This window comes from Cryptomeria japonica, chromosome 1 (genome assembly GCF_030272615.1).
Source record: "Cryptomeria japonica chromosome 1, Sugi_1.0, whole genome shotgun sequence".
In the NCBI taxonomy this organism is placed as follows: domain Eukaryota; kingdom Viridiplantae; phylum Streptophyta; class Pinopsida; order Cupressales; family Cupressaceae; genus Cryptomeria; species Cryptomeria japonica.
The window spans coordinates 51,025,448-51,097,536 of NC_081405.1; the positions used below are offsets into that span (position 1 = coordinate 51,025,448).

The window sequence follows — 72,089 nt, forward strand, 5'->3', positions numbered from 1 at the left end:
TTCTGCAGATAGTTACTTGTGAGTTTCATCTCATCGTGGTTTTTCCCATTTGGGTTTCCACGTCAAAATCTCTTGTGTTATGGTGATTGTGCTTCTATGGGTGAATGCCTTATTTACTATTTGGTTTGCATGTGTGTTAACCGGTTTGTTTGTTAAACTATTTTACCGGTTTACTGCTAGACTGTTAAAGTGTTTAAGTACAGTATTTTTTGGTATACTAATTCACCGGCCCCCTCTTAGTATTCATCAAGAGGCATGATCCTCAATCCATGTTTGCAACTTCCACCAAGGCAATGGTGACAAGTGGAATCATGAGAGGGCTTGAGAGGAAAGAGAAGAGGCATTAAATGCTTGAGAAGACATGAGGGTTACCATAGATGGTTGAGTTATTGGATAAGGCTATTATCCATGTTAGCAGCAACAAAGAAGGAAGACTAAGAGGGGGGGTGAATCAGTCTTCACCAGAATATCAAACTTAATTATAAAAGTAGATCTGATAAACTGCAGTAATAAGATAAATAAGTAGTTTGAAAGCACAATACACATCACTAAGATTTTGACGTGGAAAACTCGATCAAGGGAAAAACCACAGTGGGAGCCTAACCATAGTAAGATGATACTCTGTAGTAGTATATGAAAATATTACAATGGGGAATGCACATGCATTCAAGCACACTGCCTAGAGCTCACTACTCAAATATAATGGCCTGAAAGGCTACAACCCTTAGGGAAGTCTCAGCGACTTACAATAAGATTGGGACTACAATCCAGAAGAAATAAACTAAAATAATAGCATCTCCAAAGGCCTAATTACAGTTTCGGTTAAGCACAAATGTCTGCTCTGCAACACCAATCTCAAAAACAAAGGATAAATCTCTTGTTCACACATAAAACAATCTTTGATAATGTAGACACAACAACGACACCTAAATTACATGAATATATCACCTATATACAATTCATCAACCTTGATAACAAAGTCGGCTAAACCCTCAACCGATCAATTACAAAAATACATCACATGATACAAAGATCGACCACTAGACCAATACAATAATTTACATGACATAACATGGACCTAAATCAAACTCCCAAACGCAGAACTCCACCCAAAATCATGCCAATATCAACCGCAACATGCTACACCACCAGGAAAATCGCATAACACGAAAATCATCACTAGTTGATAGAAACCATAAAAAAATCACACGATGATCAATGCGGATCAAAAAACAAATAGGACATGACTAGGAAACACCAGCAAGCACATTATAATCATCAATAACAGCTATACCAACACCTCATATCAAATATTCATCAGTCAATGTCTAAAAGCTCAAGAACACAACCAATCAACAACTATGATGAAGAAAGATAACTTGCGGAGCACCAAATCAAGATCCATTTGCAATGAAGATACACAAGACCATCCCAAACAATATCCCAAAATATCAGCACAAGATTTGATCACACTAGAATGTATTGGAGGATATACTGAACTCTGTATAACAGTGATCAACAAAACAACACTGCAAAACTGGATCATAAGATCTTCCCAATCTGCAATCACCAAAGTAATACAAAGGAATATGTTGGCATCAATGACAACAACATATCCTAGCAGAAACAATAACCAACAATATCCAACAATCCAATGGTAAAGTTATTGTCCAATGGGTAAATTCTTGTGTAAGGTTTACCCATGGTTAGGCTTTGACCAAAGGGACAAAACCCATGTGGGTTAACTTGTTGAAGAATGGAAGCATTTAAGACATTGTAAGAGTCTTAAATGGGTGAGATGATGGGTTGGGGGTTAATTTGGGTTTAGAATTGTGCAAGTGATTAGAAGGAGGTTTAGGCTAATTTAGAAGAGCTTAGAAGAGTCTAGAAGAAGGTTAGTGAGTAAGTGGGCTTTACAACTGGATGAGGATTTAGGGATAAATAATTTATTTATTCAAAATAATGGTGCAACTTGTATTTGTAGGAGAATGCAAGTGGATGAGAGGATTTTTAAATAAAAATTGATTTATTTAAATAGGGATTTGGTTATGCATTTATTTAAATGAGAGGAAAGGAGAATTAAATAAACTTATTAATTTATTTAATGTTTGGACTATAATTAGTAATTTTAATTTAAATAAATTTATGAAATTTATTTAATTAGATTAGAAGAATAGGTTGAAATGAATTAATTAAATGCGGATTTAATTAATAGAAGAACATTAATGTATTAAATAAATATTAAATATTTATTTAATTAATGGACATATTTATGTGTCTACATTTGCCGCTCTTTGAGACGGTGCAGTTTATCGTGTCATTTCAAAGAATGATAGATAGGCATGAGAAAAATACCCCAAGGATGTTAATTTAGAGGATGGTATGCCCCCTCGAGAGATGGGCCGAAAATTTCAAAAAATCAAGTGATCTCTCGAAAAAAGAAATAAATGGGGGGATAATAGAGGAGAAGAATTTGGAATGAATGGTGAGTGGTAGAGAATAATGGTTAGCCAATGAGTACCCATAGGTCATGTAGGAGATATGATACAAATGCAGTGTTTTGTGGTGCCTTTGGTTGATGCCATACACAATTGATCAATATGGTCCTTGTGCAATTGTTTAGATAGTCTAGTGCAATTGTGTGAATTGTCCCAGTGTTAGTCAAAGTGTGATAGTTGATGTCAGTTGTTCGATCAAACAAGATAAAGCCCAAGTAGTTGAATCAAAGTGACCAGTTGCAACTTCGACAATTGATGTAATTGTCCAATGAAGTCAAGGTATCTGAGTCAAATTACCCGTCAAGACTTAGACAATTGATGTAGAGGGAAATAAGGCATGTGAACTTTCAAAGGCTATCCAAATATGTCATGATTTCTTGTATGAAAGACTTGGTATGATGTACTTTGTTACATCCCACTTTCCTAATTTTGGAAATTATGAATAATATTATGCCTTTTGTTTGGATAAACAAGTTAAATATCTATTTTTCTCATGTGGTGTAATAATTATCAAATGGAAAAGGATTGAATAGATAATTTTATTAAATGATATTTCTTAATGTAAGTTAATGATGGTTAAGAACTGTCTAACCAATTTCCTTTCATGTGAACAAGTGGATGCAAGATACACACTACCCTCAGAAGGAGGGAGAGTATCATCAAGGAGAGGATTGTAGATACTAGAAATAAGAAAAGCTAAAGAGTTCTAGGTCTGATTGACTAGACAACCATCTTGAACATCTTGGCCATGGTAAAGTAAGATCCAAACCACCCTACCAATGTTAACCGTGAGTCAATTATCCTACGTCTGAATCTTTCCTTTTTATGATTATTACTTATTGATATTTTTCTCTCTTTGATGTTAGTATTATACTTTGTTCATGTGTCTCATTTTACTTCTTGTGTTAGAAGAGTAATATATGTATGTATGTAAATGCGTAATCGATTCATATATATATTTTTCTTGCCAACTTTGTGAGCTTCATAACTTATGATTATATCAGTACCCACACACATACATTGGGCAATGTACGTGTATGGATACTAGTATACCATTTTCTTTATATGTTATGAATGTTTTATTTCTCCATCAACGAAGGACATAGTAGCCACCAACTCGGTGGCCAAGTTTGTTGTAACTTTTATGCGTTGAATTAAAGATGTTGGTGCTTTTACGCACTACATTGTTAATGGTTTGTAAATTTATTTGGCATCAATGGATGTCGTGGGGGTTGCTGATTTCATTCGTGGAAAAATATCGTAATCATACTTTGTTTTGAACACTAAGAATTGTTTTTGGTGGTAATACTAGGGATAGAGATTAATGTTGTCTAATTGTTTGGCAATACTGTCAAAATCTTGCATCGTGGTTGTCATATAATCTTTTAGCTGATTTGATTGAAGAAGCAATGGTTAGTTTTGCAAGGATATTGTGTTTTTTTAAGAAGCCCAGAGGGTGGTTTTGTCATGTAAGCTTTGTGGCAGACTTTGCATCTATTCATAGTTTTGTTATTTTCTCTTATCATTAATGTTTATGAATCTGAAAGATATCATACTAGTTACACATTAAAATTGATATTCTACTATCAGTTTTGGATTATTGATGAATTGATTAGTAATGAAGAAGGAATGGGTGCAGATTATCTCAACATACTAAGCCATAGTATGACTAGGAAAACTGCATTGCATCCCAAACATGAACAAATGAATGTGTTTTTTTTGGTTAATTGACTTTTTATGTGGAGACCGAAACCTCTAATTCTGGATTGCATTTTGTAATCTTGTGGTGTTGTATGTTTTATTTAAATAATATAGATTGGATCAATTTGTTTCTTGTACTTGGTTGTTTCATGGTATTTTTGCAAAGACCAGATTTTGGGAATATGTCCTAACCATTTTGTAGCTTGGAAGGATGGTAATTAGCCAACTAGAACAAAGTAGAATTATTTATTGACTTTACTTTTTTTAAAACCATGCTTGATTGAGCAAAATAGCCTACTTCCTTAGAAGAACATAGGAATGTCTCTTGAACTAGTATATCCATTACCTTTTGGGTTAAACCTTGATGGTCAGTTGGATTCCATGTGTTGATGTGAGTATGCATCTTTTCTTAGTAAGCCGAGCAAGGGTGGTGAACAAGGACAACACTCAATGCTATTTTTATAAAAAACTTTGGCTAAGGTAGCACAAAAAATTGCATGCATCTGTCAGTTCATAAGAGTTAGGTGCACTACTACACTAAGGAGCCATACAAGTTAGTGTTGGTAATTGACACTTATCTGGTGATTTCTGATGGTTTTCGATGACTGATTTTTGGTTTAGGGTTGTCATTGATGGAAATGTTCATGGAGATCCGATCCAATAGTTGTGATTATTCCTATTCACAAGTAGGTGTTAACTAGTAGCATGTGAACCAGTATTTTAGGAAGAACAAAGCATTTTTGGGTCCGAAAGCTTTCCAGTGATTGTGGTGCATTGAATCATGTTTTTGTTGATTGAGTTGACTTAGATACATCATCTTATTATCATTTTGGTAATCCACATTTATCCTTTTGGATCCAGTCAAGCCGACATGTATCTACATGTCACACTCTCAAGCCGACATGATGTATAACCTATTTTTGTGGTTACCGGTATATAAATTTGGTGTGGGTAATCTTTTTTTATGGATGATGCAATTGTATGCGAGTGAAAGGTGATCAATAATCCATTTTGGCACAGTTCTATGTGCACATTCTTGATATGGTAGCTAACTGAGACAATGTACAAGGCAGAAGAGAGCATAATAGAGAAGGTGATCCAGTTAGTTAATTTGTGCCTAACCGGAACTCATCCAAGCATAGTAGATGCTATTTCAGAGTTCATACATTGTAATTAATTGTTGTAATAAGTTGTATAAGTTAGTGAGACTTCCCTAAGGGTTGTAGGCCTCCGAGCAATTGCATTTGAGTAGTGAGCCCTAGGTAGTGTGCCTGAATGCTTGTGCATTCCCATTTGTAATATTATTTTGCTATTGGCCATAGTGGAATAATACTGTGGGTTCAAATCCCACTGTGGTTTTTCCCATTTGGATTTCCATGTAAAAATATTGGTGGTATGATATTGTCGTTGTTTTTTATTTGTTTCTGCGTTTCAATTTTAATTGTATGCTTCCGGTGGTTAAAATTTAAATTTTAAAATCTCTTAACTAGTAGATCATTGATTCACCCCCCCCCCCTAGTGATCCCTGATTCCAATAATTGCTATTAGAGCCAAGTACCTCTGAGGAATCTTATCTTCTTGAGGAAGATCTGGGAGATTGATTCAATGGATTCCAGTTTTCAGAGATAACTTAGTGTGGCACTTGAGGATCTTGATGTAGCTAGAAATGATATTTGTACCTTGAAGAAGAACTTGAATGATGTTGATGGTTTCATTAATGACCTGAAAGATCAAGCGAACATCTCTAGAGAGAAGAGGAAGGAATTGATGGACAATTTAAAGGAGAAACAAGATCAGATCATGAAATACTAGGATAAAGATGATGAAGTTAGCAAGCTTGAGAGAGAGAATGTTGCTTTGAAGAATGAGATGCAATCCATTGTGATGAGGCTGACTAAGGAGATTGAGAACTGGAAGAAGAATGAAGAGAATCTAGCACAATAATTGAAGGAAAGAGAAGATGAATGCTTCAAGATTATCTATGAGAATGATCAGTTGGAGCCTGAGTTGACACAATCAAGAAATAATGGTCAAGAACTTGAAAGATAGATTGCAACTTTGAGGGATGAAATTGCTACTACCAATGAATACAAAGAAAAATTCAAAGATAGCTTAGCAAGGCTTGATGAGATGTTGTAAAGCTAGAGACATGGTAAGGACATGCAAGGTCTAGGATTTGAGAAAGGTGAATCCTCTGGATCTAGACAAGGCAATGCAAAACCTGATGAGAAGAAGAAAAAGAATCCTTTGGTAAGGCAATCTAATGCTCATAAATTCAATGGTAGATGGTTTACTTGCAATAAGTTTGGTCATATGGTGAATTAATGTAGAAGTAGGATGAGTAATGGAATGAATAACATGGATAATGTTCCTACCTTTACCGGTCAGTGTTTCATATGCAATAATTTTGGTCACAAGTCTAATGTGTGTAGAGTAGTAATGAATAATTTTCAGAACAAAAGATGTTATTCTTGTGGAATGTTTGGACACGTCTCTAATCAGTGTAGGACAAGACAAAATCAGATGAACTTCATACCTATGCTGAATAATATTGTTTGTCGGGTATGCAACAAAACATTGCAAAGTACTCCAGAAGAAGGAACAATGTTCCGGTAGATAAGAACAAATCAAATGAGAAAGGAAAAGCAAAAGTAGAAGAGATCAAGGAAAATCATGAGAAAAAGTGGGTAAGAAAGGATGAATCTAGAGTTGACAATGGGTCTGCACCCGAATTCAGTGCAGGATCTTCATCCGGTAACTAGGGCTTTATGCCTTAGGGGGAGCTTTTCATGCAGATTCGAAGAACCCCCTCTTCGGTGTCCTGCAATCAATTTTGAAAGATTGCAGAAGGACTGAATATATGTAATGATGATATCCAGAAGTTTTTGAAGGATCTAGTGCTCCAGTATGCAATTTCATGAAGATCATGATAACCGGTTGTTGCATTTATTATAATGGAAAATTAGGTTTTTGAAGGATAAAAGTGCATTTTGAAGTCTTATTTGTCACATTGCGATCAAGCGAATAGAGAAGAGAAGAGAGAAAAGAAACTTGGCAATTTCAACAACAATTTCAGCGGCTTCAAAGTGAATCTCAGCACCTGGTTGTGAAGTAATGTATTTATCTATTCAGACTCTCAGTTTTTCACAAACCCTAGGATTTGAAATGGCTCTAGTTTTTGGTATTGCGACTCCTCTGGTGGTTGAGATTAAGGTTAGGGCTCATCCACTCTTCAAGAAACATCCTTTTAAATTGGTTGAGGATGATCCAAATGGTGCATTCTCATCGGTGCCCTATGACATGCTGCACAACAAAGATATCAGGGGCTACATTCATTATGACCTCGAAGAGCTTGGAAATACAGACATGTTGGACCTATACAACAAGCATTTGGCTAATGGTTTGGAAAATCTCAAAGCTGAGTATAAGGCGCTACTGGATAAGGGTTTCTCAAAGTTTGTGCATTTTCCATTGTTTGATGAGGCAAAATGGATCCGCTACATCGTTAGTCATGTTCATGATGAGTTTATATGGCTTGATTGGCCACACAAAATCACCAAGAAAGTGATCTATGTTGTAACTAGCTTAGCAGAAATTGGTGATGTTCCCAGTTTACAGAAAGTATCAAATGACATTGTCATAACTACCACAAAATCTAAATTTGATAGCAGAGCCATTATTGTAAATGATATTTTGGAGAATGATGTGAAGTTTGCGTCAATGATAGTCGAATACAAGGTTTACCAGTCCAGCCAGTACAACTCTGTCTCTGGTACTATTATTTACTCTGTGTACCAAATGCTCAAGGAAGATAGGAGGTATGATCTGTGCACTACACTTTTGAATAAATTTTTGATTAATATGAAGAATATCAATCAAGATAAAAAGAATACATTTAAATATGGTACACTCCTTATTTTCCTGGCATTATACTTCCTGAATAAGATACTCAATATCAAAGGTAAGGTCCAATGGGCTTATGATAAACCAATGGTCATGCAGATGAAAGAAGGTCTATGGGGAGTTGGTGATGCAAATATGAGGATATCTACCCTCTAGGGATACTTTAAAACCTTCCAAGCTGCAATGAAGAATACGGAAAGGATTACTAAGAAGGTATTTGAAAAATATGAGCAAACCATTTGCTTCATGGTGGATAAGGATTAGTATCTGATGGAAGCAGTGGAGCCTTGGATAGTTTGGATCATACCCATCAGGTATGAAGTTGACTCTAATATACTTGAGGCATATGCACAACACCTTTTGAGTCAACTGGTGGATCCCAAGGAAGGGAGATTTGGCACTTTCAAAGAGAAAGACCTCAATGACATATGAAATTCACTACCCCTACCCAGAAGAGAAAAGTCACTAAGACGACATAAGAAGTAGCTACTTAGATGTGTTTCACCAAGGAGGAAGTAAAGAAATAAAGAGAGAAATATGCACAAAAGGAGGCCAAAGAGGAAACCAAGAAACCCAAGGTTGATTTGGTTCCCTCTAAGGAAAAACCTAAAGAGACAAAGTTTGCTCCTGCTCCGGTGGCACAATCTGCAAAACCTAGCCCATCCAGAAAGGGTGTGCTGAAGCAGAAAGAAAAGCCAAAAATAACCTATGTTGCAGTATCTCTGGTAGCCTTAGAAAGTGAATCTGAGGAAGAGGTGGAAAGAGAAAAGAAAAAGGGAGAATTTATCGGGTTGGTGAGGAAGCCTCAATTTGGTGGAGCACAACAAAGCAAAAAGGCTAAGTTAGATCTCATTCCTACCAAAAGTTCCCAAAGAGGTAGACAGGTCAAAAATCAACTTGAAAAAGACCTTAAGTATGGAAATGTACAAGGCAAATACACAATCATCCCTCCACTATCAGCAGATCAGTTGATAGATGAAATAATACTGATGATAATTTGAAGAATATTGGAGCAAATTTTGAGTATTTTGATGAAGGTGACAAAAGGAAAGTTGAGGAAGTAGTTGTATTATACTTACATAATTTTAGTAAGACATTAATTAAATTAGAAAAGTCCATTCCAAAGGACTTGTACAATTTAATAGATTCTAGAAGAATGAATGCAAGAAAAATTGCCAGAGAAATGAAGGGGAGAGAGCTAGTAAATGATGTACTTGTTTCACTCATAATGAAGCAAAGAGACTAATTGAAGAGGCAAATAAAAAGGAATTCAAAAGTAAAAAAAGGATCAACAGATTGATGATTGGGAATGTAGAGGAGCTAAGGAAAGAAACTGAGGAAATATGGAGAAAGATTATTCACAATGATCCTTTGTACAAAGATGCATTTAAACCATCTCAGTCGAAAGATAAGCAAGATGTTTTCGGAAGTCAGAAGGTTGAGACTCAGTCTGAAGATCAAATGGAAGACCTTGAGGCAATACCACACTTGATGCTAAGATTGGTGCCAATCCTTTGGTGGTAGATATCTTTGTAGCCCCTGTAATTCAATAGATTGATATTGCACCAAGTGGTGACACCAGTGCAACAGATAAAGGGGATAAGGGAGAGAAGAAGGAAGTTGTGCTAGTAGAGGCTAAGGTAGCTGAGGCTGACAAAGTTAAAGGCATAGCTGATCTGACAATTGCCACTCCTTCAGTTACAAGGATCTCACCTCAGATTTTGATCAATCTTGATGGTTTAGTTGATCTTGGGAAGATGTCTCCTGGCGAGAAGCTTATGCTCAGAGTTGCAGTGCAAGCCCAAGCCAGTCAAGATTTGGTGAAATCAGAGACTGAAGACAAAAAGATAATTTTGATGTATATAGATGTTTTGCAGAAGGTGGCTCCTAGTGTACAATTAGATTCAAATAACAGCTCCTCCGATAAATTATTACAATCGATTAACAATGTAAATACCAATTTTGATTCTTTGGAAAAGATGACTACTCAGAAAGTTTTTGACAAGTTTAAGGAGGCTAGAAAATAAACATTTCTGAAGATAATTGAAGATGATAGGATATCTTTGAATAAGAGATTGCAGACTATTTCTGATACATTGTGAGAAGCTAGTAAATTGTATAAATCTTGTCTTATTTTGCCTAAGTTCATTGTTGATATTGATAAACCAAAAGGTGTCTGCCAAGGCAAGCTTGCTAGCATTTCTCAGTCTTTTGACCCTGATGTAGCATTAACTAGAAATATCGAAGGACAAATTATAACCTTAAATGATCAGATCTCAAGCCTTCAATTAGATGAGAAATTTTTGAGGAAAGTGGGTGAACTCTGAAACCTAATTGCCACCCGGTTAGACACTATGCTAATTAATAAGGTGGACTATATGAAGGAGATGGCCTGGCCTGTATCATCATATTTGAGAGAGCTAGAAATTCATGCTACTTTATTTAATGCATTTATCATAGTTTTGGGCAACTTGAAGAGTGGGTGGGATACTCACCTAGGATTTTTGAAGAATTTTTATGCTGACCTCTTCAAGTATCTTTAAAGTGTTTGTCATCTGTATATAAATTTTGAACAACACCCCATCTTTGGTATTGTTGTCAAAGGGGAAGAGATAAGGTGAAAAATATACAGGTTGATTTTGTATGGAGTATATAGTTCGGTGATATAGATTTTGGATTCCTAATATAAGGGAGAGCCTTAGAATTCTTACATTCTTAATCCGGTGTACAAGTTTCAACACTTAGCCATTTTTCACAGGTGTTGCCATCAATGCCAAAGAGGGATATTGTTGGCAATTGGCACTCATCCAGTGATTTTAGGTTACATCTGGTGGTTGATTGTTTGTTCAGGGTTGTCATTGTTTATTTGCATGTTTGAATTGAGTTTTCAATTTTGCAAGCTCTCGGCCTGAGTAAGGGTTTGAGAGGCCCAAACATGGTTCCATCTTGAAGTCCTTTGAGTTCTTCTCAATAACCCTTGGGACTCAAGCCATGGAACCTTTGTACAGTGTATATAGATTTCATTTTCCTTTGGAGGTCGTTGAAAGGCCAATGAGCATCATTTCCTAAGCGAGCTCAGTCATAGCCCGGTTAGGAAATGAATGAGATTATGCAAGTGTTTGTAGGAATGAGAAGGGTTGGAGTTGCAGAGTATTTGGAATGAACAAGTGATGTGTGGCAGAGCATATGTGTGAGTTTAGAGGTGTGGCAGATCAAGGAAGACACCAAACCCTTGGAAAAAGACCAAAACAAACCTAAAACCACCTAAAACAAGTATTTCTCGGGTTCCGTACCTATACGGTCAGACTGAAATTCCTCACTTCATAAATTAGAAATTACTTACAAAAGGATATCCTGATCATCAAATATTTTTTGTGGGTCTTTGGGGAAATTATGGGCAAATCCACAAAAACCAGTTAGGTAGGGCTAATTGGGGCTCTAGGGCTACTAGGCCTAGGAAATAGGAAAAGGAAGGAGCGATGGGGAAATGAATCAAACCTTCACTCAAAAATAGTTGATTACCCTTGGAAAATATCATAAACACCTACTACAACCTCTGCAAGCATTTTTTAGGAGTTTAAGAGTGGAAAGTTGGATTTACCCTTGTGAATCTCAACCATGCCTAAGCAACCAGTGAACATATCTTGATTGGGAGCACTCTTAGAGAGTTAAGGTGTCTAAATTGATTAGTATACCAGATGAAAAATGAATGAATTCCACTAAGACAACACCTAACTGCCCTTAAACAAGGAATTATCTCTCTTTGAGGATACCTCCCCATCAATTGGTTAGTATGTGTAGATTCTAAACACTAGTCTGAGAGGCTAATTGGCATTGGTTCATCTTGTATATACTTTCCTCATGAAGTATCAGACCCTTCCAGTAGGAAACAACATGAGGAACTTCATTCTGTAGTTAGGAGGAAATGCCCTTGATGTTGCTCTCCCTCCCCCTTTGTTGTTACTTTTGTTGGGCATTGGAAAGATAAAACTATGTAATCTCTCTCTCTCTCTCTCTCTCTCTCTCTCTCTCTCTCTCTCTCTCTCTCTCTCTCTCTCTCTCTCTTCCTATATGCTTTATGTTAATCAAATGAAAAGTTAGCTAATGTTTTCCATTTAATGTAATGGTTAGTTATTTTTAGTTATGTTAGTTACTACTTTTCAATTTTGGTTGAACATATATTAAAATAAGTATTTAATTTCTTAATTTAGCAAATTTTATTTTATATTTCTATTAAAAATTAGTTGGTTGTTCCATACTTGAATACAAAATCCTAGAAACATGAAATTCAAATTTTAATACCCACAGTAATGGAAATGGTTAGATCCTAGAATTTTTTACCTTTGAATATTTGATTTTTATTTTAAAATGGAGGGAAAAAATTACAAAAGTGACATTTTCTAATAATTGGATCATGGATTTATGAATTTTTTTATGGTAGGTGAATTATTGTGGATAGATTCAAAAATATTCCAAATAGAGAAATGGGGTATGTTAGAATGGTTGATCACATATATTGTTAAAGAGTACACCAAATGATTGCCTTGTGAAAGAATTATACATATAGGACATCAACCCTAAGTTTACCATTATGCAAGATGAAAATTTTGGGAATTAGGGTTTCACTATGTAAATCCACTAAATAGCCCAATTAACCAAATTACATTGAAAGAGGGTTGAACCCAATAAATCTAGGCTCAATTCCAATGGGGAAAGGTCTAATATTCTAGCTGGATTGAAATGGTTTGTGTTGATTAGCATCTTTCTTAGTTGAATTTATAATGTAATTGTGAGATTAGGGCAAAACAATGAATTATTGAAGCACACTGATGAAAATAGTAAGATTTAGATATCCCATTGAGCAAAAAACTTGGATCCAGGCAAAAGGAGATGTCTAGAACCTATTCTCAAAAGTTTGGCCTGATTTTTTGGGACCTGGTAATATAGATTTTTCTTGGTCCTCCAAATTTTTTGTCATCGAAAGTTGAACCTATTTGTCATTGTTGACTCTACCAAAATTCTCAAGTTTATCTTTGTACCTATTTCCTACACACGAAAAGAAATGGAAATATATTGGGAATAGGGGTTTTCCTTAGGTTGAACCCCAATTTTGGAATTAACCATGAAATTCAATTGATAAATATAATGAAAGGGTGTAATAAAGTACTTTCCTTTTGAGGGAAAGGCTGAATCTGAAATGTAATGCTTGAAACTACAATGTTTACCTTGATGAATTTGTTTTTGTCTTCACACAAAGCTTTTAGGGTTTCATGTTGGATGTCTTCATAAAACATTGATCATGGATGCCATCTTCAATACTTGAAATTGACTTCACTTTTGCTCCAATGCTTGATGAATGAATTATTGCTTGCTCACTTGAATTGAATTTTGCCAATGTGTAATTGAGATCATAAAAGTTGTTAGGTTTCAAATGAGAGGGTAGACCTCCTTTTCTACTTGTCTATCTAAAAATCAAATTGAATTTTCAACACAAGCCGACACAGGATCCAAATTCATACTCATCTGTGATGGCCATTATGAATTCCCAATTTGGGACCTAATTACAAGGCCTTGTTGAGAAAAATGGTGTCTCAACCTTGTATTTACATGAGGTTACTATTTATAGTAAGTTTTCATTTCAGCATGAAATGGTGTGAAATTCTCCCTAAAGCTTTTGGTTTGCTAGATAATCATTCTGATAAAGTTACGTCACAAGATCACAGCTAGTTTTGAAGTTATTAAATTTTCTATTTTGGAAGGGGTGTAATGAAAGGTTTAAATTTAATTTTGAGTAAATTAGAGGCTCCAAAACACCTTGTAAAGTAGGCATAAGTGGTGTAGCAGCTTATGAGGCAATAGAGAACTTTGGGAGCTTTATGTTGCTTCAAACGATTCGTCAATAGGACACACGGTTCTCAAGTTATGGCCTCCAAAAGTTTGTACTCCTGAAATAGGAAATATAAAATACATCAGACACATAAATGAGTTGTAAAATAGAGGGCCACATGTTGATGTGTGTTTTAACACATCATAGGGCATCTAGAAGGGAGATAAGGTTAGCTACACCTTATTGGGTGCTTTTAGCCCATGGTCTTGTAATATCATTTGACAGTTTCTTGTATTGTATCTCCTATTTATGAGGTGCATGAGATAGATGTTGTATGTAAGAGTCTTATGGCTATTGAGTTACCTCTAAATCTCTGATTAGTACTACTCCTGTAAAGAGATTTCTCTACAAGTATATTGTAATCTATTTTTGATTGTTGAATAATATATTTGGTAGCTTTTGGAGTGTGGGGTTTTTCTCCCAAAAGGGTTTTCCCCACATAAATCATTGTCTATTTCTATTTTCTATAATTGTTGTGACAATCTCTAAAAGTTTTTGCATTACCCTACTCTCAAGGTTAGTGTAGGAAGTTGTTCTGCTACTTAACTTCCTTACAAGTGGTATTAGAGCTTGACCACCTTTGGTTTCAGTTGTGGGTTTTTTAAACTAATCCAGATTTGAGTGGGAGCTTGTGTAGAAGACACTTTTTGATCTTGTTACAAGAATTTTTCAGATGGCAAGTTATTTAGGGAGAATAGAGGTGGAGAAATTTAATGAAATGAATTTTGACATGTGAAAGTTGAAGATGGAAGATTTTCTAATAGATCGAGATCTAGGGGATATTGTTGATGTGAATGTCCAAAGACCCTCAGATCCTACTGCGACAACTTAGTATGATGTTATGGACCAAAAATCCAAGGGTCTAATTAGACTATGCTTGAAAAAATCTATTTTGATCAATGTCCATGAAGAAAACTCTACAAAGAAGCTATGGACTAAGCTTGGTGAAATGTATCAAACGAAATATTTATTAAATCAGTTTTTCTTAAGGAAGAAAGTGTATTCCTTGAAGATGGAAGAGGGTGGATGAATTACAGACCACCTGGAAGCATTCAATACATTGGTGTCTCAATTGGTATATGTCTGTGTTAAGATAGACAAAGAGGAGAAATGCCAGATCTTGCTTTGTTCTTTGCTTGATTCGCAGGATTCTCTTGTTATGGCTATTGGTAGTAATTTGGTTGTTTTAAAATATGAAGATGTGGTGGGTGCCCTAGTTGGTGAAGAGATGCAAAGGAAGGTATCCATCACCTTAAAGGAAACCCTAACTATTCATGGAAGACCTAAGGAGAAAGACAAGAAGAATGAGAAGCCTGATAACTCAAAATCTAGAAGGAGATCGAAATCTCCTAGAAAGTCCAAAGTCATTTGCTAGAACTACGCTAAACTGGGTCACATCCATAAGGACTGCAAAGAAGAAAAGAAGAAGAAAAATAAAAAGTTTGATTCTAATTATGAGTTCAAGAAGGAAGATGGTGATGCATTCATTGTAGCTTTGGCGACTCATGCAGGCAATGATGCCTATTAATTGACTCAGGTGCATCTTTTCATGTGACTTCCAATAGAGATTGGTTTTCTAAATATGAAGAATTTAATGGAGGTAAGGTGTACTTCAGTGATGATTCACATTTAGACATTGTTGGTCAAGGTGAAGTTAGAATCAGGTTTTTTGATGATAAAAGAAAAAAGTTTAATGGTGTGCTGCATATCCATGGATTAAAACTAAATTTGTTATTTGTGAGAAAATGGATAGATGCAGGTGTGCAGGTAGTCTTTTTTTGAAGCAGGATATAAGATGATTAAGGGTTCTATGGTAATTGCTAGAGGTGTCAATTTTGACACTTTGTATAAGCTAGATGCATACACTATTGAGTGTAATAGAACTTTTGTAAAAAGTAAATTTGTGGATACTTCATTGGAAGATTTGAGGGTTTCACCTTCAGCAGATGGAAACAACTTTTGGGTACCTAAGGGTGCTCTTTCTTTTGATGAAAAACTAATTACATAGAAGACTATGTTGTGGCACCAAAGACTTGGCCATATTGGAGAAAAGGGTGTAAGAACTTTGAAAAATAGAAACCTTGTTTAAGGTTTGGATGATTGTAATCTTGATTTTGATTTCTGTGAGCATTGCATTTATGGAAAACAAAACCATGTTCAGTTTTACTTGATTTCTCATAAAACTTGCGGTGTTTTGGATTTTATATATTCATTCTTATGTGTTTGGTCCTGTAGATGTTCCTTCAATTGGAAAATCCACATATTATCTTTCATTTATTAACAATTTTAGTAGATGGGCATGGGTATATTTTCTAAAAAGAAAATCTAAAGTTTTTAGTCGATTTAAAGAATTTAAAGCAATGGTTGAGTTGCAAACTAGAAAGAAAATTAAATGTTTGAGGACTGATAATGGTGGTGAATTTTTCTCTAATGATTTTGATAGATTCTATAAAGACTGTGGCATTAATATACATATGACAACTTCATATTCTCCATAATAGAATGGAGTTGCATAAAGAATGAATCAGACACTGATGGAGAAGGCTAGGAGTATGTTGAATGGTGTTGTTCTAGAACAAAATTTTTGGGTTGAAGTTATTTCCATTGCTTGCTACTTAATTAACAGGTCTCCTACATCATCTCTTGTTGATAAAATGTCGATGGAAGCATGGTTGGGTCACAAGTCTTCATTGAGACATCTTAGAGTTTTTGGTTGTGAGGCATATGCACATGTGCCAAAGGAGAAGTGGAAAAATTTGGAGAATAAGGTTGTGAAATGTATCTTCATCAGGTATAGTTATGGTGTGAAAGGATACAAGCACATTGATGTCCAATATCATTTTGTCAGAGATATGGTCGAAGATGGTGGGGTGAGGCTAGTTAAGGTAGAAACTTTGATGAATGTCACAGATTCTTTAACTAAGGTTGTGAGCACGGAGAATTTTAGATGGTGTTTAGAGTCTATGGGCCTCATGGCCAATATCAATTGATTCATTATGTTGATACTCCCTTTACGCTTTCAAGGTGTTTGACAAGTGGGAGAATGTTGGGAAAAATGGTGTCTCAACCTTGCATTTACATGAGGTTACTATTTGTAGTAAGTTTTATTTGAGCACAAAATAGTGCTCAATTCTCCCTGGAGCTTTTTGTTGGCTAGATAAGATTTCAAGTAAAGTTATGTCGCAAGATCACAACTAGTTTTGAAGATAATAAATTTTCTGTTTTGGAGGGGTGAAATGAAAGGTTTAAATTTAATTTCGAGGAGCTTAGAGGCCCCAAAATTCCTTGAAAATTGGGTGTAAGTAGCATATCATCTTTCAAGGCAATAGAGCACTTCACAAGCTTTTTGGCACTTCAAATGGTTCGTCAATAGGACACACGATTCTCAAGTTATGGCCTCCGGAAGTTTGTACTCCTAAAATAGGAAATATAAAATACATCAGACACATATTTGAGCTGTAAAATGGAGGGACACATGTTGATGTGTTTTTAACACATCATAGGGTCAGCTACACCTTATTGGGTGGTTTTAGCCCATGGTTTTGTAATACCATTTGATAGTTTCTTGTATTGTATCTCCAATATATGAGGTGTGTGAGATATAAGTTGTGTGTAAGAGCCTTATAGCTATTGAGTTACCTTTGAATCTCTGATTAGTGGTACTCTTGCAAGTATATTGTAATCTATTTTTTATTTCTAAATAATATATTGGGTGACTTTTGGAGTGTGGGGTTTTTCTCCTGAAAGGGTTTTCCCCACGTAAATCATTGTGTTATGGTTTGAATATTATTATGTCTATTTTTGTTTTTTGTAACTATTGTGATGATCTATATGTTAGGAACCGAAAGACAACTGAGAGAGGGGGGGGGTGAATCCATTGTTAGTGAATTTCAACCCAATTATAACTTAACCAAACTTGATACTTAATACTGGTAAATAGATTAATAGTTAATATCAATACCGGTAAAACTTAATGCATGAAATAGAAAGAGAAACAACATCCACAACACAACATAGATATTTTGATGTGGAAACCCTGTAAGGGGAAAAACCATGGTGGGAAACATTACCCACAATCAGATGATACTATTGTAGATAGTATGTGTATACAAATGGGGTCTGCACATGTAAAAAGGCCAACTGCCTAGAGCACACTGCTCAAATGGGAGTCACAATGACTACAGTAGGGTGGTTAAATCCTAGAATAATGTATTGCTCAAAGTAGCAACTCCAATGCTGGATTTAGTACCAGTTAAGCTCTAATAAAAACATTCAAACCTTCCTTGAACCTTCTCTATGGTCTGCTCATATGATCTTCAATATTTGCACATACCATGTTACAATACCATAACCTTACATATCATATCCCATATCTCATCTCACAAGTGAGATCTTACATATATACAAAACCTAAGACCAAATGTGTAGGTCAACTTCACTAAGAATATTACAATGAAATCAATTACAAATAAGTCTTGATGTGATGCATCATGTTGGCTCAATACATTAAAAACAATATCCAATCAATAAATCATATCCATAACATTTTGTGCTGATCTAGAATAGATAACGCATACTAGTCCATAACCTAGACCAATCTGCCGGTAACAACAAATATGTCAATCTGATTAGACCAATAACCAAAACACCAAAACCAAGTATCCAAACCATGTCTTCGATATATTCAAGTGATCTTTAGATGATAACAAGCATCATTAGTGCCAATGAACCATATAACCTGTCGATGAACAATATATTGGTGATTGTGCATAAGTCACTAAACTTGCCGATGAACATAATGTGCTGGTTCAACAGTAAACCAATATAACCATAGTGTTAAATCAACAATGTAGATCTCCAGAAGGATAAGTGTTGAAATCAATGACAAAACTAATACAACACATCCATAATACCAACACTGTAAAATTTTTTGCATTACCCTCCTCTCAAGGTTAGTGTAGTAAGTTGTTCCACTACTGAACTTCCTTATAGGCCTAGGGTGTGGAATGCCCTAGTCTTGATTTAGGACTAGGGCATGGGCCACCATGGTCTTGATTTAGAAATAGAGAATACCACACCCTAGTTGTATAAATTAAAACTCTAGAATGTGGGGGGAGATAGGGAAGATAGTGAATATGAAGGGTAGATAGGTGGTGTGAGAAGAATTAGGATTGTAATTAGGCCTTGGAAGTTGAAGTGACAAAGTGAGGTCTAGGTGAGGACAAAATTGTAGGTGAGTATTTTAGGATGCTACATTTAGCCCCCACACTAGCGGGAGTATGAGACTAAGCATACTCATGGTAAAGTACAAAGCTGCATAAAAAACATTCACCAAGACATCAAAGAGACAAGACACACTAAGCCCCTAGGGATTTTAGGATCTCACTACTCTAATATTGAGATAAAAGGGACAACATAAGCAAGGAGGAGAGACAACACATGAATGCATAGCCTAGTAAGACTCTCTTATTATGAGTCATAAAAAAGAAAAATACCAAATTACAAAGCAAAAGGCTTAGTTTGGAAATTAACTTGAGTATCACGAATATTTCATGTTGTGTGCAAAAAGTGTAACATTTTACAGAGTCTATGCCCCCACATTAAAGTGATTGCATATGCCTTATCTGGAGAAATTGCTTGTAAGGTAATATGAATTCAAAACACAACCATGTTTTTGATTATGGTAAAAGAAGGTTTTGAAGGGACAAAAGACAACCATGTTACCACAATAATATGCCCCCAAAAAAGGACAAATCAAAGGATAATGGTCACTAAACCTATATATATGAAAAATAACACAAGGAATACACTAAATTTGGGATAAATATACTCTTATGATAAATAATGTATCTCAAGAATATTTGTATTGGATTGATCTTATTTCCCAAAGGTAGTGGAACTACAAACATAATGGATGAAGAAAGCATGTGTATTTTTTAGTCAACATGTAAGAGACCAAAAAGAGATCTCAACACTATGCATTGTCCTCTATTGGAGAACATGAGGCACAACATATAGAACAATGGAGATACAAATAGAATAATATCACAACATATTCGACCTCTTTGTTACCTTGTACCAATGGAGTAACAAGGGTTATCCAAAGAAAACCTAACATAACACAAAAGCATATCAAGCAACGCATCATGGGGGAAACACATTATGAAAAATAAAACACACAAGAGAGGATACATGGCACGAATGAAGCCAATCAAGAAAATAATCCACCTCCCAATCTTGTTGAACATCATATACAAAAGTTGGACAATATGCAAGAGGAGCCACTTTGAGCATGGCAGATGGAGCTACTGTAAGTTCCAAGCAAGGACCATGCTCTAATTATGAGTCACGTTATTTTCCACTAAAATTTAGGGTTAATGCTTTTAAAAATTATGAAGATAGATCATGATTAACATCAATAAGCTCATACATATCATCAGAATCATTAGAATCAAAATTGAACCATGAACCACATCATAATTTTGATTAATAAAAATAGGATTTCTAATATGAAAATAAAATGAACCATCATTTCTCTTAAACATTTTTAATCTTGGTGATGTAAGTTGAACTTCCTCCCTAGGGTTAGGAAAAGGTTGGACAAATGTTTTCAAGTGATCATTTAGTGTATTTGAGGAGGAAATGGTCTGGGAAGAAAGTTCATGGACCTTGGCACGACGTCTCTATCGATATTCTCTTGCACAACAATTTCTTTTATTTTTAGCTGACACTTGCAAAGGTTGGGGATCAATGGACATATGTTTCTTTTCTTCTTTTAAAGGAGGAGGAATGGGAGAAAACCCACTAGGTTGAGACATTGAAGATGCCAAGTTATTTCCTTTGTAATATGCAGGAGCCAAAATTGAGGCATATATAGGAGGAATAGAAGGAGTAGGATGAATACCAAGTCCATTACAGGGAGGAGGAATATCTATAGGTATAGGATCTCTAGGCTTAGTCAAGGACGTGATCATCTCATTTTTCACTTCTGATAAGATAAGAAAAGGGTGTCACTTCAAGGCTTAAGAGGTTTAAGTTTTTAAGGCTAAAATTAATCAAGGGTAAAAGTAAGCATGCATGTCTTTCCTCTTGAAGGCCATTTTTTCTCTCTAATCACTCATTTAATCTATCTAGTTGCTGATTCGATCACTCTACTTGCCACTCTAATTTTCTTCTTGCATCTACAATTTTTTGGAATCTCTCCTTCATTGCATACTTAGATCTCACACATTGCTAACATTATTGTGCTCTGAGGAAAACCAACTTCTTCTTCTTCTCCATCTAGCAAGCTTCTCACTTTGGGTGTAGAAGGGCATTCATCTTCTTCATTTCTCTTTGGTTATCTCCATATCATATTCATTAATATCTTTGTTTTTGTATCTTCTATCTATTGTTTCAATTATCTTTCCATCTATCTATCTTCATTGTCCATAGAGTTAGAAACACCAAAGCAAGGGTCTAACTATGGCAAGCCTCTAAAACACAGCCACAACCTCTCGTCTTTGTTTAATTTGTGTGCAAGTTGCCTAGTGGATTTGAGGAGCTAGCTGGAGGCTTCAAGCATGGACCGATTGTAAGATTTATTTCCCTTTCTCTTTTATCATTTCATAGATAGTCATATTTATCTTTTTGCATTCCTATTTATTTCTTTTCCATTATTTAGACATATTTTCATCATGATTCATTTTCTGTATGGACTCTGCGACTCTATCCATATAGGATGCTAGCATATCGTGTTGTCATCTAAGACCCACGTGTGTATCCTTAGATAGAGTCTCATAGAGTTGCATTAGAATATCTCTATGACACATTCAGTGTCATCTAAGGGGTACTTGATAGTCTTAAACTTTGTACCTCATTCCTGTGGAGAGATTGAATAGTGAGTCCCCAAGTGGGATTCACCCACCTATTGGAGTGGTTCACATTTTTACCTCTACTTTTTGGTGAACCTGACGTGAACCTATATCTTTCTTATCTTTAGATTAGTTTTATCTCCTATTCCTTCTAATTTTTTATTCTTTCTACATCATCAAACCCCGAGTTAGGTGGTGACCCCTTTGTCAACACAGTCACTACCACTCCTATCTTGCCTCCTAGCTAGAGGGTAAAAAACAAGTAAGTATCATTCACACTTCTAGACACTCCCTATAGTAGGGATCCTACTCCATTATACATCTTGGATATGATAAAAAATTACAATGTTACAGGTGTGATGGTAGATCCCACACGATGAATTAATATCATTATGAAGGAAGCTTTATTCACTAATGGTTCTCATAGGGTGAGATATGATGAGTTTCATGCCTTTGTCTATACACATGATGAGATTTATATTCCACCCCTTAGAAATACCACTTTGACAATCCTTGTGGGACCCAAAGTGGTCTCCACCACCTTTGTTGTTATTCCTGAATCAGACTTGTTTTGGGTTAAGCTAGGTATCCCTTGGCTAATTTCCATGGAAGTAGTCCCTTCAGTAGTCCATAAATGTCTAAAGTTTCCTCATGAGGGAACAATGCACACTATTCGGGACACTAGATTTGAACCACTACTTGCCTGTGGGGGTTTTTCCTTAGACTATTTTTGGCCTACTTCAGTTGGGCCCATGAATCCCCATGGATATTTGTTGCATAAAGTATGCTATATATATATAATATTCCCTTGGGTTATTCATCATCTCAACCTATAGTTTCCTTGCCTCCTACACTAACTCATTTGGGTGCATTTTTTGACGAAATATTTTGACAAACTATGGGATTTTTTTTGTTTTGACAGAAAAGTTGAAAAGTTAAAAAAATAAAAACCTTTAGGGTTAGTCAAGTAAATAATATAAAAAATTGCGCAGACAGTGTTTTCCGTACTTGTGACATCATTTTGCTTGGTTTGTGAAGTTTATAGACCAAATTTTCCATAGCTCGATTTTTTTGCCCGTGAAGAAAAATCATGTCAGATGATATCAGCACAGAACAAAAAAGGAGACAATTGCTAGATTGTGGTCTAGCTTGAAAATAAAAGGTGATGGGAAATGTTATTGTCCCTATATAAATTGCAAGGGATTAAAGACTAGAAGACTTTTAATCATAACAACTGAGAAACATTGTAGGAAGCATAGTCACATTGAAAGGGGGCATGATTATCATCCATTGGTACGTTGTTTGTTATATGTGTTTATATTGATTGCATTTGTAAATGTTATATCATTTTAACAATTTATATACATAAAAAATCACTTGATAATGAGATCATGATCATGGTTTTTTTATGTTGATCATTTTTATATAGTTGGGGCGCCCTAGGGCACATGATATGGACTACCATGACCCGAAGAATGTGGTTTTCCAAGTGGAGTAACATGGAGGTGTGAATATCGAAGCTGAAGATAATGATCCTATGGAAGAAGATGATCATGCACTAGAAAACACAATTGAAGATGACGGTACAAATACATTGATCCATGACACATTTAGTACCAGCTCAGCTGATCATGATGATCAAGATGACTTTGATGTTGTTCATGATTTACCTATACTTGAGAAGGCATACGTGCCCCTTTACGAAGGCTCCCAAACAACTCTTCTCTCTGTTATATTGTTGTTGGTGAACTTGAAGGTTATGAATGGTTTATCCAACATAACAATCTCATGTATGTTAAGGTATGTCATTTATGTCATCTTTTTTCATCTATTTTTGTGTTATTTCATCACTAGTAAATAAAAGGTGAAATATGTACCATTAATATTCTTTATATTAAAAAAATTATTATTTTTGTTCTAGATTGATAGGTGATGTTTTGTTACCACCATCAAATATTCTACCTCGCTCATACCAAGAATTATCTACCAGTATAAAAGATATTGGATTGGAGTATCAAGCAATAGATGCATGTCCCAATGATCATATTATATATCATAAACAACATGAATTTGTTACAGATTGTCGTGAATGTCATATCAGTAGATATCAAACAGATCAACTAACAAAAAAGGTGCCTCGCAAGGTTCTTTGTTATATTCCCATTATTCCACGTTTGCAATGATTATTTTGGTGCGAAAGATTGGCACAATTTATGGATTACCATGCACACAATAGAAGTCAAGATGACATTCTTCAAATGCCTGCAGATGGTTATGCATTTATGAACATAGAGGAAAAATGGACACATTTTAAAGAAGAACTTCATAATCTCAGGCTTTCATTAGTAGTGGACGGTGTTAATCCAATTGGAGAGCAGATATCTATTTACTTGGTGTGGCCTGTTTTTGTTATCAACAATAACATTCCTCCATGGATGTCAATAAAGAGGGAGCATATAATGTTGGTAATGATTGTTCTAGGTTATTTTTTCATTTAATAGTCATGTACATAAAATTATATATATTGCAGTAAAATGGTTATAATATTTATGTAATGTTTTTGTTCATTCAACTAGGTAAGCACCAAGTTAAAGATATCAATGTATATATCGAGCCTCTTATCAATGAGTTGCTGGAGTTATGGAATGGTGTCACTATGTATGACATCTCTAGACCAATAGGACAAAGACAATTTCATTTCCATGCAATGCTTGTATGGTCAGTTCATGATGCCTCAAGGCTAACACATTTTTTTGGTATATTATAATGTTCAACTTGTGCACTTTAATAATGTTTAATTTTTTAAAGTATAAATCATGCATTTTTTCTAAATAATCTATTCAATATATATTATTATAAAAATTAACATATTTAATCCAATTATACATGATCTTGCAGATCTTCAAACAAAGGGAAAATTTGCATGTCCAGTTTGTGGTCCAAAGATGAAATCTCGTCATTCAACAAGTTTAGGAAAGTAGGTGTTTGATGAGTATAGGCACTTCCTCCATAAAAATAATAAGTATCAAACTACTGAAAAACATCTTTTCAATGGGAAAGAAGAGACTACATCAAAACCACGAAGAATGTGATGCAGGAGCATCCCCTGTTCATAGCAATCTTTCATAAACCAAAAACATTTTCCTTTCTGTTTGTTTTCTGTTTGCAGTTTCAGCTTTTATTACTGTGTGTCCCAGTTTTGGCTCACTGGATCCCGTGGAGTTGGATTCTATTTGAACACTTGATCATATTTATTATTTCCTGACCACATCGCATTTAGATCATTTTCCAACAAGATATCGCTATGGGTTTCCTTGATAGTTTCTTGTTATTGGTTGACAGTTCTTGTTACTGGTTGCCTGGACCTATTTTGGTGATCTACTAGAACCCCTTCCGAAGCTTTCAAAGCCTTCGGAGTTGATTTAGATTTTCCTTGGCATGTGGCCAACCTTTTCCCATGATCTATATTTCATTCTTTGGATTTTGTGGAGGAACCTCTTGGTGGAGGCCAACCTTGTTTATTTTACACGTTAGGTCTTGTTCTTCGTGTTTTGATCCCTTTTAGGCTGACTGGATCCTTTGGATCTCATATATAATTGTAATTTCACATTAGAATGTAATCAATGGAAGAATCAAGTAGCTAGATTGTGCATAGAAGATAGATTCTAAGATTCAAGGTCCCGATTGTGACATATTTTGTATGTTCTACCAGGCCTGTGAGCCGGTTATGTTGTAACATGGTTGTTACCGTTTGGTTGTAATCAATTTTCATGAAATAAATCAACATATTATACATTGCCTCCATCATATCTTTATGTTTCTGTTGTGTTTACTCTTGCTGACCAGTCTAGATTGATCTCTTTGAGGTCCCTCCTCGCCGGTGACTACTTCAGAATGACACCTTGCCTATGGAAGTTGGATTATAATAGAATTAATCATCAAGGTAATGTCATCCAATCTAATTGTTTATCTATCATATATGATATGTTTGGAATTTATATTTTTATATTGTTTTTTGTTTACTCATGCTGTAATTGATGATGATTGTCGTTGTTTACTTTTTAAACTTATATGCTTCATGAAGGTTGTTAAAGCATTAATGACCACCTTCCAAAGGGACTAAAAAGTTATCCCAAACAATTTAGTAGGTTGCCCTACTATGAGCAGCTACAAATTGTGAATTTTTTTGATTCTATGCATATTGGAAAGAATATAGCATAGACGTTATGGAAAATATTGGTTGGAAGGCGTGACAAAGAAAAAATTGTCAAAATTTGTAGTGACATTCAAGAATCCAATCATGCAATGAAAAATGTCATTCAATTAAATAGCGATGGAGACCAAATTAATATAAGTTCCCTTCCTTGGTTATTAACAGAGCAACAAAGCAATGCTATAAAAGAAGTCATACAAAAAATTCGATTTCCCACAGGATTTGCTGCAAACATCAACAATCTCATAACAAAGAAAAGTGAATTTGGGCTAGGGATGAAAATCATGGTTGGCATACCTTCATTAAGGTAATTCATGTTCTTGTATATTTACTATATATTTGTATATTGCATGTACTTTTCATTGTATTGTGTTTACTAGATTTGGAAAAACAATGAAAAGATCATTTTATAATTGTTGCAGTACGTTCTACCTCTATCTCTCCCAGACCACTTCGACAATAATGTCAAGGAAGTTACATATGATCCTGGAAAATACATGAGGTGAGTAGTGGTATTTGTTCAATTTGTTGTATAGATATTATATTTGCCATTTATTTTACTTGTTATGTAATATATTGTATATTATTTTGTTAAGTCGTTAATATATTCGTGTCTTGAATCACTTGTAGATGGTTGTCATCTAAAGAAATCCATAAAGAAGATATTAAATATTGGAAGAGAAAAATTTGTTGTCTAATGTGTGAAATGAAAAAGTGTCTACCTTCGATATTTTTCAATGCATAAGAACACTACCTCATACACCAAGTTGAGGAGATGGAATTGTGTGGACCTATACACAAAAGGTCAATGTGGATAGTTGAGAAGCACGTGAAATTTTTGAAGGCTTTGGTTCGACAAAGAGAACATCCTAAGGGTTCTATGGTGGAGGGATATATGGTATACCAGACTATGGTGTACATTATTGAATATCTTCCTAAGTTCGCGACAAAGATCCATGTAGATTGCATTTGGGGTCCCAACTCCATTAACAAATTTGAAGGGGAAAGGTAGATTGAGGAAAGCGAGAGGTAATTATTGGATGTTCATGGACATTAATATGAATATATTTTACATTTGGTTTTTATATATATTGTAGTTAATTAATTCTTAATCTTCAATATAGTTATAAATTTCTAGTTTTTTTTATACAGTTGCTCGAGAGTGGGATGCACTACATTTGTATGTCACAAACAATCTTGGCTGGATGACGGTATGGATTGCACGATGCCAACAATATAGTCACACATTAACATGGGAAGGTGTGGCTTTATTGGTTAAAGAAGCTCATCATAATGGAGATTCCAATGTTACACCAAGGGAAATTTATTTAGCATATAGTTTAAGAGATAAAAAGGTACGTATAAATATATTAATCACCCATATTATTATTTTTTTTCAATTGTAATGATGTATATATATATGTTGTTTTTTGCATACATTTGACCAAGAATAAATATGTTTATCAACTGGCGATACAATAATTTTTACATGTTTGACATATTGCAGGTGAAACACCACAAGGCTATGTGGTGCAATGGTCATAAATCCTTTTAATGGTTTTTTATGCAATAACACAATGATTCCTATTATGATGTATGATGCACCTGATACTATTTTGTATCTATGCTCCTAATCTAATTCAAGGAGATGATGCTCTTAATCTAATTTGACTACCCTCTAGAGGGGGCATCATCCTCATTTTTCTATCCTACTAGGACATATCACCACCTTTTTGCATCCCAAAAGTATCTAATTGAATAAATCCTAATTGAAGCAGATCCCTAGGACATTTTTCTTTTCTTTTCAAAAGAATTGAATGAATCCTAATTGAAGTAGATCCCTAATGCATATAGTTAACTAAATGTATCTAAAATGAACTCATCTAAGATGAATGGATGAATGTAAGATATATAGATAGAGAGAGAGAGAGGGAAGGAGAGAGAGACTTGAGAGAGAAGGAGAATAATAGGCAAAGAGAGAGAGATGTGAGAGAGAAAGAGAAAGGGAGGACATTGAGAGAATGGACAAAATGGGATGGAGACATTAGAGAGAGAGAGAGAGAGAGAAAGTGATAATATTCATAATAGTCATCCACAAGTTAGTTTTTCAATCACAATGTGTAGTCAACTAGGTCCTAAAATCCACACGTTACTCCAAGAGTGGGGACATGAACTACATGTCACCCAACCCACACTATACTTGGTCCAATGGACATCCACACACTTTGTCTAGGTGCATAACATAATACTCTAGTGCATTTATTTGGAACACCTTGGAACAAACTACTAACTAGTCATGGTGAGCATAATGTCAACCTTAACTTTCCTTCCTGATCTCCCCCTATAAAATTTGAATAGATTTGTCTTCGTGTTTATCCTTACTTATTTTTCAAACTAAAAGCCTCAAAACAACATAGTGGTAGAACGTGGTACAAATATTTCATCAATGTACTAATAGGTTGTGAGCAATAGACCTTTGAAAAATATCATAAATAATTTTTAATATAGAAATGTTTAATATCCCATAGGTTAATTTTGATTTTTACATATAGAAATGTATAATATCCCATATAATATCCCATAACTTGGCAATGTTTACTTATAATTTCATATAAAAATGTTTAATATCCCATAGGTCAATTTTAATTTTTACATATAATTATAATATCCCATATAATATCCCATTTAATTATAATTACCATGCAAAGAAAAAGACATGTCTATGTAATTGAAATATCCCATTTACATATAATTATATTATCTCATAGGTCAATTTTAATTTAAAAATACTTTGCAAAGAAAAAGACTTTGAAAAACTTCATTCCCGCAAGGCAAAGTAGAAGACCATTGGCATCCACAGGAGAGGAGATTTGCAGGGTTAGAGATGGTGGTGAATGAAGACTTCATTTGCATGCACAAGAGGAGAAAATATTACAGGGTGAGCATATGTGGTGAATGAAGAACCTAACCAGAAGACTTTGTTTGTGCGCGCCATGGTTAGAGGAGACAATCTGGTTGGATGCATTCTCAAATCCCTAGCCAAGGTTATAGGAGACACTTCAAATAATCATCACTTTGGTATTTTATTTATATTTTTAAATCCAATTACAAAATTTTGGGGGTTTATTTGCACTTTTAGATCTAATTGAGTTTTTCATCCAAATTGGGTTTCTCTGTTAATTAATCTGATGAAACTATGACCTACAAATATTAATGGCAATCTCCTCTTCATACCTTTTAGAATATTTCTCTATCTTCTTAACTTTATCTCATGCTTTCTTACTACTATTATTACTTGGTTTGTATTATTCTTTAAAGATTTTTGCTAAGGCTTCAACACAAATATGTGTAATATTTTACCTCTAACCCTCCTAACCTACCTTGTAACCTCCAATCATCATTTTTTCCTTGATTTCATTGAAAATTATATGCTTCTTTCAAGGCTCCCTCATGAAATTGAAGCATTAGTACAACTCCACTAATTGATTGGTCATGTCAGATAATTCAATAAAATAGTTTTTCAATAAAAAAATCTATATCATCTTCCTTCTTCAGTGCTTCAACATCTAAATTATCTTCAAATGCATGGTCTTCACTAGTCACCCTTTTGCTTATTTTGGAGGGTAGCTCAAACCAACCTGACCGACCTCCTGCTTCTATGTCTAGCAAATAATTAGCATCAAGTATCTTTTCCACCTAACTTTTCTCTCATTGATCATAGGTTTGTGCTCTTCTTTGCTAAGTTGTCTTCTTATTTTCTTATTATCACAAATATATTTTAATGCTCTTTTGGTATCATCCAAAATAACTTGTGGGTGAATTCACAAAGTTGGTTCCCACTTTTGCCAATGAAGGAATTTGACGAAAGTCGGAACTTCAATTTTTAAGGTGTTCGAGAAAAATATGGGTGTTTGCTCGAATTACCCCTGGGAGTTCAAGTGAACTACTTTGCGGACCTGGGTTCGCTCGAACCACGGGTGATTTTTGGGTTCAAGCGAACCCCCTAAAATATTAATATTTTAGGTGGTTTGCTCAAACCCCGCATTCGCTCGAACCCTTTTCGGTTAGGGTTTTTTTAAAACATTTATAAAAAATGAAAGTGACAGTTAAAGGGTCATTATCAAAGTTGTCTTTTTCTGTCTGGTGGGGGTTGGATCAAACCAGTTGTCAGCATCATGTCACCGAGTCTGCAGCAGCTAGTGCCTTTCATATTTCAGTTTTTGACCTTTATTATATCAAGTGTACAAAATAGCCCTTTGTTTGGTTTAATATTGTCTTTTTTATTAAATTAATAAATAATTTGTTTGTTAATTTATTTTTTTAATTAAATAATTGTATATAGTTATTGTTTTTCAACATTTTAGAAAAATGTTTGATAATTTATTATTTTTTATTATTTTAGAAAAATGAAAAACATAGAAAACTAAGACCTAGTAAATCAGAACTTAGAAAAACATTAGCAAAAAAAGAAAACTAGAAAAATGTCGCAAACATAAATATAATAAATTAAACTTTAGAAAAATTAATAAATTTTAATTTAAATAAACATTAGAAAATTTAGATAACAAATTTTAAAAAATTAGACAAAATAAATCCTCTACAATGTGACCCATTTTCACATCCTATTACACGCACAACATGACCCCTTAAGACCACATATGCTCTGATGACACTATACGTTCCCTTAGGAGGTCATAGAGGATCACATATAACATACTAGTGTACATATGACATTCCCTTTAGGATCACATAGTGTCCTAAGAGGTCATACATGGTCCTAAGGGGTCACACATGTGTTATAACACATGCGTGACCCCTTAGAACCGCATATGACCCCTTATAAAATTGTAGTGTGAACGACATATACCCAAGTTAGTCCATCAAATAGTGTCTTAACACATGCGTGATCCATTAGAACCGCATATGACCCTTTATAAAATCCTAGTGTGAATGACATACCCCTTAGTCCATCACATAGTGTCTTAAGGGGTCGTATGTGGTCCCACATGCATTAACACATGCGTGACCCCTTAGTAGGTCACATAAGACCCCTTATAACAGCCTACCAGGTACATATGACATTCCCCTTAGGATCACATAGTGTCCTAAGGGGTCATATGTGGTCCTGAGGGGTCATGTGCATGTGTTATAACATATGCATGACCCCTTAGAACCACATATGACCCCTTATAAAATCCTAGTGTGAACGACATACCCCTTAGTCCATCACATAGTGTCTTAAGGGGTTGTATGTTGTCCTAAGGGGTCACACATGCATTAACACATGCGTGACCCCTTAGTAGGTCACATATGACCCCTTATAACATCCTACTGTACATAATATGACATTCCCCTTAGGATCATATAGTGTCCTAAGGGGTCATATGTGGTCCTGAGGGGTCACGCATGTGTTATAACACATGTGTGACCCATTAGAACCGCATATGACCCCTTATAAAATCCTAGTGTGAAAGACATACCCCTTAGTTCATCACATAGTGTCTTAAGGGGTCGTATGTGGTCATAAGGGGTCACACATGCATTGACACATGTGTGACCCCTTAGTAGGTCAGATATGACCCCTTATAACATCCTACTATACATATGACATTTCCTATGTGTCCTAAGGGGTCAATTGTGGTCCTCATGGGTCACGCATGTGTTATAACACATGCATGACCCCTTAGTAGGTCACATATGACCCCTTATAACATCCTACTGTACATATGATGAACCCCTTAGGATCATATAGTGTCCTGAGGGGTCATATGTGACCTCCTGACCCATTAGAACTGCATATGACCCCTTATAAAATCCTAGTGTGAACGACAAACCCCTTAGTTCATCATATAGTGTCTTAAGGGGTTGTATGTGGTCCTAACCTGGGGTCACGCATGCATTGACACATGTGTGACCCCTTATAACATCATACTGTACATATGACATTTCCTATGTGTCCTAAGGGGTCATATGTGGTCATGAGGAGTCACGCATGTATTATAACACCTGTGTGACCCCTTAGTAGGTCACATACGACCCCTTATAACATCCTATTATACATATGATGAACCCTTTAGGATCATATAGTGTCCTAAGGGGTCATATGTGACTTCATGACCCATTAGAACCACATATGACCCCTTATAAAATCCTAGTGTGAATGACATACCCCTTAGTTCATCACATAGTGTCTTAAGGGGTCGTATGTGGTCCTAACTTAGGGTCACGCATGCATTAACACATGCATGACCCCTTAGTAGGTCACATATGACCCCTTATAACATCCTACTATACATATGACATTTCCTATGTGTCCTAAGGGGTCATATGACCCCTTATAACATCCTACTATACATATGACATTCCCCTTAGGATCATATAGTGTCCTAACATATGCATGACCCCTTAGAACCGCATATGACTCCTTATAAAATCCTAGTGTGAATGTCATACCCCTTAGTCCATCACATAGTGTCTTAAGGGGTCGTATGTGGTCCTAAGGGGTCACGCATGCATTGACACATGTGTGACCCCTTAGTAGGTCACATATGACCCCTTATAACATCCTACTTTACATATGACATTTCCTATGTGTCCTAAGGGGTCATATGTGACCTACTAAGGGGTCGTATTAGAACCGCATTAGAACTGCATATGACCCCTTATAAAATCCTAGTGTGAATGACATACCCCTTAGTTCATCACATAGTGTCTTAAGGGGTCGTATTTGGTCCTAAGGGGTCATGCATGTGTTGACACATATGCATGACCCCTTAGTAGGTCACATATGACCCCTTAGGATCAAATGACCCCTTATAACCCCTTATAACATCCTATTGTACATATGGCATTCCCCTTAGGATCATATAGTGTCCTAACATATGCATGACCCCTTAGAACCACATATGACCCCTTATAAAATCCTCGTGTGAATGACATACCCCTTAGTCCATCACATAGTGTCTTAAGGGGTCGTATGACATTCCCGTTAAGATCACATATTGCAGATTTAATACTTGTATAATCATATGGGCCCAAATATAATCATATCCAAGCCCAAATTTTATATATCATGTTCTTGAATTTTTTATGTATGTCAAAGATTTAAATATACATGTGTTAGATCTCTCTATCTCTTTGAAATATATGTTATCTCTAGATCTGAAATATATGTTATCTCTCTCTCTCTCTCTCACTAAAATATTTTAAATTTTTACATGTATTTTTTGAAAATGAAAATGATATCTCTCTCTCTCATGAAGATTTATATATGTATAATCTCTCTCTCTCTCTCTCTCTCTCTCTACTTACATATTTATTTTAACTATATGACATGTACCTAGATAGATGGCATCCCAGGATATACCTTTGCAGGCTCCTGATCAAGATCCACCTATGCAGGCTCCTGATCAGGATCCACCTGCGCAGGCTCCACATCAGGAGCCACACATTGATGATGTTGATCCTCCATAGTAGGATCCTCCACAGCAGGATCCCCCCTTGCCTGACATTGCTACTATTTTTCAGTATAGTGATCGGGAGTTGCATAGGTTGAGGGCCATATTAGATGACCCTCGTACTAATGGCATGTACAAGAGTACATGCATGTCCATTTTTTATAGTTTGCGGACATTGAGGGACCGCTTAGTTTCTCATACCTCATTCTCACCTGAGGTTATAGCGGATATATATAGATAGTTGAGGAGTGAGGTGAGGGGTCCTCATTCTTTTGCTGATGTGGTGGGGGTGGTCTTGAAGGAGACCATCAAGGAGCGATGCTTTCTACAATATCAGGAGAAGAGTAAGCTGAGGGGATATCAGGTTACCAGATGTATCGACCCATAGGTTGCATCACTGATTTACCCATGCTTCTTAGCTGCCCATGGTCGTTATCCTAATAATGACTAGATACCATTATACTTTGCATAGTAGGTATTTGCTGAGGTTCATTGTTAGATGAAACCAAACTACCTTGATATTCTAGGATATTATGGACAGGGGAGGGGCAGGATTGCTGATAGAGATGCATATCATAGGAGTGATAGAGCTCTGCCTAGACACAGGGACCTTATTGACCAAAGATTTCCTGTAGTAGTCCCAACCATGGCACCCATAGCGGATCACATTGTGATTGCTTCTCAGAGAGAAGCAATTGATAGGATTGGACAGATTGCATCAACAACAGCCACCAAATGTTTTGATAGGGTAGGCAGATATATGATGACTCGACCACATTCGCGATCATCCACAGATCATGCATCTTCTAGTCATGGGGGGGCTTCAGGTTCATATGATCAGTATATTTCTGTTGGCATCCCCTCCCCAGATGAGGTAGCGGCTATAGTCAGAGGTAGTAGACATGTAGAGATGTCACAGTATTTAGTCGAGGACCTACTACATGCTTATAGTTTTATTTCATCTCGACTTGGGATACCATTGGCTGATGTTAGAGAGGAGATTCTTAGAGATGGTCAAGCTATAGTGGCATCAACACATACCCCAAGGCAGTCACAACATTCTCATCACTCTATGCATGCTCCAAGCACTGACCCACCTATAGATCACTTTGTTGCTGCAGAGGAGGAGCTACAAGCTGATGAGGTCCATATCACAGATGAGGGCTGCTTGGATTCGTTTGATGATATACGAGCTGATTAGGTCCATATCACATATGAGGGTTTGGACTCATTCAAGGATCAGTTGAGAGATTTGAGCCATACTAGATTTATGGACATGCTACTATAGTCAGACACTTCATCCACGATGCCCACTCATCTAGTTAGCCCCTTGCACTCCTCAGTGATATGTACAGCTAGAGAGAGATATGCAGGCAAAACTGATGTTGTTGATATGATCACGGGATAGGATCAGACTATACAACCTACTCCAGGTGATACACAGGTATGTACACGTACATGTATGTTTAAATTTTTAGAAGATATTGTAAAGCGGAAAAATCGAACCCTAGTCGTTCTCCCCTCCCCAACTCCAAGGAGAGAGAAGGGAGAGTCACTAGGGTTGATGGTTTTCACTTAGGAAGGACTTTACATTCAAAAGAGGGGTTAAAACCCACAAGATCCAATCCCACACAATGCAAGATTGGATTCTAAATGAGTTTCAAGGGTTAGGACATCAAGGATACCCTCTTTTGTAAAGAAATGTGGATAGAAAGATTAAGCTAGGAATGCATGAAAAGTGAGAAAGATTCACTTATAAACAGAGATAGGAATATAGGATGAAGCTGCGGACCTGGAATTAGTAGTAAAAAGTCAAGATGGTGCTGTTCTACAAATTTGAGCGAAAGTTGACAGGACGATGGCACCCGACATGCACACGGTCCTCCGAAAAATCCGCGAAACGAAGGTGGATCTGTTCATCTCTGCACAAGGATTCCAGATCTTCAATTATAGCAGCGTACCTGCAACCTACACACAAAAAAGAGAGGATGATTGGGGGGTTAGGGATGAGGGGTTTGCCTTTAGGTCAAACCCCAGTTTTGGAATTAACCAAGAAATGAGAATGCTGTAAATGTAAATGTTTGTAATGTAAACAAGTACTGATACCTTGTTGTAAGAATGTTTGTATTCTTACATGTGAAGGTGTAATGTATGTAGTATGTTGTATGTTGTATGTGATCTCCTCTTCAATGGTTGAATCCTTGTCTTGAATGCAACACTTAGCCTTGAATGGAGACTTAGAATGCTCAATTGCTTGAAGGAATGCTTGAATGCTTGAATGCTTGAATGCTTGAATGTTTGAATATCGTTTCCACCTTTTTTCCATCTACCAAAATGGGAGAGGAAATTTAGTATATATACTTGCCAATTAGGGTTGAAAGACTGATTTTTCCGACCTTAGGCCGACCAGGAAACATTATTTTCCAATTTGCAAACTTAAAGACCCGAGACCCAAAAGAGACCGGGCCCAAAAATAGGGCCAGGGACCAGGGCGCCATGGTCCTGGGGGACCAGGGCGCTAGGCGCCCTAGTCCAGAAGGACCAGGGCGCTGGGGGCCATGGTCCCACCTCCAGGGATAGCGGGGTGCAAGGAGGGATCATGCCAAGGTGCAAAAAAATGCAGTTTTTGATGTCATGAACAAGTTTCGGGGTCTCCATTCAGGTTCCGTGTTGCATCACCATCGTGAAGACCCAAATGCAGTCGAAATTGCAAGTGTCACAATTTTAGGACGCTACATTTAGCCCCCACTTTAGTGGGAGTATAAGCGTACGCTCATACTTCCGGTAAAGTACAAGGAAAACAACATTGAAAAACTTTCACTACGTCAAGGAGGCAAGATACACCAAGCCCCCAGTGGACTAAGGATCTTACGACTTTGATTGACAAAGTAAAAGGGAAGATCACAAGGGAGAACCATGACTATCAGTAGTAAGGTTCCCTCACTATGAGTCATGCAAGAAAGATATCAAAAATTTTCAAGGCAAAGCCAAATTTGTCAAGAAATTTTCAAGTATCTTGAAAAGATATGAATGGGATGTATGCCCCCCTACGTTAAAGCGATCGCACACACCTCACCGGGGGTGATTTCTTTAAGGTAGTGATACATATAAGAAATGAGAAAGGAGCACATTATCACAAGGATTTAGCCCCCAAGTGTGAGATAAGCCCAAGGATAATAGACACAAAACACAAAGCACAAGGTGACTTCGCTTTCCTCAGGGTCAGTATGTTGTATGATAATTCATGTATATCATATGTATGTATGCATAATTGTTCTTCATTCCCCAATCAAGGAAGGCCACCTAGAAGAAGGGAACACATATGTCTTTTGAGTCAACATGAGAGAGACCAAAAGAGATCTCAATGCTTTGCATCGTCCTCATGTAGACAACACTAAGGACAACAAATAGAAGAAATGAGAATAACACATAGAAGAAGTGACAAAAGAAAGGAGGAGAGAATCTGCTATGCTAATGAACTAGTCTAGCATGTCATCTACCCCCCGATCTTGCTGATCAATATTTCGGGAAGGCAGGAAACACGCTAGAGGAGGAACATCCAACACAGTAGATGGAGCTATCACAAGATCCAAACAAGGGCTATGTTCATGTTCCGAGCCACGTTGTTCTTGTCTAGGAGCTAGGATAAGTGCTTTAGAAAATTCGTTAGATAGATGGTTATCAACATCAACAAATTCATATTCACTATCAGAATGAACATGAGTAACATTTTCATCATGAATAACATTTTCATCTATGTCATCATCAAGATTTATAAAAATAGGATCTTTAACTCGCATAGGATCAAGACCATCATGCATCTTATGTTTAGGAGATTTCAGCTCAATCGTCGGCTGAGGAGAAAATGGAATAATACTAGCTAAAGGTGTTTTTGGGGATTGCAAAGTTTGAGAAGCAGCTGCCTGAGCTCTAAGATGATGCTTTCGTTGGCGTTCACGTGCAGAACGATTTCATCTAGTCTTAGTAGAAAGTTGAGAAGATTGAGGAGGAGGAATGTTCTCATCCTTATCACTTGGGTGTTTAGGTTGTGGTCTCTTAGGTTGAATAATAGGAGAAGAGGAAGGTCTCTTCTCTCCATAAGAGGAAGGAGGAGGAACTGCTCCATATAAGGGAGGAATATTTGGTTTAGGAAGGAGACCAAGCCCATCATGACGAGGAGGTATAGGTCTACTTTTAGGAAGTTTATTAGTCATAGGCATAGTCACATCCATAGGGATGGGTTGGGAATCTTCTTGAGGAAAGACATTAGTTTTATCTTTCAAAGGAAGAACTTCCTTCTCAAGAACGATAGGAATGTCAAGTTTGGGTGTTCTAGGTTCACTTAGAGATAAGATCATATCTTTTTTCCACTTTTGATAAGATTTGAAAAGATGATCACTTCGCGGAGGAAGAGATTGGAATTGTTTAGGCCAAAAATAATCAATAGGAATGCTAGAAGTTCTTTCAGCAGGTTTAAAGAGACTATGATTGACAGTAACAACTTCACCATTATGGGGAAATTTCAAACACTTTTGAATAGGAGAAGCAATAGCTTTCATGGAAGATAGCCAAGGATAGCCTAGCTTCACATGAAACTGTTCAGATGATGGAATAATAGCAAAGTCGACATCAAGGGGTTTGTTATGGACCTCAATAGGTAATGTAATAGAACCAATTGCAGGAGAAGAAAATGCATCAAATAGTTTCACAACCACATTTGTTTCATCATAGATCACTCAGTTCAATTGCAAAGTAAAAAGAAATTCTTCAGTAATGATATTAACCATACAAGAAGGATCAATAAGCACTCCACGACAAGGTGTATTCTTGACTTTTGCAACTATATATAAAGGACCACCAGGTGCCCTGATAGTTTCACTTGAATCAAATGTGATGGAAGGTTCTTTAGGGATTTTCTACTGCTCTACAAAGTTAATGACATTCGGAGCCATAGACACAAGATCATCAGGTGAGAGAGATGAATCATTAGTATCAATTGCATTAGAGGTATGAGAAGGTAATGGATCAGTAAAGATCTGAAGATTTTGGTTTGGAGGAGCTACAGATGTGTTGCCTTTATCATTCACACCAGAAACAAAGATAGTATTATTATCAATCAAATCTTGAATTTTACCCTTTAAAGCAAAACATTTTTCAATATCATGCCCAGGATGACGATGAAATTGACAAAAAGATTTGTTATCAAAATAGGGTGAATCAATCTTTGCAAGATCTATTTGCCTTATAGGAGGAAGAGTAAGCACATTTTGTTCCAATAACTTATTCATAATACTATGCAATGATTCATTCAAAGGAGTGAACTTTCTTTCTTTCTTGAAAAACTTAGAAATAGGAGGCAACCTGATGCCGCATTCACATTGTTGTTGATGATGTTTTCATTGAATTTAATGGACTCTCTATTCGGTTTAAACTTCCCAAATGGTTGTTGACTACTATCACCCTTATCACCCGGAGCCATAGGATTTGCTTGTTCCATTTGACTCATAGTCAGTTGATAATTGTGAAGAGTTGCACACAACTGTTGGAAAGAAGTAAACTCAGAAAACAGAAGTTTTTCTCTAATATCTTTTTGTAAATTAGAAATAAAGATTCTTTGAATATCATTGTCAGGTACTGGAAAAGAAATTTGAGCATACAAATGCTTATATCTACCAATGAAATCAGTCACTTTTTCTTTAACACCTTGTTTACAATGCATTAAATCAATCAAAGTAACTTTAGGACTTACATTGTTTTGAAATTGTTGAATAAAAGCATTTGTAAGTTGTTCGAAAGAAGTAATAGAATAAGAAGGCAATGAGCAATACCATTGTAGGGCTTTATCTCTTAATGTTCTAGTGAACAGTTTTGCAGGCAACCTTTGGTCATAAGCAAAATCAGTACATATTGTTTGAAAGGTCTTAACATGTGTTAGAGGATCACCCTTACCATTATAAAGCTCCAAATGCGAAATTTCAACATGTCTAGGGGGAATAGCTTGAACAATGTCAAGAGAAAGTGGGCTCGCAACATCAAATGTGGGCAAACTAAACTTAGATTGATTCATAGAGGCAATTTGTTGCTGTAAAGAAGAGACAGTTTGTGCAAGATTGTTGATAGTCGCTTCAGTCGAAGAGTTCATATTAGACGTGTTAGATTGTGATGGAGGTGTTATGTTATTGAAAGAAGGTAGAGAGTAAGGTGGTGGGACACTATGATAGTTAGTCATAGGAGATGATTGGACAGGAGGAACACTACAAGGAGGAATGGAATGATTAAATGAATTGCCCCCTTGCGTCATGTTCATTTGTGGAGATATAAGAGGAACACTTATTGAAGGAATGAATGAAGAAGTTGGATTGAATGAAGGAAGAGGGTTGATTGAAGAAGAGGGATTGCCCCCATGACTGGTGATCATAGGAGGAATGTCTTGTGTTGAAGTAGTCATTATGTTTGATGTAAAAGTAGGTATACTAGCAATAGAAGTCGTCAAAGGAATAGAATGATTAACTTGAGTAGGAGGTTGTGTATAACCTAAGGTTTCGGCACAACTTTTCATAGGCATCACATTCGAATCCACAATGTGTGCAATACCACGCAAAATATCAATTCCATTCTTATCACTTTGAACCATACATTTTAGACCCTCAATTAATGAAAGAGCTTGACTATCAGGGTATTCTTGAGACATCCATTGTCGAAAATCATCAAATTGGTTATCCAATTTTGAAAGTTGTTCTACAGAAACTTCATGGAGAGCTTCTTCATCATTAAGAGGATTAGAGGAATTACCCATGTCCTCGTTAAAAAGGCCATTCAAATTAGGTTCCATCTCCTCGTTAAAAAGGCCATTCAAATTAGGTTCCATCTCCTCGGTAATTACACCTTGGAAGGACTTAATTCTAAGGCTTCGTCTAACGAGAATAGTGTAAGTAGGGCTTATTGTTGTAAAACTCATGCACTAAAGAAAGAGAGAAGATTTTGAATTTTAGAGGTAGAAAATTTCAATAAAATCAGCCAATCTCCTAGATTTAAGCTGTTAAATGCAATCAGGACAATCTCCCGAAATTTCGGAAAAATTTTCGGGACCGTGGCGAACAGAGTGCACACGGTCCTCGCAACTTTTTTCAAAATTTTCAGGGATGAAAGTTATGATGATTTTAAAGCTAATCTGAAAAAATTGAGTGATTTTATGATCTATAGATAGGCCAAATTAAAGTTGCAATCTCAAAAGTGAACCCTACCAAGATTGTTGAAAAATGTAAAATTTGAATTTTTAAAAAGAGGGGGAAACTAAAATTTTGAATTTTATGATTTTAGAAGGAATACTAAAAGCAATGCAAGTTTTGAAATTTAAAAATTGACCCGATTTCATGCAAAATTCAAATTTGAAAGTGGAAATCAAGGTTGTTGCAATTAAACACTTAATTTCAAAAGTCACAAACTGGAAAAATTTGAATAAAACACTGAAATTTCGAATGAATGCCAACACACTTTTCAGATTTAGGACTGTAAGAAACACAATTTTGATATGAATTTTAATTTCAACAATTTTTGAATGATTAGAAGCCTTAATCCAAGCAATCGCTAGACCAACTTTGACTTTAATTTTGAGAGTGTTAAAATTGATAAAATCAGCCAAAATTCTGGATTTTAGTAGAAAAATATAGTAAGATCTAGCTCCCAAAATTTCGGAAAAAATGTCAGGGACGATGGCGCTCGGGGTGCACACGGTCCTCGCAACTTTTTTCCAAATTTTCAGGGATGAAAGATATTGTGATTTTATTGCAGAATACAAAGTTACAGGCGATTTGGAGGTGTTTTGATCAGTGAAATTATCAGTCAAAGGTTGAATCAAGAAGGTCTTAAAAATTAGGGTTTTGACATTTAACCACTTAATTTTTAGAATTAAAGCACAAATATGAATTGACAATTTGCAATAGAAGGGTAGATCTGAAACAAGCATTAACAATTAAACATTTCACAAGTTTAATTACTAAAAAGAAAATTTTAGGGTTTTTATGCAATTAGCCTCTAAAATTTGCAAAAGATCAAACATGGAAATGTAATTAAGGAAACAAAATTTTCAGATCTAACCATGAATAATCAGAATGAGGATTTTCACGTCAGGTTCACCAAAATGTAAAGCAGAAAAATTGAACCCTAGTCGTTCTCCCCTCCCCAACTCTAAGGAGAGAGAAGGGAGAGTCACTAGGGTTGATGGTTTTCACTTAGGAAGGACTTTGCATTCAAAAGAGGGGTTAAAACCCACAAGATCCAATCCCACACAATGCAAGATTGGATTCTAAATGAGTTTCATGGGTTAGGACATCAAGGATACCCTCTTTTGTAAAGAAATGTGGATAGAAAGATTAAGCTAGGAATGCATGAAAAGTTAGAAAGATTCACTTATAAACAGAGATAGGAATATAGGATGAAGCTGCGGACCTAGAATTAGTAGTAAAAAGTTGAGACGGTGCTGTTCTGCAAATTTGAGCGAAAGTTGACAGGACGATGGCGCCCGACGTGCACACAGTCCTCCGAAAAATCCGCGAAACGAAGGTGGATCTGTTCGTCTCTGTACAAGGATTCCAGATCTTCAATTACAGCCGCGTACCTGCAACCTACACACAGAAAAGAGAGGACGATTGGGGGGTTAGGGATGAGGGGTTTGCCTTTAGGTCAAACCCCAGTTTTGGAATTAACCAAGAAATGAGAATGCTATAAATGTAAATGTTTGTAATGTAAACAAGTACTGATACCTTGTTGTAAGAATGTTTGTATTCTTACATGCGAAGGTGTAATGTATGTAGTATGTTGTATGTTGTATGTGATCTCCTCTTCAATGGTTGAATCCTTGTCTTGAATGCAACACTTAGCCTTGAATGGAGACTTAGAATGCTCAATTGCTTGAAGGAATGCTTGAATGCTTGAATGTTTGAATATCGTTTCCACCTTTTTTCCATCTACCAAAATGGGAGAGGAAATGTAGTTTATATACTTGCCAATTAGGGTTGAAAGACAGATTTTTCCGACCTTAGGCTAACCAGGAAACATTATTTTCCAATTTGCAAACATAAAGACCCGAGACCCAAAAGAGACCGGGCCCAAAAATAGGGCCAGGGACTAGGGCGCTGGGCGCCATGGTCCCACCTCCAGGGACAATGGGGTGTAAGGAGGGATCATGCCAAGGTGCAGAAAAATGTAGTTTTTGATGTCATGAACAAGTTTCGGGGTCTCCATTCAGGTTCCATGTTGCATCGCCATCGTGAAGACCCAAATGCAGTCGAAATTGCAAGTGTCGCAATTTTAGGACGCTATAGATATGTATACATGTTGCAAATTTTTAGGATAAATCTATATATATATATATAGATCATGTTTAATAAATAATATAGAGTTCTAAGTTTTAATTTGTAGATCGTTTAAATTGATCATGGACTAATCCTTAAATTGACAGTTAGCTCATGTCACTCCTTCCTTGAGCTCTGAGCATGTGCGTAGGAGAGATTCTTTAGATGCTGTTAGTATACAGGTTAGTTATGGTTTTTGGTACATAGATGTACATGTATGTATACATGCACGTTACAATTTATATTTAATTTTTTATTTAACTCTACTTGGATTTAATGTACATGCACGTCTAGAGAGATAGATATATTATATTTAATATTTAAATAAATTCTACTTTTGCAGGACTCCCCCTCAGATGGTTGCTCAGTTCGTAGCCGACATGATGATCCTTGTTGATTTGCTCCGGACTTTATAGCTCATTTACATTTATCTTTTTATAGACTTTCATATTATATATATTCATGCACATACATGGAGTTTAGACTCTAGATTATACTTTATACTTGGTTTGTGTTTGATCAGATTATACATGTTTGATTATATTAGATTTATACATACATTTGATCAGATTATCTATTTATACATGTTTGATTATATTAGATTTATACATGTTTGATTATATTAGATTTATACATTTTTTATTAGATTAGATTTAAATACATGTTTGATTAGATTGTATATTTCACATGCATGTACAAATTTGAAGTTTAGACTAGATTATACTTTATATTGCCGTTGTGTTTGATCGAATTATATAGATTTATACATGTTTGATTATATTAGATTTATACATGTGTTTGATTAGATTAGATTTAAATACATGTTTCATTAGATTGTATATTTCACATGCATGTACAATGAAGTTTAGACTAGATTATACTTTATATCTTTGTTGTGTTTGATCGGAAATTATATAGATTTATACATGTTTGATTATATTAGATTTATACATGTTTGATTAGATTAGATTTCAATACATGTTTGATTAGATTGTATATTTCACATGCACATGTACAATGAAGTTTAGACTAGATTATACTTTATATCTCCATTGTGTTTGATAGGATTATATATATTTCCACTGCATCAGGTGATATGAAGTTTAGACTAGAGATTATATATATATTTCATGCACATGTATGTGTTAGATTATATATTCCATGTGCACATGTACATACACATGTTAGATTATATATACATACTTTATGTTTGATGGACTGGACTGGATTATATATATATATATATATATATATATATATATATATATATATATATATATATATATATATATATATATATATATATATATATATATATATATATATATATATATATATATATATATATATATATATATATATATATATATATATATATATATATATATCATGTGCACATGTTATAAATACAAGTAGATATGCATTAAAATTTAAAAGAACATGTTCAAACAAAAGAGTATGTATGAAATGAACAAACTAAACTTAATAGGTCATGTACATTGAATAGTTCACATGGTATGTGAGCTTCTAGGTATGTATACTGTAGTTAAATAGTTGACAACATGTACATGTCAGGTAATTACAAATGTCCTAATTCCATATTATATCAATTTTACAAATGTACATATTACATTCTAATTTAAATATGCATTTTTTAATTAAATTATTTAAACTAGTGGTCCTTACAAATTAGATGCATTTAGAATTAGATACAGTACCTTATACATACAAATTAAACATGTACATGTACTTGAATTAACTTTGAATACATCCTAATTTGGTATAATGTATTTAAACTTAAAAAATATTTATCCTTTAGTTTCAAAACAAGTTAAGAGATCTAGAATTTATCTTCAGTATTAATTCAATTCATGTGGGCTGAACCACATGTGTACTTTGGATTACTAAATATATATATATATAGTTCATACCACATCAAGTGGTTCAGAATGCTCTTCAATAACACTTAATATTTGGTCATGATCTTCACTATCTAGTCTCCACTTTTGAGACTGCCCTCGACATGGAACTGTTTGAAGAATTAGGCCAACAACAATGACCAAGTGACTATATTGATATACCTTGTTGTCAATTTGGTATTCAGTGAAATGAATCCCATGTTGAACAATTTTAACCTGTTTGAAATATGTCCCTTGCACTACAACTGATCCTGCATGTACATGTATATAAGAAATTAAAAATTTGTACATAAGCGATTTGTACATGTACATATTCAAATCAGAACTCATTCAAATCAGAACTCAAACCTATTCAAATCAGAACTCAAACCTGTGGGAAATGACATTCCATCACTCATCTCAGATTTTGATAACTTGTTTCTCTCTTCTGTGCAACGCAATAAATAATAACTCACACCTTCTATATTTCCATCTTCTACTATGACTACAAAAATATCTCCTGCAATTTGACACAAGTTAAATAAATTCTAAGTTATATGTTATTTTTAAGGAAATATTTACGTGTACGTCATGTATGTACCTTTTTTAATTAATCCTGAAATATGATCATAATCACCAAAAATCAAAGGAATGTCTTCAAAGTTTTCATCCTCATTTGAATCCTCGTATGTGTCAGAAACATCTAGTGGCACCATTTTTCATTCACTAACATATCCAAGCTCTGGGTTCTTGCAATCAACATAGTTTTCGAAAATGCATTCAGAACAAAAACATGAATAATCCCTAGTATATAATGCCCATGGGCAATTATCTGTACTCATGACACAATGCAAAGATCTTGTCCTCTCCATGCTCTTGCATCCATGCATTGATTTTCTATCCACATCTGCAAAATGTACATGTGTACAAGAATGTACATGTAGATCAAGTTGTTAAATTGAAACATTTGAACTAGGAACATTTTTTTTAAAATTAAATAAAATACTAAAAGAGAACACGTACTGGTTATCTCCCAAAACACTCTATATGGAATGGGTCTGTATGTTCTCAATGATGATTCCCCAGGATAATTAGGTTGCTCAAAGTGTTTCTTACACCATTCAACAACATCATGTGCATCTTCTATACGTTCTCCTATGTACTTTATTTGATGCTTTCTTAGAGCACGTTTGATACAAGCTCCTGCACCATCATGTTCACCCTTTCCATGACCACTCTCAAAAAAACTCCAAACATGTGGTATTTTGTCATTTCGATGATATCTACATAGTGCATAAAATGGCCTTGAAGATTTGAATTGTGTTGCACATCCATCAGACCAAACAAAATGTTTAACTATTGTTATGCCTCTATCTTTCAAATATTCAAAAAACTTCTTAAAGCAATGTTGTACAAAAAGTGAGTCATGCTCCTTATCATCACTAATATAGAAGTGGTACTCTTTATTAATGACACAATTTTCAAATGTACTATCAACACCATCCAAATTCATCTGTGCATGTCGATAACACACATGCACCAAAATAGTGATTTGCTTTGAAAAGTAATACTCTGATGGAATCTCTTTTTGATGTGCAAAAGAATAATTCTCTGCGAGGTCAACTATAGATAGAATAGTTCCAAGTGGGAAAGTGTCTCTTAATCTTTTAAATTGTTCTACTTGCCACTTGGCAAAAAAACCATGGCATATGTATGGTTTTATCAACTTATGAAAATTTTTCATAAATGTTCCAATAGGTATTTCCTCTTCTACATAATCTAGCCTTGTAGATTCCTTTCCAAATTTTGTTTCAAATTTTTTGTGCTTGTAACTCTTGCAATTTACCATCTTCCTCGTGTCAGTATCTTCATCTCTCAAAGGCAATTTAGCCAATTCCCCGCATGTTCCACAAATTCCTCTTATGCAATTTATTTGACCAGTTGCATTATCATCTGACTTATCACATAAGATGGATGCTATGAATTGACTTGTTCGTTTAGGAGGAGCATTTTCAAAACCATCACTATCTTCTCTAATCTTTCAAAACTAGTACAAGTCAAATTCAATGTGATAATGACAACAACAAGTTTCGAAAACTTTTTTTAACTTCACATAATATGGCCTTAACCATTCAAACATGGTTTGTCCAATCTTTATATGAGGGTTTGTTTTAGTAAACAATACATACAATTCATGTTTTGTTGTGTCTATCCAATGTTTTACATGGAGATCATAACGATCAGGACCAATCCTTTCCTTGATAACATCTCTACTATTTGATGAAGGATGAGTATTATCATTCCAAAAACTTGTCACAATGTTCCTAACAACATCTTCAATTCTATCAGAATGAGGAGCTCTACACATAATTGCCCAATTCTCTTCTAAGGTAGTATCATCCAATATCTTTCTCCTTTTAACATATTTAGCTATTGTCCTTCTACTAAAACCAAACTCAGATGATAGTGAAGAGGTTTTTCTTTTTTGAGACAATCTTTCATTTACTAAAGATGTCAACATCACTCTTCTTGAAATGGTCTTATCTAGTTTTCGAGATTTTTTACCAATGTTCACCAAACCTTTCTTAACATTATCAACAATAGATTTTTGTAGCTGAGAAGTTTTCCTCTTTTGACTTGTTGTATCTATACCCAAAAATTTCATTGGATCTATTAAGTCTTTATGAGTAAGTACAATTGATAACAATTGAGTTTTTTCTAGTGTAGTATCAAGATTGTTGAAATGAGACATTATTTCTTTTCCACTTTTATTCATTGACCTCCTTTTAGTATGTCTAGGTTCTTCACTGACACGTTTCAACTCATCCACATCCATTTCAAGTAAATGATCTAAATTTTTATAAGAAATATTTATCTTCACCTGTTTAGATAGATCCACAATATGCTTATCCATATCAGTGGTAGGAGGTAAGGAGCCTGACCCCTCTCCTTCAAAGGTCTCCATTGGTTCAACTTGGACAATCTCCTCCCTATGTTCATCAATTATATTGTGTTCTTCAACAGGTTTGTTTGCCTTGACTCTCACTTCAAAACTCCCTTCTTCTCAAGCCCGTTCTGAACATAATTTAAGAGTTTGTGTAAGGTTCTTGAATTAATCAAAGATTATTCAATTAGGTTTAAGAATAGGGGTGAATTTGGCTTAAAGCTTTGTAGCATGTTAAAATTAGCCTGTTCAATTTGGTTTATTAAATTTAATTACTTTCAGGACCTTATTGTTATAACTCTAATTAAATTACCTGTTTAGGTTTAAAGTTCAATTTGTTCTCATGTTACGATTAAAGTTCAATCTCTAATTTTGAGCACTAATTTAACACATAAAATAAAATTTTGATAAATTAGAAATTCCAATTTTGAAAATTAAAAGTACAAATGTTTTGATGCATGCATACGATAAAGGTGACCTCATATTAATTTGTTATGGACCATAATGTAGGTGGACTATAATTTGTCACATCTGTGTATATTTAAGACCTATTATTGCATAATAGACCTCCTAATCTGAAATGTTTTTGCATGTACGTGAAGTCATATAAATAGTTCATCTAAATTACTCAACATGTTTAATAGACCTTATAAATTTATGTCACATTTAAGACCTATAATCAATGTAATAGTCCTAATTTAGGCCTTATTATTAAAATCAATATGACCACGTATGAAAAAACATTTCACAATTAATATACTTAACTCCCCTTAAGACAGATATATTATGTGATATTAAAGGACCTATTGAAAATGAAATTACTTGTACATGTAGATTAAATATTCAATATATATAATTTAGAACCTAGAAATTATGACATAATAGGTCTTATTAATTTTATGACTTAATAGGTCTTATCTATTATAAATGGACTTAATTATATAGGAGAAAAATGCAATTACACAACAAGCAAGTTGATGGAATTTGAAATTTGCAACTACACATGTATTATCTCAAATTAATTATGCTTTCCAATTAAAACAAGATTATTTTTAATCCTATTATTTCCAATTAATTTAATTAAGATTTTTTAAATTAATTTTCATTAAAAATATTAGATTAAAAATATTGAACTAATTAATTGTTACGTAATACATATTAAATTAAATTGAAATAAAATTAAAAATACATACTTGCTTCAAGATATCTTTGTCTTCTTTGTTCTCGATATCTTTCTTCCATTTTGGGAGAATAATTCCTTGAAGACTTATTTTGCCTTCTCTTCTTGTTCCCCATGCTTTTACAAAAATCCTTCAAATTATTGCCTTCAAAATAATTGTCAAATGTCTTCTTTCATCCAAAAATGCGAATTATTTTAATCATTTGTGTAATAAAAAATGAAAAAAATTATTGACATTTATACGACTCCACAAATGAAATTCATTCAACCAAAATGCGTTGGCCAGAGTTCGAATGAAACCTGACAGTTAAAAATGGTCGGGTTCATTCGAACATGACAGTTACAAAAAAGTATGGGCCAAAAAACAAGCCCAGTGGTTCGAGCGAATGGGGGTTCGCTCGAACCCCTAATGGTTCGAGCGAACCCAATTCGCTCAAACCCTTCAATTAGAAGTTTCTCCCAAAAAATTTCAGAGTTCTGAAGAATTAATGACTTCGGAGCTCTGGTTCAAGGCACAAATTAAATAGTCTTGATAACCCAAAAATATTAGATGGCAGTACTCGGAACAAGCTTTACAATGAGTATAGTTTTGTTATATTTTGACTTTATTATGTTCTTGTTTTTTTAATTTTATGGAAAATTTGTTTTTCACCGAACATGAAATTCTCTATTCAACGCATTGGGAAAAATAAGAAACTAATTCAAAAAAATTCAAAAAAATATCTATGCCCTTGGTATTGATGTCTTCTTTCTAACAAAGAAAATAAATTGAATTTCGATTTATATAGAACAAGTTATGTGTTCAAATGTAAACCTATGTCTGAATTATGACTAGTCAGACTTCAAAACTTTATAAAATGAAAAATATTGAACATATCACTATAAAACCAAATGAAAGCTCTGGATATTGATGTTACAAACCAAAATTCGAAAGAATTGAGTTTTTATCTTTTATAGAAAAAAAGTTATGCATTTCGGGAGGCATGTCACTCTTAAAAAATGTAGTTTATTGTAAAAAACTACTTTTCGAGGGAGATAGAAACTTTTTTAAAAAATACTTCAAAAAAATTTGAAAAAAATGTATATAGAATCTACAAACAAAATGCTAGAAATCACTAATTTACATCATCTTCAAATTTTTAATAGTTTAAAAGTTATAGTTCTCGGAAGTTGAAGATTATTTTAAAAATGTACATCTCAGTGTCAAGAGTGGCAAAAAAGTGGGAACCATTATTGTGAGTTCACCCTTGCATGTAATGTTCTACAAGAAACCAAAAACATTGTTCAGATCTAGTGAAGATCTTCGTTGGTCTTTGCAAAGCTAGAGAGTAAGAAATAACTTCCCTTCTATGTTATCATTACCTCTACATTGCCATTTCTATAGGTAATTTCATGGTAGGTCTTGTTGGCAAATGCACACTCCAATGAGAAATTGTAGGTGATTGAAGGTATTGTCATTGATGGCAACCTTACAATCATGTGATACCGGCAAAAAGACATAGGCACCGACACCGACAGACTCTACACTAGCACCAAAAAGTTTGATCACCGACACCATGACCGACAAGAATTTTGTTTAAATGTATTTTGTATTTAATTGTAAAATCTTTTGTAAGCCGACTTGGAAAATTTTAATATGAATCATATATGTATGAGATCATTATAGATCATTTAGAAAATAAATAATGTGAAGTATGAAAAGAAGATAACAGACCTAATGTGCGAATTATTGGGATAAGGGTTTATGTATATTGCAGAGCTTAAACCGGTACTGAATCTAGCATATAAGATGTTGATTTGAAGCAGTACAAGATATTGGATTAGTATAATCCATTTTGTAATTCAGTGTGACTTCTTTGTAATTGAGCAGTGAGCTCTAGGCACTTGGGCTTCCTGCATGTGCAGGCCCCTATTGTAAGCAATAATATTCTCTTATTGGTCAGTAAGTGAATATTGTGGGTCACAAATCCCATCGAGGTTTTTCCCACACTAGGTTTCCTCATTAAAATATTGTGTTATGGTGTGTCTCTTATGTTGTGGTTTCTATTCTTATTTACTGCATTATTTTTGGTTTACTGGTACACAATTTTGATATGCTTTTCATGTTATAAGTTAAGAAAATTATTATACCCATCAGCTATTGAATCACACCCCCCCCCCCCTCTTAGTATCTTTGGGAATCCTAACAATTGGTATCAGAGCCTGGTCCTCTATTTTCAAAAGCCTAACAGCTTGAGGAAGATCTTGACACTAGTAGAGATGGAAAATTTGAGAAAGCAATTGGAAATAGCTCTTTTAGACTATGATGCAGAAAAAGTAAAGAATATCAAACTTGAGGATGATCTGAAGGCTGCACAGGATATTATTCGAGGACTTCAAGAAAATTTCACTATAGAAAGAAATAAAAGAAGAGAACTTTGTGAAAAGATGCAAAATGATGAAGATGAAAATGAAACTCTTAATGATCTGGTGAACCAACTGAGACAAGACAACTGTACAATGAAGAATGACATGCAAGATATGACTATGAGATTTTGTAAAGAAATTGAAGATAGAAAGAAGAATGAAGTTGATTTGGCTAGAAGACTAAATGATGCTGGAAATGAAAACACAAGACTCAGTCATGAAAATGATATGTTGAAGACAGATTTGATGCATACACAAAATGACAAAACTGAACTCATGAGACAAAAAGGAATCTTGGAGAATGAATTGACTACTGCAAATCAACACAAGGAGAAATTCAAGAAAAGTTTAGAAGAACTTGTTGACATGCTGAAGAATCAGAAACCTAATGGTGATACAAATGACCTTGGCTTTGAAGTTGGTGAAAGCTCTAGTACTGCAAACAATCATGATCATAGTAAACCGGTAAGACAACCTAATGCTTAGAAATTCAAAAGGGAAATGATTTAACTGTAACAAGTATGGTCATAGAGAAAATCAGTGTAGATCTAGTAATTATCAAAACACTACTGCACCCACCGGTTAATGTTCTAAATGCAACAAAATTGGTCATAATTCAAAAAACCACAGAATGAATGTAAGATGTTATGTTTGTGGAAGATTTGGACATCTATCTAATCAATGTAGAACACAAACCAGCACAGGATATGGGAAAGCTATTCAGAAAAACAATGTGACTTGTTATGCTTGCAGCAAAATTGGACATATTGCAAAATTTTGTAGAAGCAAGACTCCACCAGCAAATAACAAAGGACCTAGTTTGAAAGGTAAAGAAAAGGTTGAAGAGGTAAAACAAGAATTCTCAAAACAATGGATCAGAAAGTTAGATCAGAATGTTGATGGGAATACTCCTCCCCTAGTAGAACATAGTATCACTCCACCGGCAGGAGACTCTTCATTTAACCAAAGGAAAATCCTTTGGGGGTTTAGCAACAAACTGAAAAAACATGCTAACGTACCCTCGGTTGATGGTGAGAAGTTAAAATTACTTCTTTACCGACAGATGAGTTAAGTTGTGACTTAATCAGAAAGCATTAAATGTGGTAGTTGGAGAAAATAACATTATAAAGCAAGTGTTTTGGCTCCTTTTTCATTCACTAAGCATTCAAATCTTTGAGAGCGCGAAAAATTCCCGAGCGAAGGCATCCTTAGCGAAGAAGTGAAACAGTTCATCCAAACACTCATCCTAAAGGCAGATCGAGGTATTTATAACTATGGCTTCCTCATCCACTTCTGAATTTATTGCAAACCCTACTGTGATTGAAGTAATCAAGCGCCCTAGACCCGTATTCAAGCTTGTTCCCGAAATAGAAAAGAAAGATGATACCCTAGGTGCATTTTCTCAAATTCCTAAGGGAGTAGTATCTGAAGACCCTAGGATATACATACATTGTCATATAGAGGAATTAGGAGATGATGAAATCAAGAACATGTATTAGATTGTGATTTGTGATGAATCTAGAAATATCAAACCGAAACATAAGATAGTGGAAACCCTAGGTTTTACTGAAATTCTTAGTGTCCCAGATTTTCCCAAGGATATTATAAGGATTGTGCTAAGCAGAGTGCATGGTGATTTATTTTGGTTGGATTCAATTCATAAGATCACCAAAGAAGCAGTAAAGGAAGTAACAGGGTTACCTTCCACCGGTAGCAGGCCTAACAGAACTAAAAGGTCTCCAATGACACAGTAATAGACCCAACCGATGCAACATTTGACAAAAGGTATCTAAGGGTAAATGATGTAAAGGATATTAATGTCAGATTTGTCAGTATGATTTTAGGCTACAAGGCTACACATGAAAATAGGTTAAACTCAGTATCTAGCCTATGTATTAAAAGAGCATATGATATGGTTAACAACAATGCTAGAATAGATGTGTGTGAATAGCTCAAAGATGAATTAATAGACAATCTGAAGAAGATAAAGGGAGATAAGAAAGGAACCTTTAGATTTGGAAATTTACTTGTATGTTTAATGTTGTATATTACTAAGGAAGTACCCTGTATTGGTAGGAGAGATTTTGGTTTTGACATTCCGGTAGGAAAGCAACTTTTGGATACACTAAACAACATGGGAGATAACAAGGAGAAAAACATAAATGAACATTTTCAAGCACTAAAAACTTGAATGAAGACTAGAACGAGACTGTCATAGGCAATTGTGGATAAATATCAAAAGGAAATATGTTTTGTAATTAAGAAAGATGAAATCTGGATGGAGGCAGTTTTCCCTAGGACTATCTGGGTAACAAAAATGGGCTATGAAACAGATGAGAACATCATAGAAACTTATGCAAAAGCCCTCCTTGAAGCACCAAAGGAACCTACTGAGAAAGTCTTTGGAAATGCAGAAATAATTGAAAGTGGAATTCAGTCAAGGAAAAGGGTTAAGAAAGTTGAACAAATTGTGAAGAAAGGAACCCAACAGGCAAAGGCAATTAAGGAAGATGTTTTGAAACAAACTGGTATCAAGGAAAGTGAGCTGGAAGGACTTCAACCGAAAGCTGATCTTTCACCGGTTGGAACTTCTTCTGAGAGTGATATACCGACAGTATTCAAAAGGGTGGAAAGGAAAAGAAAACCCTCATCGGTACCCTCACCCACACCTAGGAGAATCAGACAAAAGCAATAGGCAGTGAGGCCTCCAGCAAGGAAGTTGAATCCGAAGAAGAAAAAGGTAAAACAAGATATTGCTCCACTAGATAAGCTCCTTAGTGAAATAATAGAAATGGAAAGTTGAAGAATATTAGCAAACTATACAATACACTTTCGACTGATGACAGAGAGAGCATAGAAAATAGTGTAATTTTACACTTGGATATTTACAAGAAATTTTTGATGGAAATTGTTGATGAAATACCCACTGATCTTTATAGAAGACTTGAAGCTAGAAGGGTAGCTATTGTTGAGCTGGACAAGAAAATAAAAATAGAAAAATTACTTGTAGTTCACCCAGTGAACTCACCAAAAGAAATTGATCAATTAATCAGTGAGGCCAACCAGACTGTATTCTCAACCGGTCACCGACATGTAGCACTGATGGCAGGGAGAATGAATGAAATTTTAGAGGAGACTGGGGACCAATGGGACATATTCTTTGTTGAAAAGGAGAAATAGGAAGAACTCAAAAGACCCAAGACTATCAGAGTATATTAAAAAGATAGGGATAAGGGGAAAGGCAAGGAAGGTGGATGTCTGAACCTTAAGATAACTGACAACTTACCCCCACCTCCTTCTGATACTCCATCGGTAGAAATAGTTGACACACAACCCACTACAGAGAGTATGGAGACTCCTCTAGAGGATACAAATCCTGAGTCTGAAGTTTTGTATACCATGAATATTGATATACAAGAGGTGAATACTGTGGTAAATAAAGAAACCACTGAAGATAAGAAGAAAGATGTGACTACCGAGTCACCGACTGCAGATCTGGAAATCAATGTTAGCACAGAGACAGAGAAATCGACAGAGGACTCTACTAAGAAACAATCGAAGAAACTGGAAATGAATAGTGCAGAGGCAAATACACACAAACTGAAAGTACATTTAGAGGCTACATCTAAGAAACTGATAGTTGAGAGCTTAGAGAAACCATTTGAGGCACTGAAGCAAAAACAGGTTGATGTACAAGTTCAAACTGAGACAATGCCACTAGCAAAAACTAAAAAACCAAAACCTTTGCTGATAGAAATGCATACCCAAACAGATCCTCTTGACAAAGAGTAAAGCAAGGTTATCACTACAACCAGCAGCATGGAAATTGTAAAAATAGTTGGACAGACATCTGGTACTTCTATAGCAAAATTCCATCCTACAAATGTAACAAAGGTCTTATTGGACTCAATAAAGAAAATCACAGAGTGTAGTGCACAAGCTTATAAATCTATTGATGATACAATCCCCATTCTTAAATTGATAGCACCCAAGTGCATTATGGATAATAAAGATTCTTTAGGTCAACTAGACACATTGTCTAAATACATCACTGACAATATTTTGACAATTGATCAAATAAATGAGGACATAGTTAAGGAGAAAATGAATAAAGAGAAAGAGAAATTCTTTGATGAAACAATAAAGAAGTGCATGGGACACATTGGCACACTTTAACCGACACTAAACAAAACAATAATGGAGTTTAAGGAACTCTATAGAGATACATGCAAGGCAAATGTTCTGACAATAGATATAGACAAGGAAATAAGTAAGGTACAAAATAAGATTGACAATATAGCTAATAACCTCATCGGTTCATCTGAACCATTATCAGTCACAGAGCAGAAGATACACAGTCTTGAAGAAAAACTCGAGAAATTTGAAAATGAGAAAGACAAAATAAAAAGGAAGGCAAAAGACCTTAAATGCAAACTTAGCCCCAAATTGGAATGCATCATCTCTTTGAGTAAATAGATCTCTGAGGTACTTTTTCAAGGACTAAAGACATCGGAGGAACAAATGCATCACCTCTCTGATACTACTCAAAGAACAGAGGTTGCATTGAAAGATAGTGAAAAGTTCACTGAGAGTTTAAATCTGGTATTAGCAGAACTCTTTCAGATTGTAACCCATAGGATGCAAGGATCCAAGCAGGAAATACACTCCACTGATAGCAAATGACAACCTTTTCCATTGATGTCAAAGGGGGAGTAGTGAGATGAGAAAAATGATCAGAACAGGACATCATCAGCTCAGGGGGAGCATGGATTTTTGACAACACAGTTTTGGTAAGAAATTCTTTTTGGACATCATTTTTTTTGGACACTTTTTGATTTTTCTCATGAGTGTTGCCATCAATGCCAAAGGGGGAGATTGTTGGCAAATGCACACTCCAATGAGAAATTGTAGGTTATTAAAGGTATTGTCATTGATGGCAACCTTACAATCATGTGATACCGACACACAGACACAGGCACTGGCACTGGCACTCGCACTGGCACACTCTACAGCGGCACCGACAGACTCTACACTGGCATAAAGATCACCGACACCATGGCCGACGAGAATTTTGTTTAAATGTATTTTGTATTTAATTGTAAAATCTTTTGTAAGACGATTTGGTGAGTTATAATATGACTCATATATGTATGAGATCATTGTGATCATTTAGAAAATAAATAATGCGAAGTATGAAAAGAAGATAGCAGACCTAATGTGTGAATTATTGGGATAAGGGTTTATGTATATTGCAAAGTTTAAACCGATAATGAATCTAGCATAGCAGATGCTGATCTGAAGCAGTACAAGACATTGGATTAGTTTAATCCATTTTGTAAGTCAGTGTAACTTCTTTGTAATTGAGCAGTGAGCTCTAGGCACTTGGCCTTCCTGCATGTGCAGGCCCCTATTGTAAGCAGTAATATTCTCTTATTGGCTAGTAAGCGAATATTGTGGGTCACAAATCCCACCGAGGTTTTTCCCACACTAGGTTTCCTCATTAAAATATTGTGTTATGGTGTGTCTCTTATGTTGTGGTTGCTATTCTTATTTACTGCATTATTTTTGGTTTACCGGTACATAGTTTTGATATGATTTTCATGTTATAAGTTAAGAAAATTATTATACCGGTCAGATACTAATTCACCCCCCCCTCTCAGTATCTTTGGGAATCCTAACAGGTCTATCATATTGTCCTATAGAATATTACAAATTTTTCATATTTGTTTGGTTATCTTGACTTCATAGGATTGTCAAAAACTCTTACTTGTCATGGCTACCATCCTTGATGATTTCCATGGCCTTTAAATCTTAAGGCTATCACTAATTAAAATTCCTTGACTTTGACTATTACTTTCCCTTTCAAAGTATGTATATGTTATCTTTGCATTGTATATGACTTGAAAATTAGGTAAAAGACTTTGATACTCCTTCATGCAATATCATATGATTGTCCTTATTTTGACTTTCATATCTCTTTGTTCTCACGCTTACAAATCTCTTGTCTCTTATTATCATATGACCTTTGCATTGGATAATTATCAACTAGCCTTTCCCTTTTTATACATAAATATAATCTCAAAATAGATTATCCTTACCTGGGAATCTATTAGACATATTTTGAAACTTAGCTATGTAACAACTATCACGGTTTCTTGCATGTTCGTGAATGATCATAACAATAATTGCCTCGTAGACTACCCATTTATAGATTAAGTTATCTTTCTCTCTATAGAGCATACTATTATTTATTTTATATTATGTATTGTCCTTTATGACTTTCTTATTGCCTTAATTGTTCCAACCCACATGCTTGGAAGCTATGGTAAAGTGAAATTGAAACCCTGCCATTATATACAACTAGATAATATTGTTATATGTGACTAAATAATTACATTTACACCATTTTCAAAGGCTAAATTTTTTTCTATTCTTTACTTAAAGTCAAGGCATGACCTTTCTTCACTCCAACCAAGGTGGAGATATGAGCCACTTTTGCAAACTCAAGTGGAAATTAGCAAACTCAAGTGGAACTTCCAAATTTTCAAAAAGGGTCAAAATTAGCATGACCTCTTTTTCTATTAAGTTTTCATATGGGTATGCAAGACCTTGGAATTTATTAGAAAGCTCCAAAATTGAATTTTGTACATTTTGGGTGATTTTCAAGACAAGACTAGGTCTAGGTGATAAGATAATAAAGACTTAAGCTTTAAATTTTCTCAAAAATTTCTTTAAAATTGGGTTTTCATGCTTCAAACAATGTTGTGAGGCCTTGAAAGTGAATGATTCATGTAGAGTACTCGAATATATTTAGTTAACAAAAGGCTCAATTAGGTGCCCAAATCAAAATTTATGGTTCCCAAAAGTTAGGCTATTTTTGGGCAGGAGTTACAAATTTTAATTTTTTTTCTTAAACTCACAAAAGGGGTTATTATGACCATTTTTTGAGCAGTTTTTGGTTGTGGAAGTGGTAAGTCATGTTAAAAGGAGGGAAACTAGAAAATAGAAGTATTTTTGAAGGTGCAAGAAAGCATAAGGCTCCAAATATTAGAGGAAATAGGTTGAAATGTGTTGCAGCCTATTGAGGATTTTATCCTCTATTTTGATTCCAATTTTTGTAATATGATTTATTTTTGTTCAATAAAACAATATCCATATATACTTGTGAGTAATTTGAGGGGAAGGAAGGAGAGTGAATAAAGGTTATTGGAGAGTCACAAGGTTCGGTAAGGCAAGTGCTAGTTAAGAATATGTTCTGTTTTGAAATCAATTAGACAGAAGGTTACTCTTACTTTGAAAGGCACCTATGTTTTGTTTGCTCCAAGACATCTTTTGTACTTATATTGTTTTAAATTTTTCTTCATGATTGATCCTTCATAGATATTATAGTTGACTATCCCACCTTATACATTTATCCTTATTGCTAGAAGACTTCATTCACACATGCAGAAGAGGAGATTCATAGGGTGAAAGATGGTGGTGAATGAAGAACCTATCCAGAATTCATTGAGTGAGGGATAGTTCGGATAAATCACTTAGCTAATCAGTTTACAAGTGAGCAATCACTTATCTTCATCTTATGTGGATTTCAACCATATTAATTAGATTTATTTGTTTCCCTTTTGCTAAAAATTACCCTATCCGATCTCAGCTACATCATAGACTTAGATAATCATTGATATAGAGAGTAAATAAAATAGAGTTTATCAGAATGAGATCCATAGGTCAATTTCAATTTCATAGTAAAATACTTCAAATTACTATGCAAAGAAAAAGACTTCAAAATTGATGTAGAGCATCGACACACAAACTCACCAATTAGGGACAACTTATCCCAACTCACCTATCTAGTAGGCGTGTTCCATCAACTAGGTTCTCTCACTCTCCTAATTCATCAACACCTTTTCTTAATAGGATTCACAAACTCACACATCTACAACCACCCCAAGGCTTGAAAAACACCATGTACCTCACTTCCATGACTGAACACAAGACCCAATACCTTCACACACCCCTTAAGTTCTCACAACACCCGGTTGCCAAACCATATTACATTGGATCAACACACATCCACATTTAGGACAGTCATTGTGAAACTCAAGACCCTTGTTTGTAAACACATATGGGAATGCAAACAAGACCCTCATACACTCTCTTGACAATCAATGTTTCCGAATCCTTGAACACTCAAGATGGTTTGTGGTATAAGTAAATGAGTCTTGTAAAGAGAAATTTTGATGTAAAAGTCTATTTATGATATAATTGGACCTATTTGGATCCATTTTGAGTCATTTGAGATCTAGGTTTGGTCTAGATGGGATTTTGTGCAAAATTGTCGAAGTTGACAAAAAATGTTGTCATGCAAAAGTTGCAGTTTGAAAGAAAATGATTAAAGTTGGTTCCAAATCAAGTTGAAGGTAGTTAAAATATATTTTGGTTGTGTATAGAAGAAGATCGATTGATTCTTGTGAATCATAGTCAAAACCCTCATTAGGGTAATCAGTGGTCAAATAAAATGTATTTTGAATTAGTTCCCGATTGATCGATCATACCAATGAGGAAATATTTGTATCATATTTTTTTCTTGCTTATAATATTGTCTGCAGGGTCTCAAAGAAATATTGGCATGTGCTCAAACAATGGTTTATGACTGAAAATGTGTCGTAGTCAAAATATAGCAGCAATGAGTGGTTAATGGTGAAGCTTATGCAAAGGATTAATTGAGTAAGAGGATTAGGGGAAGGAGGGAGAGTGAATAAAGGTTATTAGAGAGTTACAAGGTTGGGTAAGGAAAGTAAACAATCCCAAAAGAAAATACCTTTGACTGTCCTACAAATGACAGTGCCTACCCTTGTTGACAGGGTATAAGGAACTTATATTTGCAAGATTCATTCTTGATTGGTTGGATGATTAGTGTTGGTGGAGAAGTTTGGGTAACTACTATAGACATATAAAAATGGCCATATTCCTAAATGAATATTTAATGTTCATTTTATTCTCATTCCTCTATTTAATTAAGTAAATTATTGAATTTATTTAGTTAAATTCACTTAGGCCCTTTTTGCATCATTTAATTGAATAAATCATTTTATTTAATTAAAACCCTTCTCTCTACTTTTAATTAAATTCACATTTAATTAAATAGTTTACCCCAATTAAATAAATATAATTTATTTAAATCCCCAACTTGCAACCAAATTGAAATAAAGCAATTTATTTTAATTAATTCTATTTTCCCTCAGCCACTTGCATTTTCCTACATTTCCCTTAGATATGTTAGGATCTTCACTTTGTTAGAAGTGACCTTGTCAAAGGATTTCAAACACTCAATCAGAATGTCACCTTGCTAGAGGATTTACATATAAGATTTTTAAGTCCACTCGGTTAAGAGATTTCCTGTCACTTTCACAAAATAACAGTAATAAAAATCTATCTGCAACTTCACATCTAAAATGCTAAAGCAGATTCCTATTTGTTCAATACAATCTAGACATAGAACTAATCTTGTCTATCTGTTGGGCATCAATACTCTGTTATTCTAACAGGTCTTCAAGCTTTTGTGCTTGGTAATCACTATGTAGCATCCCTGTGCATACACTTGCCCACATACATTGTTTATCAATAGTTTCCTATTTATAAACAATCTTCTAACCGCTTAATCTCATTGATCACAATTTCCCATGATCAATCATAGCCATCAGATCTTCAATGTTGTCTAGGTTCAATGTATCTTTTGATCTGAAAACATTTTACCCCACCTTGGAACTTGCATATTCACCTTGGAACTTGTGTTAGGGTAATGCAGTTCAATCTAAGCTATAGATCTTCTTGCCGACTTTCCATTACCTTAGATTCATTAACAAACTACTTCCACAGCTTACCAATCATTGATCCGCTCCAGCTCATCAACATTAGTCATTAAATATCACATGTAAACATTTAATGCATTCTGTTATAGCTCGGTTACAACTCGGTGAATACTAAACTTCACTCGGTAGACATTCTACCTTCATTAACCAATAGAGATAACCTTAGGGTTTATCGACTAGGTTCCTTGGGGTTTACGGACTAGGTTCTTTGCTTGATAACATAGTATAGTATTAGCCTTTACATTTTACAACATATGTATGATGTTAAAACAATCTAAAACATAAAGATCTCATCATTGTCTGACTCGGTAGAGTTGCCCATTGAATAACTTATCCCCTTATTCATCATATTCTTTCCTGTGTCTTTACTGACTTCTTTATAATCTTCATATCATACTTCTCAAGATATGGCAACATCATATTGAATTAGAAAATCAATTTCTTGACATCAATGACAAAATAATAATATCAAGATAGTAAAATATCTTTAATCAGTTATGTCCATAATCATCAACAACCTTCTCAATATCCTTATTGAAATGTCAACAATCTTTCATTGTCTATTATAATGCAATATTGCCAACAATCTCCCCCTTTGGCATTGATGGAAAAACCAATTGATTTGACCTTTAAAATATTCAGATTGCTGTGATTCTGAAATGCTGAAATGCTGAAATGCTCTCCCCCATACATTAGACTTCTCTTATGTTTTCAGTCTTTATTTCAATCTGCAGTCTTCTCTCAGTCTTCTCAGGTTCTACCCCTTTGGTAGATCTTATGCTCCATAATAGTCTTCTCCCCCTTTCACAACAATGCCAAAAAGAATAGAACTAAAACATAATTTCTTTTTGCAAGAAGTTATTTCCTACTGTTGCGTATCAACTGAGTCTTGGTCAGAGTATTTGTCTTCAATTCCTGTTCCTTGTATCATTCTCTATATTATTCTAGTATTAATTCCAGTACACTTTCAGAAAAACATTCTAAAGTGTATCACTCCAGCATCAACTCCCCAAAAGATATTCAATAGAGTCATTGAATTGATCCTTTCACCGAACTCAATCAATGAGTAGAAGATAGGGGTAGGACCCCTAACTTACTTCTAAGATATTCAAAAGTGTCCTTTGGTAGTGGCTTGGTGAAGATATCTACTATTTGCTCCTTTGTGTTAACATATTCCAATACCACTTCCTTCTCTTGAGCTTCTTCTTTAAGATAATGATATTTGATAGATATGTACTTTGTCTTAGAGTGCATAACAGGATTCTTCAAAATATTAATGGCACTAGTATTGTCACAGAATATAGTTACTGGCTCGGTAACTTTCTCATTTATACCTTCCAATAGTTGTTTGATCCATGCAATGTTGGTACAATTCAGTGTTGTAGCAACGTATTCAGCTTCTATTGTTGACTGAGAAACACATCCTTGTTTCTTGCTAAGCCAACTCACTAGTCTTTCTCCTAAGAATAAAGCTCCTCCACTTGTGCTTTTCCTGTCATCAATGTTGCCTGCCCAATCAACATCAGTATAAACTTTTAAATCAAAATCATTTCCTTTCTGATATACTAAGCCATACTCTTTAGTGCCCTTTAAGTATCTGGAAATTCTTTTGATTGCTGTCATGTGTATTTCCTTAGGATCTGCAGAAAATCTTGCAACAATACCTACTGCATGTGCTATATCTGGCCTGCTGTGAACAACATATTGCAACTTTCCAATCATGGATCGGTAGAGTGTCTCATCAATAGATGTAGATTCATCATTCTTTGATAGTTTACAATTGGTAGTCATAGGAGTACTTACTAGTTTTGAATCCTCCATTCCAAATTTCTTCAAGATTTCCTTTATGTACTCGGATTGGGTAATGAAAATCTCATTTTTCATTTGTAGTATCTATAAACCTATAAAATACTTTATCTCACTGATTAATGACATCTCAAATTCTTTGCTCATTTCATTTCCAAATTTCTTGCATAAAGAGTCATTTCCACAAAATATAATATCATCAACAAATATGGCTGAGATTAGTATTCCATTTTCATCATTCTTCATGTACATGTTGTTATTCTCACTTGTCCTTATAAAACCAATTTTAATCAAATAAGAGTGCAATCTTTCATACCATGCTCTTGGTGCTTGTTTAAAACCATATAAAGCTTTGTTCAATTTGCATACCTGATCTTTATTATTGTCTTCAACAAACCCTTCAGGTTGTTTAATGAAAACTTCTTCTTGTAATATTCCATTTAGAAATGCAGATTTGACATCCATTTGATACACCTTGAAGTTCTTGAAAGTAGCATATGCCAACAATGTTCTTACTCCTTCAAGTCTAGCAACAGGTGCAAAAGTCTCACCATAATCAATTCCTTCTTCTTGAGCATAACCTTTGCAAACTAGTCTTGCTTTGTTCTGAATGACCTCACCTTTTTCATTTAGCTTGTTTCTGAAGATCCATTTTGTACTAATTACATTTTTGTCCTTTGGTCTTGGGACTAGTGTCCATGTGTCATTCTTCTTGATTTGATCAATCTCTTCTGTCATAGCATTTATCCAATCTTCACTATTAAATGCCTCTTTCACTATTCTCGGTTCAAATTCAAATATCAAACATGTGTTCTGTCTCAGTTTGTTCCTTGTCATCACTGGATCATCCTTATCTCCTATAATTTGACTTGGTGCATGGTGTCTTCTGACATACTTGGCTAATACAGGCTTGGTAGGCTCTATATGATCTTCTTCATCACTCGATAACTGGATATTTTCTTCATTTTCTTCAATAGTTATCTCGGTAGAACTTCTCGGTTGCACATAGACAAATTCATCATAGTCTTCTGGTTCTTTGGAATTTCCTTCATCATTTCTTTTTGCAAATTCATCAATTTTCACATTTGCACTTTCTACTATTTTGTTAGATGATTTGATCAGACATTTAAATGCTTTGCTTCTGGAAGAATATCCTAGAAATGTTCCTTCTTCACTTTTCTGATCAAACTTGCCATTTCTATCATCTTTATGAACATAGCATTTACTTCCAAAGATTTTAAAATAACTTGCATTAGGTTTCTTTCCATACCAGATTTCATAAGGTGTCTTCAAAGTACCTTTCTTCAATTGAACTCAGTTCAAGGTGTAAACAACTGTGCTTATTGCTTCTCACCAAAATGTTTGTGGAACCTTCTCCTCAATCATCAGTGTTCTAGCACAATCCACAATAGATCTATTTCTTCTTTCAGCTATTCCATTCTGCTATGGAGTTCTTGATGCAAAGACTTATCTTTTAATACCATTATCATTGCAAAATAGGTTGAACTCATCAGATGTGAACTCTCCTCCTCTATCTGATCTAAGACATTTTAGTTGTCTTCCTATTTCATTTTCAACTCTAGCCTTGCACCATTTAAACATTTGAAAAGCTTCTGATTTTTCTTTTAATACATTACTAACATCATCCTTGAATAATCATCCACAAATAATATGAAATACTTATCACCATAATAACTTTGAACTTTCATAGGACCATAAAGATCAGTGTGCACAAGATCTAAAATTCCCTTAGAAGTGTAGGACTTACTTGTAAAGCTTGATCTTGTCATCTTACCCATTTCGCATCCTCAACACATAGCATTAACAGGTTTTTCAAGACTCGGTAGACCTCTTACTTGGTGCTTCTTACTTATTTTGATCAGATTATCAAAATTAACACGACAAAACCTTTTATGCCATAACCAGGTATCATCAATATTTGCATGCAAACACTTATTGTGAGTTGAGTCAAGGTGAAATGTATTACCTTTTGTTTGTGTCCCGGTAGCAGCTAACTTTCCATTCTTGTCATGAACTTTGACAATTCCTTTCTGAAATTCTATTTGGTAACCTATGTTGTTTAGCTATGCTACACTCAACAAATTGTATTTCAAACCTTCAACCCAATAAACATCATTGCATCTTGCATTATCAAGAAGTGTTATGGATCCTTTACCTCTTACCAGACATGGTGCATCATTACCAAATCTAACATAGCCTCCATCATAATCTTCTAACATAACAAACTTGTGTTTATCTCCTATCATATGATGTGAGCATCCAGTATCTATAATCCAAGAATCATTAGTGTTTATGTGAGATATTAGGGCTTTTTCTTCATACCTTTCTTCATCTGATCCATCCTTGATACCCACATAAACAACTTCCTTTGTATCAATCTCATCTGATTTATCATTGTTAGATTTCTCATCAGCAATTAAGCATGTCTTTCTATCTCTTCTTCTGAAGTCTCGGTGTCCTCTGTAATGATTATCTTTTTGTCTATCATCTCGGTAATCTCTCTTTTCAGTGAAATCTTTGTCCGGATAGTTAGAAGCCATATGTCCAATCTTATCACAATTGAAACATTTCAAAGGTAGTTTTCCTTTATACTTACCTTTGCCTCTTGGTAACCTTTTGGCCAATAGTGCTTCAAACTCGTCTTGCTTTCTGATTTCTTCATACAATTTGTGTACCTCCTCCATGTTCTTCCGAAATCTTTCACTTGCTCCACTGTGATCTCCTTCAGAGTACTTATACTTTCTTTCATTGTAATCTTTAGATTCATTCAGATGAAAAGAACTAAATGCAGATTCAACTTTATTTACCGATGACCCATTGTTATCAAAATTACTTAACTCAAATGCATGTAGCTTACCAATAGTAGCATCCAAGGAAACTGGCATATTAGGTATAGACCTCAATTCATTGATTGCAAAGACTCGGATTGCATAGGCAGGTAGAAGGGTTCTTAACAACTTACTTGTCACATCCTTTTCTTCAATAGTTCCTCCTGCTCCTTTGATTTGATTTACAATCTCCTTTAGTCTTGTACTGTACTGGGTTATGTTCTCACCTTCATTCATCCTCATAGATTCAAGTTGTCCCCTTAAACTATCTACTTTTTCTCTTTGAACATGTTCATCTCCTCCATATACATATATGAGCTTAGTCCACATTGCCTTTGCATCAATACATCCTTCTAGATCATTAAACTCAGAATCGATCAATGCAGATGTTATTTCAATCATTGCTTGAATATGTTCTTGCTTCACCTTTATCTCTTCCATAGTCAATGGATAGGTACTCGGTGCAACAAAATCATTCTCCAGATAGTATATAGCATATTCTCCAACTCCTGATAGATGTAGCTTCATCCTTTTCTACCATGTAGAGAAACTTGACTTATTCAGCTTAGGTGCATCCCTCTCATACATCTTTGGATCTTTAACTCAAGTGCCTTGAAACTTTCCTTTCAGAGTCAAAAGCTCTGATACTTAATATAAGTATAGATCCAATAGCCAACAAGATGAGAGGGGGGGGGTGTGAATCATACAAACTTAATCATCCATAAAAACATCAGATTCAACCTCAGTAACACATATATCAGTCATATAACCAAAAAGTGTCAAACATGCAAACTCAAAAGCATATGAACAATATAAACCTCATAACACCTGATTTAAAGTGGAAACCCAAATAGGGAAAAACCACTGTGGGATTTCAGACCCACTAAGAAATATACTCTTCTAGAGTATGCTCGGTTAAAAGAAAATCCTGTTAAAGATTACAAACACATTGCTAGATGTGACCCAGTTAAGGGATTACCCTAAGATCTATTAGGATCTTCACTTTGTTAGAAGTGACCTTGTCAAAGGATTTCAAACACTCAATCAGAATGTCACCTTGCTAGAGGATTTACATATAAGAATGTTAATTCCACTCGGTTAAGAGATTTCCTATCAGTTTCACAAAATAACAGTAATAAAAATCTATCTGCATCTTCACATCTAAAATGCTAAAGCAGATTCCTATTTGTTCAATACAATCTAGACATAGAACTAATCTTGTCTATCTGCTGGGCATCAATAATCTATTATTCTAACAGGTCTTCAAGCTTTTGTGCTCGGTAATCACTATGTAGCATCCCTATGCATACACTTGCCCGCATACATTGTTTATCAACAGTTTCCTATTTATAAACAATCTTCTAATCGCTTAATCTCATTGATCACAATTTCCCATGATCAATCATAGCCATTAGATCTTCAATCTTGTCTAGGTTCAATGTAGCTTTTGATCTAAAAACATTTTACCCCGCCTTGGAACTTGCATATTCACCTTGGAACTTGTGTTAGGGTAATGTGGTTCAATCTGAGCTGTAGATCTTTTTGTCGACTTTCCATTGCCTTAGATTCGTTAACAAACTACTTCCACAGCTTACCAATCATTGATCTGCTCCAGCTCATCAACATCATTCATTAAATATCACATGTAAACATTTAATGCATTCTGTTATAGCTCGGTTACAACTTGGTGAATACTAAACTTCACTCGGTAGACATTCTGCCTTCATTAATCGATAGCGATAACCTTAGGGTTTACCGACTAGGTTCCTTAGGGTTTACCGACTAGGTTTTTTGCTTGATAACATAGTATAGTATTAACCTTTACATTTTACAACATATGTATGATGTTAAAACAATCTAAAACATCAAGATCTCATCATTGTCTGACTCGGGAGAGTTGCCCATTGAATAACTTATCCCCTTATTCATCATATTCTTTCCTGTGTCTTTACCGACATCTTTATAATCTTCATATCATACTTCTCAAGATATGGCAACATCATACTGAATTAGAAAATCAATTTCTTGACATCAATGAAAAAATAATAATATCAAGATAGTAAAACATCTTTAATCAGTTATGTCCATAATCATCAACAACCTTCTCAATATCGTTATTGAAATGTCAACAATCTTTCATTGTCTATTATAATGCGATATTGCCAACACAAAAAGCCAAACCACTCTTAAAGCTTTCTTTATTTCAAGCAATAAATCCTTTAGCAGGCCTGCCTTCCCAAGGGGTTGAAAAACTATTAAAGCCATTTTTAGGCGGTGTGAAGGGAACGACCTAAGTGGGAAACAACTTTGAAGCCAAGTGTTCCAACCCACTATAATCAAAAGTGGAAAGTGACGAAAGTCCTTTTCAACAATTGCGCGTAGTGATTAGCCTTCCCCCCAGTATCCTTGGGATATGTAAAGCCTTTGTTCTAAAAGTTGGGAAGCCTCCTGAGGGAGTTTATCACTGACGGCCAAACAGGAAGCTTGATTACGAACCTTAGCATAGAAACTTTGAGTCGAGTCAGTAACCAGACATTTGCAATATCATATTGCAAGGGTGGGGAAGAATCCGCCCCCAAGATCGCTCACCATATATCTCCCAAGATAACTACTCAACTATGAAGAAATTCACTTTGGGTTAATTTCTGGCAAAAGGCAAAAAAATGGGTGCCCCTTAGGGGATGACATGGTTATTTGAGCTGATGGAGTATCGAGACTAGTGGGCTATGATATTGCTTATGACCCTTGAATAAAGAGTCTGATTGAAGTGCATGTTGTATCTAAACCTGTTGAAACATTGGGGATTTGAACACATCCTCGCAGAACATACACTTATTGTTTAGATTAAGAAAAATGGTTGTCTCTTTGGTGTCATGCTTTCATTCATTATTTTAGAAAATCATCTATCAGTACTAAAAACTCAAGACAAAATTCCAAAATTGTAGAAAAACAACCAAGTCAAAATATTTCAGGGCAGTTTAGCGCGTAAGATCAACTTCTTAGTGCATAGGAATCATCTTTTAGTGCATTAAATCTTCTCTTTAGCATGTCAAGTCTTAACAGTAGTGCTTCACCTAGATCTAAAAACAAGCAATAATAGTTAGCGCCTCTTGAAAGCAGTTTAGCGTGTTGAAGAATCAGGTTAGCGCGTAGAAGTCAAACTTTAGCGCGTAGGATTTAATTGTTAGCGCATAGAAGGCCCATATTAGTGCATGACCTTTAAACCAAAGCTAAACAAAATTAGCCAGTTAGAGCATATCATGGGGCAGTGCAGCGCATAGAGTCTTTTCTCCAGCGCATAGAGAAGTTTTCATAGCGCATTGCGTCTCTATTTCAACACATAGTCAAAACCAGAAAAATAGGGGGCAAAACAGAGGTCAATTTGGAAAATTTTGAGAATGATTTTGGAAACTTTCCTTCATTAGCCTAAACTTCATCAATCAGAAAACCAAAAATAGAGTATCAAAATCTATTTCTAAAAGCAAGTTTTCATAGAGCAAAGTTGCCTAAAATCTAAAACTGGTCACAAGATAAACATATCCATCCTATCAAAATCGGGACATGTTCTACATCCATCTCCACTAGATCTTGGAGTGCCTTTTTTAGCAATGTGGCACAGTTTACCACCTTTGGAGGGGGTATATTTTAGCATCGACATGGGGACACTTGACCAGTTTTCAGAGATTCCTTTCATCATGAGTTTTCTTCATACATCTTCCCTTCATGATTGGGGAGACTTCATGGATACACCTTTGGTTTTGTTTCTTCCTAAGGGGAGGAATGTTGTTCGACATTTGTGGAGCAGTTTCTTCATACATCGAGCTTCTATCATTGGTGCAGATTCCACATTGAGGGGGGGCTTCCTAGCTTCTCTTCTTCTCTCATATGGGGGGGACTTTTTCCTCACATGGGATTTTTTCCTTCACATACTTCTATGAGAGTTCTTTGTATCTATTTTTTCATCTCTCTTTTGGGGGAGGGTTTTTTCCCATTGGGTTTTTCTCTTTTTCCCCACTTTGTGAGAGTTTTCATTGCATTGGTTTGCATGCATTTGCATTTGTACATGGGTACCTAACATGGCCTCGTAGCCGGGACCCATCTTGCATTGCTTAGTTGCATTGTAGACTTAAGTGCATTCCCCTAAGTTGCACTTAAGGGGGGGTGTTGGTGTAAATAGTTATTTATCATGGATAATATTACACTTTACTTAAGTTTACTTAGGATAATGCATTTCATAGTAGTTTGGGTATGAGACACTTGGGTGTTTGTGCCACATTGGGATAGTGTTTGTAGGAGAAATTCCACCTTTTATGGTGTTGATCTTGTTGTTACACTCCACATTCAGTGGGTGATCCACCTCATGTGGACTATTATATTATTTCTCCTACCTACCCACACCTATTTCCTACCTACCCTTGTTTCTTATTGAGCCACATGTCATGTTTGTGTGCTCACATATCCCTAGCCTTGCCTATATAAGCAAGCTCATCTACATTGTATGTAACTATTGAATTTTGATTATTGATCATTTTCTATTGATGAGAATACAGTTTATTCTTGTCCCATATTATGTCTCTATTTTGTACATTTCATTGAGCTCTTGATCTTGGCAAAATCTCACATGGTATCAGAGCCATTGGGGCTTTATTGATTCATCTTGAAGAGGCATTATTGCGACGTCAAGAGGCAGATCTAAGGAGCAGCATCTTTTGGAGACGTCCTAGACCAAATCCGACCCCACCATTGCGTCCAGAAGACCGTTTCCATGAATTTTGGTTATAAAGTCGACCTATTTTGGTGAGAAAATTTTTTTCGCCAATTTTGCTATAATCGTATGGATTTCCAAAATTTTTATATATTTTTCAAAAAAAACAAAAAATTAATTTTTCTGAAAAATCTTTTCGAAAAATCAAAAAATCAAAAAAATTGAAAAGTTGAAAAAAAATAAAAAAAATTAAAAAGCAAGTTTTGGGGGGGTCCGCAGACCCCCCCTTGTGACCTGCTGTACCTTGCAGGTCTGTAGCGTAGGCGTATCGTCCTCACCACGCCATGTACACCGTCGACGCCGCCGCCACGTCTGTCTCGTCCTTGCCGAACTCTCCCGCCACCACGGCCACTCTGCACCTCCCGCGCGCCACTCTCCGGCGCCCGCTTCCCCTCTCCGGCTGCTTCCACCTGCTACCGCCACTGCCTTCTCCATGCCAGTCTCTACTGCCTCCAGCAGCGCCCAGGCCCGCTGGTCTCTCCCACTCTGCCGACAACCACCCAGACCGGAGGACCCGCGCTCGCCACGTGGCAGGTGGCCACTGGCCCGCGGGTAAAACCCATCAGTACAGTTGCCGAGTCATCCACCACATCATCCATACAACGACCATGCAGACACCACATGGCTCACCTAGTTAGCAGTCCGTACAGTGCCCAGTTAGCAAATCTGTACGGTACGGCCTGCACAGTCACCTGCATAGTCATCTGCCATGTCATCTATCCGTACAGTACGGACGCCCAATTAACAGGGTGTGAAGTTTCTACAACGGTTATACGGTCGTCAAATTTAACATAGTGACTTGTTGACATCAGCGCCATGTCAGCATTTTCCAAAAATTTGGCAAGCCCCTCTCATTTGCATTTTTGATTTTGCAGTTCAACTTCAAATGGCCATAACTTGCTCATTTTTGCTCCTTTTTACAAGCAATTTTTTTTGAAATGGGCTAGAATTTTGTGCTCTCCACAGTGGTGAAGAAAGTTTTTGATTTTGATGCACTGTTTTTTCAGAAAATGCAGTTTTTGGTGACTATACTTGAGTAATCCCAGTTTTTGCAACTTCAGAGGCTTCGTTTGGGGTCATCCAACCTCCTTTTCAGGTGCCATTTTTTTTGAAAGTGCATATTTTTTTGTCTACTTTCACATGATGCTATTAGATTGATGCCATTGTAAGTAGAAATTGTACTTTCAGATTTTGGCCATTTTAGCTCTCTTAGTACTTGTATATTTGCTTGAATCTCAGTTAGATTCATTGCACTATTGATTGAAGTCTCTTGTATCTCATTTAAGAAGTTGTAAAATTTGCATCATAAGTCCACTTTGCCTTGTTTTGCAAGTGGCTCATTGTAATCGCACTAAGTATAAAGTGCCAAAATCATCACTTTGGGGGGGTACTTTGATTGAGTGAATTTGGGGGGGTGTCTCTTGTGCTTTTGTGCTCTTGTGTTCCTTCCTTTTTGCTGCTATGGGTTCTTCTAAGTTTCCTCTCTTAACTCCACATAACTATGCTA

General features: G+C 35.3%; 1 long non-coding RNA gene across 1 annotated transcript; it reads left to right on the forward strand.

The window, feature by feature from the left end:
- Positions 1 to 34,824: 34,824 nt before the first annotated feature.
- On the forward strand, positions 34,825 to 43,250 carry LOC131876523 (uncharacterized). The gene is made up of 3 exons (XR_009372807.1): positions 34,825 to 34,956; positions 42,973 to 43,047; positions 43,209 to 43,250. It is a non-coding gene; the product is annotated as an uncharacterized LOC131876523 (long non-coding RNA).
- Positions 43,251 to 72,089: the final 28,839 nt, after the last annotated feature.